At 44.1% G+C, this 71,681-nt stretch overlaps 2 protein-coding genes across 3 annotated transcripts; both read right to left on the reverse strand.

The window, feature by feature from the left end:
* Positions 1-3,276: 3,276 nt before the first annotated feature.
* On the reverse strand, positions 3,277-25,688 carry DPPA2 (developmental pluripotency associated 2). Of its 2 annotated transcripts, XM_073009614.1 has the most exons (9): positions 25,306-25,688; positions 25,077-25,122; positions 23,128-23,275; positions 20,045-20,205; positions 19,901-19,954; positions 18,908-19,169; positions 13,476-13,671; positions 10,040-10,104; positions 3,277-3,493 (listed from the first exon to the last, which is right to left on the reverse strand). In XM_073009614.1, the coding sequence occupies exons 1-8, from the start codon at positions 25,317-25,319 to the stop codon at positions 10,062-10,064; spliced, it is 924 nt and encodes a 307-aa protein (XP_072865715.1). In that variant the 5' UTR covers positions 25,320-25,688; the 3' UTR covers positions 3,277-3,493; positions 10,040-10,061. The 2 variants fall into 2 exon arrangements, with proteins under 2 accessions (XP_072865715.1, XP_007984065.3); XM_007985874.3 differs by having other exon boundaries at positions 25,077-25,688.
* An 11,591-nt stretch (positions 25,689-37,279) lies between these two features.
* DPPA4 (developmental pluripotency associated 4) lies at positions 37,280-48,093 on the reverse strand. The gene is given in 7 exon segments (XM_038003295.2): positions 37,280-37,805; positions 38,671-38,869; positions 40,256-40,544; positions 42,447-42,497; positions 42,584-42,744; positions 44,583-44,706; positions 47,893-48,093. Coding segments are annotated over 7 exon segments (885 nt in total). The 5' UTR covers positions 47,917-48,093; the 3' UTR covers positions 37,280-37,768.
* Between the last annotated feature and the right edge of the window lie 23,588 nt (positions 48,094-71,681).

A 71,681-nucleotide genomic window follows, 5' to 3' on the forward strand; every position in this document is an offset into this window, starting at 1 on the left:
TAGCATTTCAACTCAGAGTAGAAAAGAGGGATTATTTAAAATGCTGTTGGAACAGGTGCGGTTGCTCACCCCTGTAATCCCAGCACTCTGGGAGGCCAAGGTGGGAGGAACACTTGAGCCCCAGGATGCAGTGAACTATGATCATGCCACTGCACTCCAGCCTGGTGACAGAGTGAGATCCTGTCTCTTAATAATATAAATGAAATAAATAAATGTTTTTAAATTATTTATTTATTTATATAGTTTTGGGGTCATGACTTGGATATGAACCAAGAAGTCTCTCTTATAAAGCCTTAGCCCCAGTCACGATGCAGAGTGGGGGGACCTCATGGCCTAATCACCTCTCAAAGGCCCCACCTCTTAATACAATCACATTGGCATCAATTTGGCAACACCTGAATTTTGGAAGGGACACATTCAAACCTTAGCAACAATTAATGTTGCTGAGATCCTGGAAGAGAAAAAGTGCAGGTAAAAACTAAAGATATCTGAATAAAGTATGAACCGCAGATAATATATCAACATTGGTTCATTAATTGTAATAAATCTAATACTAACGTAAGATGTTAATAAGGGAAATTGGGCATAGGGCATATGAAAACTCTGTACTATTTTCACAATATTTTTGTAAATCTAAAACTGCAATAAAAAAGTAAAGTTTATTTTAAAGGAAAAAGTCTTATACAAATGTGCCATTTCCAATAATTAGAATAACAATGCATACAACTTTATTTTATACTCATTTGATGAGATTGTGAAGAACCAAGCCTTCTTTTTCTTTTTTTTTGAGACAGAGTCTTGCTCTGTCGCCCAAGCTGGAATGCAGTGGCGCAATCTCAGCTCATTGCAACCTCTGCCTCCCGGGTTCAAGTGATTCTCTTGCCTCAGCCTCCTGAGTAGCTGGGATTACAGGTGTGCACCACCACGACTGGCTAATTTTTGCATTTTTAGTGGAGACGGGGTTTCATGATGTTGGTCGGGCTGGTCTCAAACTCCTGACCTCGTGATCCACCCACCTCAGCCTCCCAAAGTGCTGGGATTACAGGCGTGAGCCACCATACCAGGCTAGAAACGGGCCTTCTTCATCATCATGGGATGCATAGGAATACATACTGAACTAATCTCTATGGAGGGCAATTTGGCAAAAATTTTCTGTCTGTTGCTCAGGTTGGAGTGCAGTGGTGTGATCATGGCTCACTGTAGTGTCGACCTCCTGGGTACAAGTGGTCTTCCTGCCTCAGCCTCCTAAGTAGCTGGGACTACAGGCACACACTATCATGCCCGGCTAATTTTTTTATTTTTTGTAGAGATTGGGGTCTTGCTACATTGCCCAGGCTGGTATTGAACACTTGGCCTCAAGCAATTCTCCAACCTCAGCCTCTCAAAGTGTTGGGATTACAGGCATGAGCCACCACACCTAGCCATAAAAAGTTTCAATGACTAATATCCATATTTTGCTTAGCAATTTCATTTCTTGGAATTTACAATAAAAATAGACTCGGCCGGGTACAGTGGCTCACACTTGTAATCCCAGCACTTTGGGAAGCTGACGCAGGCAGATCACCTGAGGTCAGGAGTTCGAGACCAGCCTAACATGGAGAAACCCCATCTCTACTAAAAATACAAAAATTAGCTGGGCATAGTGGTGCATGCCTGTAATCCCAGCTACTCAGGAGGCTGAGGCAGGAGAATCACTGGAACCCGGGAGGTGGAGGTCACAGTGAGCCAAGATCGCACCATCGCATTCCAACTTGGGGAACAAGAGCGAAACTCCGTCTCAAAAAAAAAAATAGACTCATGGTAGTGCAAAAACACAATATTATTTACTGCATCATTTTCATAAGAATGAAAGATTGAAATAAATTTTCCTAAACATGCATATACTTTGATGGGATACACACACAAAAAAAACCCTTAAATCCTCATATCCTGAAGGAACGAGACAAGGAGAAACTATATCCTTTCTACAACTCATGAATTTTGAATTATTTCATTATGCACATATACACTCCCAATCTTCAAATAAAATTATGAAAAGCGTTCTCATATTTTATTTTTTCTTTCAATGTTTTAGTTATTTTATGTAATATGTTCTCTCCAACATAACCCTAATGATGTAAAATTTATCCCTAATTCTCTTACCTGTACTTTCATTCGTTGTCTTCCTAACCCAAATTGTCTAGTATGTTCATCAGATTTGAAAGCAGATCTCTTCTAGAATATGATTGTTATACAACCTTTAATGTTCTACTTTTTAATCTATAAAAAGCTAAATATTTCAAATGTGTCAATTCAATAATAATTGATTAAATGTCTTACTATGTGTTAGATTTAAGATAGCATGATAAAAATATAGCCTCTGGGCTGGGTGCGGTGGCTCATGCCTGTAATCTCAACATTTTGGGAGGCCGAGGCGGGTGGATCACCTGAGGTCAGGAGTTCGAGACCAGCTTGACCAACAAGGTAAAACCCCATTTCTACTAAAAATACAAAAATTAGCCGGGCGTGGTGGCAGGCGCCTGTAGTCCCAGCTACTCGGGAGGCTGAGACAGAATTGCTTGAACCTGGGAGGTAGAAGTTGCAGTGAGCCGAGATTCAGTCACTGCTCTCCAGCCTGGGCGATGGAGCAGACTCCATCTCTCTCTCTATATATATTGCCTCTGGCCTCAAGAAATTTGCTTTCTAGGAAACTGTTAACAATTAAAGAGAACTTATGATTTCTTGGAATCAGGACAACTTAAATTCTGTATTCTAAAAGTATTTTTTCTCTTTGTTTAGGCAAATTATTAGTCTCACTGAATCTGTTTTCTGAATGGCTCCTTTTTCGAGTTCAGATGTGACTTTATTTACAAAGTCTTTCCCTTACCACACAATGATAGAAGCACCCCTCTAGTACTGCTTCTTTTTGACTCCTTGTCTCTTTGTAAATGTTGGATCTCCGTAGGTACACTGTATAGTATCAGTCTTCTTTACCATCCTTTACATTATATAAGGGCGGGGGCCATTTTCTACTTTTTTTTTTCACCCACTTCTAACCCAGCCCCTGGCACATAGAAACCACTAACAGATGTAGACCATTTTTCTTCTCACCCTGATCTCTAGGGTTAAGTCTAGACAGACCCATTTACTCTTGTCCCTTCCTTGCTCAAGTCTGGCACCTCTCCCTTATCTGTCCTGTCTGCAGTGCTTCTCATTTTTGTGTCCCCAACAACAGTCAGTTTGTAACATCAGAGACAGTCTGATTTCTTGATGGATCCTTAACACACACTGAATGAATACAAGGCCAATTGCAGTGACTTTATTTTAATGGGTTTTCAGACTTACAGAAAGGGGTTCTTTAGATGGGGCTGGGTCACTAGTCAACCATCTTCACTGTGGAGTCCTAGTCACTATGATTTTGTTTTGTAGATCATGAGGATTCATTCATATTGTCTCCTCTTCCATTCCTTCATAATAGGTTACGTGGTCTGAAAGTACAACCCTCCTTAAGTACCTAGAAGCAAATTTGAAATGGTATATTTAAGAGCAGCTTTGAGCTATACGCAAAGTTTGGGGTCAAAAGAGTTGGGTGTTTTGTGCACTACAATAGGAAAAGAAACGGAACAAATGTAACTTTTAATAGAGAAAGAATGGCAGATGGAAATACTAGACAATAGTGTATAGTCAGAATTGGTTTCCTTTGTGTTACTGAATTAGATCCCTTCTTAGTTATTTCAAAGACTAATGATATCATATTTTCCATTTCTGTATTGGTCTTCAGGCCAGTCTTTAGACAAGACATGTTTTTACTAGAAGACCATTGATTAGTGATACTTTCAGAAGACAGATGTTATAGCATTTTGCTATACCTCTATTTTGACCTGAAAGCCTAACTAAGCACTCAACTGGGATGGCTTCCACGTGACGTATAATGTGGAAATTTTTCTGTTCTATTCTCCCTAAGTTTGGGCTCATTCTAAAACAGTCTGCCTACTGGACAACTGTGCCATTAGCCATCAATAGGCTGAGTTCAGGACAGTTTTGGTTTAATTCCACAGAATATACTGCAGGTCACAAGCACACATATTCTCAAGCTCTCAGAGTTCTAAATGTAAGCAGTAAAGTGTAAAGGGTGAGCTTAAGTGCTTACTTGGACCATAACATCTTCCTAAACTGTCCTTCTTCCCTTTCTGCACAGAGCTGAAAACTAAGAGGATAAAATTACTAAATCAGCCTTAATTGAGAAGGTTCTGTAAAAAAAACTGTTTATTGGCCAGGCGCAGTGGCTCATGCCTGTAATCTCAGCACTTTGAGAAGCCGAGGTGGGCAGATCATGAGGTCAGGAGTTCAAGAACAGCCTGGCCAATATGGTGAAACCCTGTCTCTACTAAAAATACAAAATTAGTTGGGTGTGGTGGCGCATGCCTGTAATCCCAGCTACTTGGGAGGCTGAGGCAAGAGAACTGCTTGAACCCAGGAGGCAGAGGTTGCGGTGAGTCAAGAATGAACCATTGTACACCAGCCTGGGCAACAAGAGCAAAACTCCATCTCAAAAAAAAAAACAAAAAAAACTGTTTATTAGTTTTGATACAAATGTCATAGGTTTTGAAAGCTATTGCCAAATTCCATTCAAATTGAGAACTCCATTCGTTGATCCGTTATAATAATTAAATAATTGTTCACATTAATATTTTAAGTAACAAAATTAAGATTGTTTCCACTTGGTATTTGTATAATTTTCTTTTTGGAGTAAGAACAAATTATTGGCCCCGTGCAGTGGCTCACGCCTGTAATCCCAACACTGTGGGAGGCAGGCAGATCACCTGAGGTCAGGAGTTCGAGACCAGCCTGGCCAACATGGGGAAACCTCATCTCTACTAAAAGTACAATCGTCTCTACTAAAAATACAGGTGCCCGCCACCATGCCTAGCTAATTTTTGTATTTTTAGTAGAGACGGAGGTCTCACCATGTTGGCCAGGCTGGTCTCAAACTCCTGACCTCAAATGATCCACCCACCTTGGTCTCTCAAAGTGCTGGGATTACAGGTGTGAACCACCATGCTAGGTCCCTGGTTTTCTTTTATATAAGTCTGATTTATAAACATATACATATATGTACATATCTATATACATAGATACAATATATTTATATATAGATATATAAAGAGACAAACAGCATATATGTGTGTGTATATATATGTGTATATATGTGTATATACACACACACACACACACACACATATATATATAAAGAGACAAAAAGCATGATTTGAAGACAAAGGAAGCCTCAGATCCAGACTAAGATACGACAGAGACATCGGAATTACCAGACCAGGAATTTAAAACAGTGTTGATTAATATGCTAAGGGCTCTAACAGAAAAAGTGGACAAGATACAAAACAGATGAGTAATGCAAGTGGGAAGATGGAAATTCTAAGAATCAAAATAAAATGATAGAAATTAGAAGAAAGTACTGACAGAAATGAAAACTGCCTTCATGGACTCCTCTACAGCTGGACTGCCAACAAAAGAATCAGAGGGCTTAAAAAAGTATCAATAGAAACCTCTAAAACTGAAAAAGCAAAATGAAAAAATTTTTTAAAAAGACAGAACTGAATATCCAAGAATTGTGAGGCAATTACAAAAAGGCTTCAACATGTAATGAAAATACCAGAAGAGAGAAAGGAATAGAAAGTTGTGAAGCAATGACTGAAAATATCCCAAAATTAATGACATACAAAACCACAGATCCAGGAAGCTCAGAGACAGGAAGAAGGATAAACACCAAAAATTCAACACCTAGGCATATCATACTCAAACTGCAGAAAAACGACGACACATAGAAAATCTTGAAGAGAAAAAAACACCTTAATTGCAAAGCAACAAAGGTAAGAATTACATTGGACTTCTCTTCGGAGACCTTACAAACAAAAAGGGAGTAAAGTGACATTTAAAGAGAAGGAAAGAAAGCTGGGCGTGGTGGCTCACACCTGTAATCCCAGCACTTTGGGAGGCTGAGGCAGATGGATCACCTGAGCTCAGGAGTTTGAGACCAGCCTGACCAACACGGAGAAACACTGTCTCTACTAAGAATAGAAAAATTAACTGGGCGTGGTGGCACATGCATGTAATCCCAGCTACTTGGGAGGCTGAGACAGGAGAATTGTTTGAACCCAGGAGGCAGAGGTTGCGGTAAGCCAAGATTGCACCATTGCACTCCAGCCTGGAAAACAAGAGCAAAAACTCTGTTGTCTCAAAAGAAGGAAAGAAATGAGAAAATTATCTGCCAAAGATATATCTGATAGAGGACTGTTATTCAAAATATACAAAGGCCTCTTAAAACTCAATAATAAAACAACCCAATTAAAAAATGTGCAAAAAGGCCAGGCAAAGTCCTAGCACTTTGAGAGGTTGAGACTGGTGGATCACTTGAGCCAGGAGTTCCAGACCAGCTGGGACACATGGCAAAACCCCGTCTCTACAAAAAAAATAGAAAAATTAGCCAGGTGTGATAATGTGCACCTGCAGTCCCAGTAGGAGACTGAGACAGGAGGATCTCGCTTGAGCCCAGAAAGTAGAAGCTGCAGTGAGCCATGATCACACCACAGCACTCCAGCCTGGGTGAAAGAGCAAGACCTTCTCTCAATAAAAAATAAATAATAAGTTAAAAAATAAACATTGTACAAAAGACCTGAAAAAACACCACACCAAAGAAGACATACAGATGACAAATAAACATAAAAAGAGATGCTCTACTTCATATCATTAGGGAATTCCAAATTAAAACAATGTGATACTGGCTGGGCACAGTGGCTCATGCCTGTAATCCCAGCAGTTTCAGATGCCAAGGTGGGCAGATCACCTGAGGTCAGGAGTTTTAGACCAGCCTGGCCAACATGGCGAGACCCCATCTCTACTAAAAATACAAAAATTAGCCAGGCATGGTACTGTGTGTGCCTGTGGTCCCAGCTACCCGGGAGGCTGAGGCAGGAGAATCGCTTGAACCCAGGAGGCAAAGGTTGCAGTGAGCTGAGATCACACCACTGCACTCCAGCAACTTCACTCTCTGGGAGACTCTGTCTCAAAACAAAAACAAAAACAAAAACAAACAAAAACAAACAAAAAAAAACTATGGCACATCTATTAGAATGGCTAAAATCCAAACAATATGAAATACTAACAAGGATATGATGCAACAAGAGCTCTCATTCATTGCTGGTAGGAATGTAAAATGCTACAGCCACTTTTACAGTTTGGCAGAAATGAGCTATCAGGCCATGACAACACATGGAGGAAATCTTCACTACATATTGCTATGTGAAAGCCAGTATGAAAACGCTACACACTGTATAATTCCAACTATACACAACATTCTGGAAATGGCAAAGCTATGATGGGCCAGGCACACTGGCTCATGCCTATAATCCCAGCACTGTGGGAGGCTAAGGCAGAAGGATGGCTTGAGGCCAGAAGTTTGAGACCAGTCTCGCCAACACAGTGAGACCCATCTCTATCAAAAATTAAAAAACAAAACTAGCTGGGTACAGTGGCACACACCTGTAGTCCCAGTGTCTGGGAAGGCTGGGCCAGGAGGATCCCTTGAGCCTAGGAGTTCAAGGCTGCAATGAGCTACGATTGTACCATTGTACTCCAGCCTGGGTGACTGAGCCAAAAAAAAAAAAAAAGGCAATGCTATGGCAACAATAAAAGATCTGTGGTTTCCAGTGTATGGGCCTGGGGGGAGGGATGAATTGGTACATTTCTAAGGTAGTGAAATTATTCTGTATGATACTATGTTACATAAATGTCATTTTACATTTGTCAAAACCATAGAATGTACAACATGAATAATAAAACCTAATATGAACTATAGAGTTTAGTTAATAATAAGGTATCCGCTGGGTGTAGAGGTTCCCATCTGTAATCCCAGAACTCGGGGAGCCTGAGGTGGGAGGACTGCTGGAGCCCAGCAGTTTGACCAGCCTGGGAAACATGGTGAGACCCCATCTCTATAAAAAAATAATAAAAGAGCCGGGCGTGGTAGCTCACACCTGTAATCCCAGCCCTTCTGGAAGCCATGGCGGGTGAATCACAAAGTCAGGAGCTCAAGATCAGCCTGGTCAACATGGTGAAACCCCATCTCTACTGGGCCTAGTGGCGGACGCCTGTAATCCCAGCTACTCAGGAGGCTGAAGCAGGAGAATCACTTGAACCTGGAGGCGGAGGTTGCAGTGGAGGCTGTTTGCCTGAGCAACATGGTGAAACCCGGCCTCTACCAAAAGTTAAAAAAAAAATTAGCCAGCCATGATGGTGTGTATCTGTAGTCCCAGCTACTTGGGATGCTGAGGTGAGAGGATGGCTTGAACACGGAAGGTGGAGGTTGCAGTGAGCTGAGATCGTGCCACTGCACTCCAGCCTGGGTGACAGAGGCAGATCCTGTCTCTAAAATAAACAAATTTAAAAAGAAGAAAAAGAGGCCAGACACGGTGGCTCACGCCTATAATCCCAGCACTGGGAGGCTGAGGCAGGTGGATCACCTGAGGTCAGGAGTTCAAGACCAGCCTGGCCAAAATGGTGAAACCCTGACTCTACTAAACATACAAAAAAAAAAAAAAAAAAAAAATGGCTGGGGGTCGGGTGTGGTGGCTCACGCCTGTAATCCCAGCACTTTGGGACGCCGAGGCGGATGGATCCCAAGATTAGGAGTTTAAGACAAGCCTGGCCAATATGGTAAAACCCCGTCTCTACTAAAAATACAAAAAAATTAGCCGGGTGTGGTGGCACATGCTTGTAATCCCAGCTACTCGGGAGGCTGAAGCAGAATTGCTTGTACCCGGGAGGTGAAGGCTGCAGTCAGCTGAGATCACCCCATTGCACTCCAGCCTGGGCAACAAAGTGAGACTGTCTCAAAAAAAAAAAACAAAACATTTAGCTGGGTGTGGTGGTGTGCACCTGTAATCCCAGCTACTTGGAAGGCTGAGGCAGGAGAATCGCTTGAACCTGGGAGGCAGGGGTTGCAGTGAGCCAAGATCTCATCATTGTACTCCAGCCTGGGTGACAAGAATGAGACCCCATCTCAAAAAAAAAAAAAAAAGATAAAGATAAAGTAAAAAGAATAATGTATCAATATTGACTCATTAGTGTTTTTTTTGGGTTTTCTTGTTTTTTCTTTGAGACAGATTTTCGCTCTTGTTGCCCAGGCTGGAATGCAATGGCACGATCTCAGCTGACTGCAACCTCCACCTCCTGGATTCAAGCAATTCTCTTGCCTCAGCCTCCGGAGTAGCTGGGATTACAGGCATGCGCCACCACACCCAGCTAATTTTGTATTTTTAGTAGAGATGGGGTTTCTCCATGTTGCTCAGGCTAGTCTCAAACTTCCAACCTCAGGTGATCTGCCCGCCTCAGCCTCCCAAAGTGCTGGGATTACAGGCGTGAATTTTTTTTTTTTTTTTTTTTTTTTTTTTGAGACTATGTTGGGAAGGCTGGAGTGCAATGGCAATTCACAGGTGTGATCACAGAGCACTACAACCTTGAATTCCTCCTGGGTGCAAGTGATCCTCCTGACTTAGCTTCCCAGGGAGCTGAGACTACAGGTGACCACCACCATGCCCATGCCCAGCCCTGCCTCATCAATTGTAAAAAATGTAGCACACTAACGCAAGTTAGTAACAGAGGAAACTGGAGGGGGTGTGAAGCACCGTGTACATGGGAATACATGGGAACTCTATACTTTTCACTCAAGTTTTCATTTATATTAATTAAAACAAAACCAAATTGTATTCTGTACAGCTAAATATTTAGTAAGTCAGTACTCAAGGCATCGGGAGGTACCAAGGATGGTCAGGACACAGCACAGCAATGATTGGGATACAAGTCATCTACAGGTGCACCACCATTTGTGCTTCCTGGTAGACAGCGGACAAGGGACCTTGATACATTTATGTCCTGCTTTTTAGTGAATAGTGGGAAGGCAGAGTTTCTCTTGTATGTGACTCTTTTCAACTGCCTTCAAATCAAAATAATACTTATTTTGAGGTGGCATATTCTGGTCTCTTACATTGTATTCAAACAGGTTGCTACTACTTCTCTACTGTCATTAATCTTCTCATCATCTTCTTATTCCTGTAAGGCAAGTAGAAAAGAACTGTGAAAACTTGCTACAGTAAGATAAACCATTCCATACCAATCCCTTTAAAATGACCAATAAAATGAAGAATGCACTTCTGGGCTGGGCGTGGTGGCTCACACCTATAATCCCAGCAATATGGGAGGCCAAGGAGGGTGGATCACCTGAGGTCAGGAGTTCAAGACCAGCCTGACCAATATGGTGAAACCCCATCGCCGCTGAAAATACAAAAATTAGCCGGGTGTGGTGGCACACATCTGCAGTCCTAGCTACTCAGGAGGCTGAGACAGGAGAATTGCTTGAACCTGGGAGGCAGAGGTTGCAGAGCCAAGATCACGCCACTGAACTTCAGCCTGGGCGACAGAGCGAGATCAGTCTCAAAAGAAAAAAAAAAAAAAAAAAAAAAAAATGCACTTCTGGAGTTCCTGAGTCACTTGCCCTAAAACCTAGGAATGGTGCATAAAAAGACTTTATGTAGTAAATAAAGGAAAAGGGTTGTTCACTTATTCTCAGGGCTCACATTCCACATACTGCAATGGATCTCACTTCTTTTTTTTTTTTTTTTTTGCCCAAGCTGGAGTGCAGTGGTACTATCGCAGTTCACTGCAGCCTTGACTTCTAGGGCTGAGGCTATCCTCCCACCTCAGTCTCCCTAGTAGCTGGGACCACGTGCATGCCACCACACCTAGCTAATTTTTTTTTTGTAGAGACAGGGTTTCACCATGTTTCTCAGGCCGGTCTCAAATTCCTGAGCTCAAGTGATCTGCCCACCTTGGCCTCCCTAAGTGCTAGGATTGCAGTGTGAGCCACTATGCCCAGCTTCCTTCATCTTTATACTCTCCATTCCCCTCTCTTCATGCAGCTCCTCCCCATTCATAAATGCTTATGGTTTTTTCATTTAAAAAAATTTAAGGCCGAGTGCAGTGGCTCACTCCTGTAATCCTAGCACTTTGGGAGGCCAAGGCGGTGGATCACTTGAGATCAGGCGTTCCAGACCAGCCTGGCAACATGGTGAAACCCTGTCTCCATTAAAAATACAAAAATTAGCTGGATGTGGTGGTGCATCCTGTAATCCCAGCTACTCCAGAGGCTGAGGCAGGAGGATTGCTTGAACCTGGGAGGCAGAGGTTGCAGTGAGTGGAGAGAATATAATGAAAACTACATGCTCTCCATGAAAATATACATACACATAAACACTACTTTATATAATTTCCGATGTCAGCTTTTGTTGATAAAATTGGGTGGAAGTGAGATGAGAGAGGTGTGGAGAGAAATTAAGTTTTGTTTTTGTTTTTTGTTTTTTTTGTAAGTGGCCTAAATCGGCTCACGCCTGTAATCCCAGTACTTTGGGAGGCTGAGGCAGGCGGATCATGATCTCAGGAGTTTGACAGCAGCCTGACCAACATGATGAAACCCCGTCTCTACTAAAAATACAAAAATTAGCTGGGCATGGTGGCATGAGCCTGTAATCCCAGCTACTCGGGAGGCTGAGGCAGGAGAATCGCTTGAATCCGGGAGGCAGAGGCTGCAGTGAGCCGAGACTGCAACACTGCACTCCAGTTTGGGCAACAAGAGTGAAACACTGTCTCAAAAAAAAAAAAAAAGAAAGAAAGAAAGTGGGCTAAATCTCGTAACAGAATAGATGGGAGTATAAATAAAAGATTAGTAATTCAGGAAAGAGAGAATTCATTACAAGGACAAAGCATTTAAGGAGGAATGAGACAAATGTAAGATGTAGGAGTAAAGAAAACAAGATGCTGTCTTAGAAGTGGGGGCAACATAGAAGTCCTATTCAGTGGAGAAGAATCTTTGGTATTTGGGACATGTTCTAGAGTTCTGAGAGAAGTATGAGTTAGACCTAAATATCTTTGGGAGTCATCAGCACATACATGGTGGATAAGAGTGTGTAGGAAGGAACTGAAGGAGGAACCCTAAAGATAATCAGCATATCAGTGGAAGGTGGACAGTGAAGACAGAACACAGTTAGAGGTTAGCAGATGAGTGAGTAAAGGGAACAATAGACAGAGTCTTAGAAGGAAGAAATGGTTGGCAGTGAGATGGCCATGTCAGGTAATGAGGAATGTGGTGCTCTTAGACTGGCTGTTTAGGATACCGCTGATGGCCTTTTTGAGAGTAGATTGAGAGGATCAGTAAAATCCAAAATAAGATTGCAGTAACTTAGAGGAGAACATGTGCAGAACTAGAGGCGGGACATATTGATCACCTTCATTAGCTGAGCCTGGCAGGAAGAGAGAGCAGTTAGTAGAGGCAGTAACCTCAAGGGAGGTTCCTTTCTTTTCTGTCTCTGTCTCTTTCTCTCTTTTCCCTCCCGCATTAACTCTCCTCATTCTTCCCTCTTTCCCTTTTTTCTTCCTTCTTTTTCTTTTAAAAAAAATTTTTTTTTTTTTGAGACGGAGTCTGGCTCTGTCACCCAGGCTGCAGTGTGTCCCAAAAGTTACAGGCCCGGTGGCTCATGCCTGTAATACCAGTACTTTGGGAGGCCAAGGTGGGAGGATCACCTGAAGTCAGAAATTCAAGACCAACCTGGCCAACATACTGAAACCCTGTCTCTATTAAAAATACAAAAATTAGCTGGGCACGGTGGCTCACGCCTGTTATCCCAGCACTCTGGGAGGTCGAGGCGGGCGGATCACAAGGTCAGGAGTTTGAAACCAGCCTAACATGGTGAAACCCTGTCTTTACTAAAAATACAAAAATTAGCTGGGCATGGTGGTGTGCGCCTGTAATCCTAGCTACTCGGAATTGCTTGAACCCAGGAGGCAGAGGTTGCAGTGAGCCAAGATCATGCCACTGCACTCCAGCCTGGGTGACAAGAGCAAAACTCCATCTCAAAAAAAAAAAAAAAAGAACTAGCCACATTTATTGAGTTGTAATCCACTAGTGAGTTCTTTTTGTGTCCTATTTTTGCCTGATCTATGTGGCAAATTAAGGAGACAGCATGTTTGCCCTCTGCTTTCTACTGTTAAATTATTTAGAAATCCATCTATACATCTACTTTTCTTTCTTTTTTTTTTGAGACGGAGTCTTGCTCTGTCGCCCAGACTGGAGTGCAGTGGCATGATCTCGGCTCACTGCAAGCTCCGCCTCCCAGGTTCACACCATTCTCCTCCCTCAGCCTCCTGAGAAGCTGGGACTACAGGCGCTCACTACCACGCCCAGCTAATTTTTTGTATTTTTAGTAGAGACGGGGTTTCACCGTGTTAGCCAGGATGGTCTTGATCTCCTGACCTCGTGATCCGCCCGCCTCGGCCTCCCAAAGTGCTGGGATTACAGACGTGAGCCACTGCGCCCGGCTTATACACCTACTTTTCTGTGTGCCATGCTTAACAAGATACATAAGGGTTACCTCTTAGCGCAGTCGGGGCATAACATATTATCTTCTGTGCCTGGGGATGGGAAAATGCAGGCAGGTAACAAGAAGAGAGAAATCATCCTCCTGCGAGTGGTAGGCACCCAAGCCTGACCTGCATGAAACTGCAGGCGTACCCAACCCTTCGTGTCTGCCGAGAGAAGTCTGCCATGGACCACACACCACCTGACGCCTGGAAAGGAAAAACAAACATAGACAGCAAAAATCAAGATAGCACCCCAACACAACGCTCAGCCAATCACTCTTGAATTTGCTTTTATATTCTGCTCACAAATCAATTGAATGAGATGTGTGAAAAGGTAGACCACATGACACTATGATCTAATTTCTTTTTTTTTTTTTTTTTTTTTTTTTTTGAGACGGAGTCTGGCTCTGTCACCCAGGCTAGAGTGCAGTTGCCGGATCTCAGCTCACTGCAAACTCCGCCTCCCGGGTTTACGCCATTCTCCTGCCTCAGCCTCCCAAGTAGCTGGGACTACAGGCGCCGCCACCACGCCCGGCTAGTTTTTTGTATTTTTTAGTAGAGACGGGGTTTCACCGTGTTAGCCAGGATGGTCTCGATCTCCTGACCTCGTGATCCGCCCGTCTCGGCCTCCCAAAGTGCTGGGATTACAGGCTTGAGCCACCGCGCCCGGCCACTATGATCTAATTTCACAAGTTACATAACACAAAGAATAATAACTGTTGCCAGCTGGGCGCGGTGGCTCACACCTGTAATCCCAGCACTTTGATAGGCTGAGGCAGGAGGATCACCTGAGATCGGGAGTTCGAGAGCAGCCTGACCAACATGGAGAAACCTCATCTCTACTAAAAATACAAAATTAGCTAGGCGTGGTGGTGCATGCCTGTAATTCCAGCTACTCGGGAGGCTGAGGCACGATAATCGCTTGAACCCGGAAGGCGGAGGTTGTGGTGAGCCGAGATCACACCACTGCACTCCAGCCTGGGTGACGAGAGCAAAACTCCAACTCAAAAAATAAATAAATAATAAATAAATAAATAAATAAATAAATAAATAAATAAATAAATAATGGTTGCCATTTTGAAATGCGTGCTTTGTGTCCAGTATTTTGCTAGGTGGTTTACATGTATTAATACATTTACTATTAAGTTCACTATTAATATTTACCTTCTATTTGCTTTTCTTATTATTTCTTATGCACAGGTGAGATAACTGAAGCTTATGGTGTTAAATATCATACGTTACCCAGAGCCAAGTCATGGATCCAGGTATTCTGACTGACTTATAGGCCATTTATGTAACCACTACATTGTACTTCCTCAGCTATAGGAAACAGACAAGCGTCTGTTTAAAAGTGTAAGGAGGCTGGGCACGGTGGCTCATGCCTGTAATCCCAGCACTCTGGGAAGCCGAGGCAGGCAGATCATGAGGTCAGGAAATCGAGACCATCCCGGCTAACACAGTAAAACCCATCTCTACTAAAAATACAAAAATTAGCCAGACGTGGTGGCAGGCGCCCATAGTCCCAGCTACTCAGGAGGCTGAGGCAGGAGAATGGCGTGAACTCGGGAGGCGGAGGTTGCAGTGAGCCGAGACTGTACCACTGTACTCCAGCCTGGGCAACAGAGCAAGACCCGTCTCAAAAAAATAAACAAAAATAAATAAATAAATAAAAGTGTAATGAACAGGCTGGGCGTGGTGGCTCACGCCTGTAATCCCAGCACTTTGGGAGGCCTAGGTGGGTGGATCACCCGAGGTCAGGAGTTCGAGACCAGCCTGACCAACATGGCAAAACTCCATCTCTACTAAAAATACAAAATTACCTGGGTGTGGTGGCGCGCACCTGTAATCCCAGCTACTCAGCACCTGTAACCCCAGCTACTGAGGCAGGAAAATCGCCTGAACCTGGGAAGCAGAGGTTGCAGTGAGCTGAGATGGCACCATTGCACTCCAGCCTGGGCAACAAGAGTGAAACTCCATCTCAAAAAAAAAAAAAAAAAAGTGTAAGGAACAATTTCAGTAGGGAGATGCAATATTTGCAAGAAAACAAGCGGTACACTTATGGAATGTCTGAAATTGAGAGAAAGTCAGCATTCTGAATGACTTACAGCTCATTTATTTAACCACTGCATTGTACTGCCTCAGCTATAGGAAACAGACAAGTATCTGTTTAAAAGTGTACGGAACAATTTAATAAGGGAGATGGGATATTTGCAAGAAAATAAGTGGTACACTTATGGAACATCTGAAATTGAGGGAAAGGAGCAGTCACAGTGAACTTAAATATCTGTAAATAAGCAGTATATGTACCGTGATAGCTCCCCAATTAGACTGTAAAACAAGAGAACATGTGTGTGTTTACACAGTATATACCCAGCAGCTAGACATACCTCTGGACCATAGCAGATGCTTAACAATTGCAGAATGAAGAGAAATATAAAATGATAAGTCACTGTGGGATAACAGTAACTCATACAGCATATTAATAAAAACTAGAGGTGTCATCTTTGGGAAGGCAGTGCCCCCAGGCACGCAGCTTTATGGCTAGACAATGCCTTTTTTACAAATTATTAAAAGGTGTCCACTGTCCCCACATAAAGGAACGTAGCTTGAAGAGCAGAGGATATGCCAATTTTAGCTTTAGGTCTTCCTTCTGGTTGGTTTCCTTGTATGACGAATAATGTGGCCTACCATACTAGTTAGCCGGAGTAAAATAGGATCTAGAATAGTTCTGGAAATTGGAAGATGGGGGAGGAAGAAAAGGATTCAAGCCAAAACGGAAGGTGACTTCAGATAGCAGACCCTGGAAATAAAAGCAATAGCAAGAAAAGAAAAGCAGGAGTTGGGGAAAAGTGGAGTTAAGTTATCCTCAAGATTTCTTTTTTTGTTTTTTTTGTTTTGTTTTTTTTTGAGATGGAGTTTCACTCCTGTTGTCCAGGCTGGAGTGCAATGGCATAATCTCGGCTCACTGCAACCTCCGCCTCCCAGGTTCAAGCGATTCTCCTGCCTCAGCCTCCCAAGTAGCTGGGATTATAGCCATGCGCCACCACACCGGCTAACTTTTTTGTATTTTTAGTACAGACAGGGTTTCTCCACGTTGGTCAGGTTGGTCTTGAACTCCTGACCTCCAGTGATCCACCCGCCTCAGCCTCCCAAAGTGCTGGGATTATAGGCGTGAGCCCCCATACCCGGCCCTCCTCAAGATTTCTTAGAGGGCACTGGGTGCAGTGGCTCATGCCTGTAATCCCAGCACTTTAGAAGGCCGAGGCAGGCGGATCACCTGAGGTTGGGAGTTCGAGACCAGCCTGACTAACATGGAGAAACTTCGTCTCTACTGGGGGAAAAAAAAAAAATTAGCCAGGCGTGGTGGCGCATGACTGTAATCCCAGCTACTCAGGAGGCTGAAGCAGGAGAATCGCTTGAACCTGGGAGGCAGAGGTTGCGGTGAGCCAAGATCATGCCATTGCACTCTAGCCTGGGCAACAAGAGTGAAACTCCGTCTCAAAAAAAAAAAAAAAAAAACGATTTCTTAGAGGGTCGGGTGCAGTGACTCACGTCTGTTATCCCAACACTTCGGAAGGGTGGATCACTTGAGGTCAGGAGTTCGAGACCAGCCTGGCCAACATGGTGAAACCCAATCTCTACTAATAATATAAAAATTAGCCAGGCATGATGGCGCATGCCTGTAATGCCAGCTACTCAGGAGGCTGAGACACAAGAATCACTTGACCATGGGAGGTAGAGGTTGCCGTCAGCCAAGATCGTGCCACTGCACTCCAGCCTGACCAACATGGCAGTGGCTCATGCCTGTAATCCCAGCACTTTGGAAGGCCGAGGCGGGCAGATCACGAGATCAGGAGATTGAGACCATCCTGACTAACACAGTAAAACCCATCTCTACTAAAAATACAAAAATTAGCTGGGCGTAGTGTCTTTAAAACTGTGTCTCAAAAAGCAAAAAAGATTTCTTAGAGGACAAGGACCCCAAACCGTTTAATTATTATTGCCTGCTTTCAACACGCCAAGTTCTGTGTCTCATACAAATGTCACAACTTTTTTTTTTTTTTTTTTTTGAGATGGAGTTTTGCTCTTGTTGCCCAGGCTGGAATGCGGTGGCGCCATCTCAGCTTACTGCAACCTCTGCCTCCTGGGTTCAAGCGATTCTCCTGCCTCAGCCTCCCGAGTAGCTGGGATTACAGCCACCTGCCACCACACCCGGCTAATTTTTGTATTTTTAGTAGAGACGTGGTTTCATCATGTTGGCCAGGCCAATCTTAAACTCCTGACCTCAGGTGATTCACGTTCCTTGGCCTCTCAAAGTGCTGGGATTACAGGCATGAGCCAGGGCAACTGGCCAACATTTTTTTTTTTTTTTTTTTAAAGACAGGGTCTGGATCTGTCTGTCAGGCCGGAGTGCCATGACACAATCTCAGCTCACTGCAACCTCCACCCTCTGGGCTCAAGCCACTCTCCCACCCCAGCCTCCTGAGAAGCTGGGACTACAGGCACACACCACCATGCCTGGCTTTTTTGTTGTTGTTGTAGTTTTTGTAGAGAGGGGATTTCGCCATGTTACCCAGGCTGGTCTCTAACTCATGAGCTCTAGCAATCCTCCCACCTCCGCCTTCCAAAGTGCTGGGCCTGTAGTGAGCCACCACGCTCAGCCACTACTAATCTATGACATAGGTATATCTTCATTTTATAGAACAGAATACTTGGCCGGGAGCGGTGGCTCACGCCTGTAATCCCAGCACTTTGGGAGGCCGACGCCGGTGGATCGCCTGAGGTCAGGAGTTCGAGACTAGCCTGGCCAACACAGTGAAACCCCGTGTCTACTAAATACAAAAAATTAGCTGGGCATGATGGCGGGTGCCTGTAATCCCAGCTACTTGGGAGGCTGAGGCAGAATTGCTTGAACCTGGGAGGCAGAGGTTGCAGTGAGCCAAGATCGCACCGTTGCACTCCAGCCTGGGCAACAAGAGTGAAACTCCATCTCAAAAAAACAAACAAACAAACAAACAGGATATTAAGGCTTAAAGTAAGTAACTTGCCAATGTCACATATCTAGGAAATGGTAAAGCAAGAATTTGAACCAACACATTCCTCTTACTCACTATGTCACACATGCCTTAAGGAAGAGAGAAAGAAAAGGGGAAGACCTCAGACTGTGGTCCAAGATTATCGGGTTATGCTTTCTTCCCACCTTGGAATTCTGCTTAGTGAAGGAAAAGGGCCACTACTTAGTCACCTGACTTAGAGACCCATCCAGACAAAACATGACTATCCATCAATATGATGGATGAAAGAGAGATGTCCTATGTGAATCCAATTTCTAATCTTCAGATATTTTAGCAAACGCCTTCCCTTTGACCACGTTTCAGTCTTGGGCTACTAAAAATTAACCTTGTCCTCTGGAGTAGGACTCACACTTTAAGGTTGATCTTACCAGAGGCTTGCATCAAAAAGGCCTCAACAGAAACAGGAATGGAACATGAATTCAAAGCCTCAGTCTGAACAGCTCTTGCAGCAATTCTTGCCCATGATGCCAACATGGCTCCTGGTGCTGAAGTTATCACTTCAACTGTATTAGTCTCTTCCGCTCTCTCATTCACCTCATAACATTTCTGAAGCCTTGCTCTCTTGGTCACTGCCTTGCGTTTCCTCGAACATCGCTGTAATCTGGTCTCTTGTGACATTTCAGGCATATCCTGCAAGTGAAATTCATGATGAGTATTCAGTAAACCGCTAGGGCTGTAAGGACTTTTGGGTCAATTTTATTATTCTTTTTTTTGTTTTTATTTCTGAGACGGAGCTTCGCTCTTGTTGCCCAGGCTGGAGTACAATGGCACGATCTTGGCTCACCGCAACCTCTGCCTCCCAGGTTCAAGCAATTCTCCTGCCTCAGCCTCCCTAGTAGCTGGGATTATAGGCATATGCCACCACGTCTGGCTAATTTTGTATTTTTAGTAGAGATAGGGTTTCCCCATGTTGGTCAGGCTGGTCTCAAACTCCCGACCTCAGGTAATCCACCCACCTCGGCCTCCCAAAGTGCTGGGATTACAGGCGTGACGGGCCAATTTTATTATTCTTTGTACTGACCTGAACAAGTATGTAATTGTGGAAAGGGTTTAGAAATATTAGTTCCCATAAACTACAAATTCTCCACTGGAAGAAATTTTTGGTTGTTGAACCTGTGCAGGGGGAGGAAAGGTTGCTACTGACATCCAGTTGGTAGAGGCTGGGGATGCTGCAGAACATCCGACAATGTACAAAGCAGGCCCCAAAACAAACAAAAACTTATTTGTTCCGAAATGTCAATAATGCCACAATTAAGAAACCCTGCCTTAGAGGTACAACATATAGAAATGGTGCCTGGGTAGGGACCGGAAAAATCATGATCAGAACCCACCTTCACACCATCAACACACTCATTACTCACTTGCTGTTGTTCAGGGTAAGCATGCCTATGGAGCCTCAGATAAACTTCGATTTTCTTAGGAAATGAAGAGAGAAATAAAGTTAAAAGTTAACAAAGATTCCCACAATTATTCCCGGCAGCAGATATTCACCCAAGTGTACTAACCTTGCCATTAGTACTCAAACCGAGTTGTTGACACCAGTCCCGCAAGGTGTCCCGACACACCTTATTAATGGGAGGCAAAATGGTTGGCAAGGGAGGGGCTGGTGTTTTGCGTCTAGCTTTTTGTGGAGCTGTAAATTGTTCATTTGTTTGAAGTAGATGACCTAAGAAAAGAATGAAACCAAAGTAGTAATAATTTAAAGTTGGCAAGATTCTTTTAAAATTTTACAAATATCTTTTCACATTTCTCACAACCCAATTTGCATATATACATATCAAATTTTATTTCTCACATTAAAAATGAGGTAACAAGGCCGGGTAACAGGCTCACTCCTCTAATCCCAGAACTTTGGGAGGCTGATGTGAATCACAAGTGATTCACCCAAATCAGTTGAGGTCAGGAGATCGAGACCAGCCTGGCCAACATGGTAAAACCCCATCTCTACTAAAAACAGAAAAATTAGCCGGGCATGGTGGTGCACGCCTCAGCTACTCAGGAGGCTGAGGCAGGAGAATTGCTTGAACCCAGGGGTGGAGGCGGCAGTGAGCTGAGATCGCGCCACTGCACTCCAGCCTGGGAAACACAGTGAGACTCTGTCTCCAAAAAAAACAAAAACAAAAACAAAAACAAAAACGAGGTAACAGATTCAGGTATTTAAAGACTTGCCCATTACAACAGCAGACTTGGGACTCAAACCTATATTTTCTTTTTGTTTTTTGTTTTGTTGTTGTTGGTTTTTCTTTGAGACGGAGTCTCGCTCTGTTGCCCAGGCTGGAGTGCAGTGGCGCGATCTCAACTCACCACAATCTCCACCTCCCAGGCTTAAGCAATTCTCCTGCCTCAGCCTCCCGAGTAGGTGGGACTACAGGCACGCAACACCATGCCCAGCTAATTTTTGTATTTTTAGTAGAGACAGTGTTTCACTATGTTGGCCAGACTGACCTCAAACTCCTGACCTCAGGTGATCCACCCGCCTTGGCCTCCCAAAGCGCTGGGATTACAGGCGTGAGCCCCTGTGACCAGCTCAAATAAGTATTTTCAGAAGGATTTTATCTTCTGGGTCGATAATGAGGATTTCAAGATGAAGTAAATAATGATGTGTTAGAGCTAAGCAGAGTGAGGTGAGATGGGGAGCTGTAGAGAAACATGATTCAGGCTGACAGAATGATGTGGACCATTGTTGACTGGGGATAGACAACGTGGTGGTTTCTTCGTTTTCTATAGGGAGAGCTGATATTTTGTGCTCCAAAATCTAGACATTTTGGAGGATAAAGCCAACATAATGTTCTATTCAGTTGGTTGTTGAGGGCAACAGAAAATAACAGGCTGCTATATGTAGCATAAAAGAAATACGGAATTTAGAATCCAAACATAGGTTTGAGGCCGGGCATGATGGCTTACACCTACAATCCCAGTGCTTTGGGAGGTCGAGGAGGGCTGATCACTTGAGGCCAGGAGTTCAAGACCAACCTGGCCAACATGGAGAAACCCTGTCTCTACAAAAAATACAAACATTATCCAGGCACGGTGGCACATGCCTGTAGTCCCAGCTACTCAGGAGGCTGAGGCATGATAATCACTTGAACCCGGGAGGTGGAGGTTGCAGTGAGCTGAGATCGCACCACTGCACTCCAGCCTGGGTGACAGAGTGAGACCCTGTCACAAAACAAAACAAGCCATGGGCGCGGTGGCTCATGCCTGTAATCCCAGCACTTTGGGAGGCCAAGGCGGGCGGATCACAAGGTCAAGTGTTCGAGACCAGCCTGGCCAACATAGTGAAACACTGTCTCTACTAAAAATACAAAAATTAGCTGGGCGTGGTGGTGGGTGCATGTAATCCCAGGTACTAGGGAGGCTGAGGCAGGAGAATCACTTGAACCCAGGAGGTAGAGGTTGCAGTGAGCCAAGACCACACCATTGCACTCCAGCCTGGGCAACAAGAATGAAACCCATCTCTAGAAAAATTTTTTTTTTTTTTTTTTTTTTGAGGCGGAGTCTTGCTCTGTCGCCCAGGCTGGAGTGCAGTGGCACTATCTCGGCTCACTGCAAGCTCCGCCTCCTGGGTTCATGCCATTCTCCTGCCTCAGCCTCCCGAGTAGCTGGGACTACAGGCGCCTGCCACCACGCCCGGCTAATTTTTTTGTATTTTTAGTAGAGATGGGGTTTCACCGTGTTAGCCAGGATGGTCTCGATCTCCTGACCTCGTGATCCACCCATCTCGGCCTCCCAAAGTGCTGGGATTACAGGCTTGAGCCACCGCGCCCGGCCGAAAAATTTTTTAAAAAAAGAAAGAAAATACTTATTTGATGCTTTTATAGGAAGCACTGAGACACTGAGCACAGATACAAAGGGTCATGATTTTAAGAGCTACTATATATATATATATATTTGATTCATAATTACTTGCTAAGCAAAATACCAGACATTTTTCAAAATTATTTAATCTTCGTAGGAGGCAAATATGTATTAATCTCGTTTTTACAGAAGAGGAGATTGAGCTTCATGTGTTGGGAATGTGAACTCACGTTGAGCTGGTCCAGAAGAGTACTCTCTGCCCAAAGCGCTCCCCATGCTTATTTTGTGTCTTAAAAATAAGGCAGAACAGGCCAAGTGTGGTGGCTCATGCCTGCAATCACAGCACTTTGGGAGGCTGAGGCGGGCAGATTACTCAAGGTCAGGAATTCGAGACCAGCCTGGCCAACATGGTGAAAGCCCATCTCTACTAAAAATACAAAAATTAGCCGGTCTTGGTGGCCCACGCCTATAATCCCGGCGACTTGGAAGGTTGAGGCAGGAGAATCGCTTGAACTCAGCAGGCGGAGGTTGCAGTGAGCCAAGATTGCGCCACTGCACGCCAACCTGGGTGACACAGTGAGACTCCATCTCCAATAAATAAAAGTATGGCAGTACAACGGGCTCAGCAAGCAAGAAGTATGAGAGTTTGCAAAATTTCTTAACACAGAGTAACAAGGTGAGATTTAAGCTGGGTGTTGTATAGTCAGAGGATAGGAAAGACAAACTTTACTTTTTCCTGGGCTTCCCAGAGTTGTAGGCAGAACTAACTGAGCAATCCCTGTCCCCATACCTTGAGTGTACTTCTTAGGCTTCTCCAGTTTGACATCAGAAGTTGAAGAAACACTTGGTTCCATTTGTTCCATATTTGCGTCATCTTTAACTGGCACCAGTGTCAAAATCACACTTTCCTCATCATCTACTTCCTCCTCAAAGAAATTCTGGAAAGAGAAGACAGTCACTGATTCTCATTTGATGCAGTACAACTGAACTGCTTGCTTTCAAGGCAAAACTAATGAATAAGGAACTGAGAAGACAGTAAGTAGGTAGATGGAGAAAATAATTACTGAGATTCCTTGAATGTGATGTTGATTAGCAGACCCTTTATTAAATAAAGGAAATATGGGGGAAAAAAAATGGGCAAAAATCAATTTACATGTAGGTGTTAATGAAAGAGAAAATAGAAGGGTAGGGCTTGGGTTTAGAGAATTATTTCCCTCAGGGCCTTCCTCCTCATCAGTCAAAACACAAAATACTTTCATTAACTCCTAAATCTGTATGGAATGTGTTCCTGGCTTTCCATCTTCTATCACATGATTCCCCAGATTCCCAATTCCCATATCAAATTTCACGGCACAAGCAATAACCTCCTGTTATCCCCAAATCCACTGTAACTCTGCTATTTCTGCGCCGATTGTTCCATGCTTGTCAAAAATTCTTCAATGGCTTGTCATTGTTATTCTGGTTAATGACAAAACTCAAATTAGCTCACAGAGCTGTGTAGCTTACAAATTCTCCAACAGTCTGGTCCCTGCCTGCCTCTCCAGCTCACGACCTCCGAGCTTTCTGAGCTTCAGCCACACTGGGCTCGTTTCAGCTCCAAGACCTGAGGGGAGGGTATCTGTTTTACTCTCTGTTGCCTTCACAGAAACACAGCACCCAACACAGAGTAGGCATTCAATGTTGTTTTTATGATCTGATGAATGAAAGATAAAGTAGGAAAGCAGGTAGACAGAAAGAAACTAACATTTACTGGTTCTCTACAGTACACAGGCACTATGCTAGGTGCTTTCTGTATTTCTCAAACTTAATTCTCATGGTATACTTGTAGTAATTTATTAATTTTCCTGCTTTACAAATGAGAAAACTAGATGAGCAATGCCATAGAGTAACACAGGCTTGAGTATGGTTCTGAAGTTAGCTTTTCTTCTCAACTCCAAGGGTGAATAAACTCCATTCCAGTACTATTGCAATATTCTCTTCTAGTGCTAATGCCACACTCCTGCCTCCTATTTAACCTCTTCAATGACTTCCCATTACTCTTAGTTTACTTCAAAATAACACTGACATTATTTAGGAACATTACTCTATTATAGAGAAAAGCAGGGGCTCAAAGCAGCTATGTGACTTCCCCATAATTATATAGCTAATATTGGCCAATTCAGTCCTTTAGCCAGAGGACTGGCACAGTGGCTCCTGTAAATACACTATGACACCTTCTCTAGTTTCTCATAGGGCCACGACTACCCAAGCCTAATCTGGAAACTCATTTGGTACTAAGGCCACTGGGAGCACATATTTCCTACTCCAAGAGAAAGTAACCAATTGGTCACTTTATGACTTTATCCACATTACCGCCTTCACTTTCTTTTTACTTTACCTTTTAAAAAAAATATTTTTTATTTTTAATTATGTTTTCTCTAATATTATTATCCATGCCATATTTATTTATTTACCATTTTTATCTTGTCCAGCTATAGCACTTCTCGTCTTTCCTACCAGAGAAATATTTTCCTTTGGACTAGGTGAAGAAAATCTTCTTTTTACTCTCATCCAAATGCACATAAGAGCATAATCACATGAAAGAAAACTAACAATCCATTTGCAAAGAGGAGGAGGTTTCAAGATGGAGGTTTCTTACATCCAGGAATAAAGATTTGTGGCAAAACAGAAACAAGGGAGACCTAGAAAGACTTTGAAAAGGGACTGTGAGAAAATTAATTCTATTAGAACAAAACTTACCTTCTTGCTGCTATCCAAATTTGCGTCTGACATTTTCAGCAACACCCTGGGGTAGGCAAGGACAGCAATGTTAAGGATATGGTAGTTTACTTCTCTTAACCTGCTTTCTCCTTTTATAAGCAAATGTCTCCTTCTACTTCCTGTTACCCAGATGAGCTCTGTTTTCCTTTCCTCCTCTTTTTCCCCTCCCTCATTTTCTGGTAATGGGATACTTTTATCAATTTTATACCCTGTCTTGTCCATTCGGTGATAATGTTTTTTTAAAAATTAGGCGGGGCGCAATAGCTCATGCCTGTAATCCCAGCACTTTGGGAGGCCCAGGGGGACGGATCGCTTGAGTCCAGGAGTTCGAGATCAGCTTGAGAAACATGGCGAGACCCCCGTCTCTACGAAAAAACACAAAAATTAGGCGGGCGTTGTAGCGCGCCTGTAATTACCTACTCGGGAGGGGGTGGTGGGATGACTGCTTGAGCCCAGGAGACGCAGGCTACAGCGATCCGAGATCGCGCCACTGCACTCCAGCTTCGCGAGACTGTCTCAAAAAGTGAAAGAAGGAAAGAAAGAAGAAAAAAATATAGGTGAAACTTGAAAGAAAACTGAAAATGACAAACACCTGTTGACAAGTTCCAATGGAATGAACAGAATGTTTGAGAACAGTTATAGGACGATATTGGTAATAAATTACTTAATATGAAGGGAATGGAAAAAAGATTCAGAGCATTTTAGGCAGGTATTTTATACCTGATTTATGCCTGCGGGTATGTTACTCACTGAACGACCCCAGATTTAAACTGTGGGGGTTGGATAACATAATCTCTTCGATCTAGTTGTAAATACAAATATTAAGCCTGCAATAATATTGAGCTGGTTAGAGGAGAAGGATTTGACTGTTCAGAATATCAACAAGAACCAAAACACTAAGGCAAGTGGTGGAGTAATGAAGGCAGATGGAAGGGATGCACTTAGGAATTGCTGGAACCTAATGTTGGACGCAGAATGTGGCAAAATATGACGCAGATGTTCTCAGAGGTCACTCTAAGAAGCCAGAACAACTAAAAGAAATTTCATTCACAAATAATATGGCAGCACTGACAACCAAGTACCTTTACAATGGGCTTTCTCTGTCCCTGGGAAAATGATTTGGTCCGTTAATCTCAGGACCCAGGGTGACCATGGTCCCTTTAAGTTAGTAGTATAATACATTCGAAATATAGTCTGGACCTGGCGTGGTGGCTTACGCCTGTCATCCTTTGGGAGGCCTTTGGGAGGCCGAGGAAGGAGGATCACTTGAGTCCAGAAGTTCGAGACCAGCCTGGGCAATATAGTGAGACTTCGTCTCTATGAAAAAAAAAAAAAAAGTAAATAATTTTTAAAAAGAAAAAAAGTGTAGCCTGAAAAGGCTCAGCTTTAGTTTATTGAGGAACTGATTGGAAAAATAAATTGAGGCCCCACCCCACCACTGGAGACATCCTGAATCAGATCCTGGAGGGTGTGGCTGAGGAGCTGAGGAATCTGTGCTTCCACAAGCCCTCCAGGTAATTTTTTCTTTTTTTATTTTTTAGACAGGCTCTGTAGCCCAGGCTGGAGTGCGGTGGCGCGATCATAGCTCACTGCAGCCTCGACCTCCTGGACTCAAGCGATCTTCCCACCTCAGCCCATGGCGTCCCACCCCTGCCCCTCCCCCCACACTCCAGTAGTTGGAATTACAGGCCCGCGCCACCACGCCCCGCCAATATTTAAATGTTTTGTAGAGAGGAGACCTGGGGCGGAAGGGGATTGCGGGGACAGAGAGGATGTGGGTAGGGGGCCTCACTGCGTTGCCGAGGCTAGTCTTGAATTCCTGCCTGAGTTCCCAGACTCGAGTGTTCCTCCCTCCGCAGCCTTCGGAGTGGGTGGGACTACAGGCCTGCACCACCACGCCCAGCCCTCTGGATGATTCTTAAACTCCTGAAGTCTGGAAGGGTTAGCTAGATCAGGATATAAACAAAGGGCTTTGGAGACAGGCAGTCAACGGCAGATAATGATTGGAATTCCGGCTCCTCCCTTCCAGGATGGAACCTGAATGCAGCCCTCTAAGATGCAGCCAGAAAAGCATTCCGCCTACCCGGTTGGGTGTGGCCCCTGTTGCTTTTAATGGGCAATTTAGAGGAAAGCTGACCTAAATGGCCTGAGTTGATCCTAATGCCTTAGGTTTCGAGTGGAAAGACCATTTCATTACCATGTTTTCTTTTCTTCATTGCATTTTTTGCAATATAATCATTTTAGGCCGGGATTGGCTCACGCCTGTAATCCCAGCACTTTGGGAGGCCGAGGCAGACGGAACATCTGAGGTCAGGAGTTCAAGACCAGCCTGGCTAACTTGGCGAAACCCCGTCTCTACTAAAAATACAAAAATTCGCCGGGCATGGTGGTGCATGTCTGTAATTCTAGCTACCCCAGAGTCTGAGGCACGAGAATCGCTTGAACCCAGGAGGTGAAGGTTGCAGTGAGCCAGGATCAAGCCACTGCACTCCAGCCTGGGCGACAGAGAGAGACTGTCACAAAAACGAAAACAAAAGTCATCTATCTTATTTGTTTTCCTGGGTTTTTTTGCCCGCTTTTTGAGAATGTTTTAGTATGGGAAAGTTCAAACATGTACAAAAGTAGACAATAATAATTTACTTACAGCCAGTCTGGTTTCATCTAAATTGCCGTCCATTCCTTCTCCAGGGGTTATTTTGAAACAAATAACAGATCGCATATGATTTCATTCATAAATTCAGGGAAAAGGCCAGTGCCGTGGCTCACACCTGTAATCTCAGCACGTCAGGAGGCCGAGGTGGCAGGAACACTTGAGGCCGAGGTGGCAGGAACACTTGGCAGTATGAGACCAGCCTGGGCAACATAGTGAGATCTCATTGTTACCAAAAAAAAAAAAAAAAAATGAAAATAAAAATAAAATAACCGGGCATGTGGATATGGTGGGACATGACTGTGGTCCTAGCTACTCAGGGGGCTGAGGTCAGGGGGCTGAGGTCCCATCAGCCCAGGAGCCTGAGGCTGCAGTGAGGCTGTCTCAATAAATAAATAAATAAATCCGGGGGGGGGGGGGAATACTTTGTTCCTATTATAACTACGATATCCTTTTTACATCTAAACATAATTTTTAAAATCGTTATTTAATATTATCAAAGTATTCAAATATATGTTATGTTCAAATATCCAGCAGTATTCAAAACTCCAATTATCTGGCCGGGCACTATGGCTCACACCTGTAATCCCAGCACTTTGGGAGGCCAAGGCGGGTGGATCACCTGAGGTCAGGAGTTTGAGACCAGCCGGCCAACATGGAGAAACCCCGTCTGTACTGAAAATACAAAAATTAGCGACGCATGGTGGCACGCGCCTGTAGTTCCAGCTACTGGTGGGGGCTGAGGCACGAGAATTGCTTGAATCCAGATGGTGGATCTCCAAAAAAAAACTCCATTTATCTTATATGTTTTTCTCTTCCCTCATTTTCTTTTTTGAGCAATCTGTTTGAATCAACGTCCAATCAAGGTCTGTGATAAATTGAAATATGCCTTAAATTTTTATTTATAAGTTATCTACATCTGTTTTTATTTATTTATTCATTTTATGGAGACAGGGTCTCATTATGTTACACAGGCTGGGCTTGAACTCCTGGGCTCAAGCAATCCTCCTGCCTCAGCCTCCTGAGTAGCTGGGATTACAGGCACATGCCATCACATGCAGCTTCCACTTCTTACTTCTTACAATTTGTTGTTGTTGTTGTTGTTACTGTTGAAATAATTGTGTGAATTTCCTATAGTTTCCTATTTGAATTTTGCCAGTTTTACTTGTTTTACCCTTTAGTCTGTTCTAGTTTCTGTTGCCCAGGCTGGAGTACAGTGGTGCGACCACAGCTCACTACAGCCTTTACCTGCTGGGCTCAAGAGATCCTCCCACCTCAGCCTCCTGAGTAGCCATGGCTACAGGCATGTGCCACCGCGCCTGTCTAAATTTACTTTTTTGTAGAGACGGGGTCGCACTGTGTTGCCCAAGCTGGTGTCTCCTGGGCTCAAGCAGTCTCCCCCGTAGGTCTCCCAAAGTGTAAGGATTACAGGTGTGAGCCACCACACCCAGCCTGCTATTTTAAGTTTTTAAGAAAAATGTTATTTCTGTCCCTCTTCACTCATCTGACGCCTCATTCTTTAAGCTTAAATGCATTTCTTATTTTTCATTTTATTTTTTATTTTATTTTTTGAGACGGAGTCTCACTGTGTTGCTCAGGCTGGAGTGCAATGGTGTGATCTTGGCTCACCACAATCTCCGCCTCCCGCGTTCAAGCGATTCTCCAGCCTCAGCTTCCTGAGTAGCTGGGATTACAGGCGCCTGTCAGCACGCCCAACTAATTTTTGTATTTTAAGTAGAGATGGGGTTTCACCATGCTGGCTAGGCTGGTCTCGAACTCCCGACCTCAGGTGATCTGCCTGCCTCGGCCTCCCAAAGTGCTGGGATTACAGGTGTGAGCCACCACACCCAGCCAATGCTAGGGTTATTAATATTACCTGAACCTCCACATTTCCACCCCTTCTCACCCAACTCCATTGTATAGCAGATGTCTGTTTCTGTGCTGCTGCTAAAGGATTTGGTGTAAATACTTTTCACAGACAGATGTGACTATTTCTACCAGACTGTGGCAATCTGAAGTTCTCAGACACATCCTTATTCCCATGGGGCTCAGTAGTGTCCAGTTCATAGAAGGCTCTTAATTAGGTCCCCAAAATAACTTTAAAACAGATAGCACCAATTTTAGTTTAGGAATTAGTGTATGTGTACTTCAAAGCTAAAAAGTAGCCACTAACAGGACGCCAAACTATTAAAAACAACCTTCAAAAAAATCTTTTCTGAATACTTTTTTTCTGTTATTTATTCCAATGATAGACAATAGTTCTGAAATAAAAATGCGTTACTTTTTTCAAATATATATTTTATTTTCTATATTGTAAGGTAAATATAAATGCATTGTATTTCTTATTTAGATAAGTGCTTTCAAAATCTTTTTTTTTTGTTGTTTTTTTTTTTTTTTTTTGAGACGGAGTCTTGCTCAGTCGCCCAGGCTGGAGTGCGGTGGCACAATCTCGGCTCACTGCAAGCTCCGCCTCCCGGGTTCACGCCATTCTCCTCCCTCAGCCTCCCGAGTAGCTGGGACTACAGGCACCCGCCACTACGCCCGGCTAATTTTTTTTGTATTTTTAGTAGAGACGGGGTTTCACCGGGTTAGCCAGGATGGTCTCGATCTCCTGACCTCGTGATCCGCCCGTCTCGGCCTCCCAAAGTGCTGGGATTACAGGCGTGAGCCACCGCGCCTGGCCTCAAAATCGTTTTTATTTTTTAAATTTAATCTTATCTTTTTTCAAAATCACTTTTATTTATTTGTTTATTTTGAGACAGGATCTCACTCTGTTGCTCAGGCTGGGGTACAATGGTATGATCAGGGCTCACTGCAGCCTCTCACTCCCGGCCTCAAGTGATCCTCTTGCCTCAGCCTCCCCAAGAGCTGGGAAAACAGGCTTATGCCAACACACCCAGCTAACACTTTTATTCTTTTAAATCAGAGAAATATGTTCTACAAAAATAGATGTTTGTGGAACACCAATATATAATAGATAAAAGTGGAGCAATTCTGGTTTGAGGTTTTTTGGGTTTTTTTTGATGCGGAGTTTCATTCTTCTTGCCTAGGCTGGAATGCAATGGTGTGATCTTGACTCACCGCAACCTCCATCTCCCAGGTTCAAGCGATTCTCCTGCCTCAGCCTCCTTAGTAGCTGGGATTACAGGCATGCACCACTACGACTGGCTAATTTTGCATTTTTAGTAGAGACAGGATTTCTCCATGTTGGTCAGGCTAGTCTTGAACTCTTGACCTCAGGTGATCTACCTGCCTCGGCCTCCCAAAGTGCTGGGATTATAGGCATAAGTCACCGCGCCCGGCCGCATCTCATATATTTCAGTGAAAATACAGTATGGCACAGTCAGTTTGGAAAACAGTTTGGCAGTGTCTTGTCAAGCTAAATGTACACTTAATATATGGTCCAGCAATCTACTTCCTTGAGTATTTAGCCCAAATGAGTGAAACTTCAATATTCAAACGAAAAATTACATAGAGAGGTTTATAGAAGACTTATTTGTAATCATCAAAACCTAAAAATAACCAAATATCCTTCAAGTGGTGAATGGTTCACAAACTGTGGTACTCCCACAAAATGGAATAGCACTATTCATTAATGAAAAGGAGCAAACTAATGATACATGCAAAAACATGTATCAGTCTCAAATATATTACGTTAAATTAAATAACTCAGACTCATTACATTTTTACAACATCCCAGAAAAGCCAAATAGTTAAAGTGAAAAATAGATCAGTGGGGCCGGGCGTGGTGGCTAAAGCCTGTAATCCCAGCACCTCAGGCCGAGGTGGATGGATCACGAGGTCAGGAGTTCAAGACCAGCCTGGCCAAGAGGGTGGCACCCCACCTCTACTAAAAATACAAAAAGTAGCTGGGCGTGGTGGCTCAGGCCTGTAATCCCAACACTTTGGGAGGCTGAGGCCGGTGGATCACAAGGTCAGGAGTTCGAGACCAGCCTGGCCAACATAGTGAAACCCCGTCTCTACTAAAAATACAAAAATTAGCTGGGGCTATTGGTGTGCACCTCTAGTCCCAACAACTCAGGAGGCTGAGTCAGGAGACTCGCTTGATCCTGGGAGGCGGAGGTTGTGGTGAGCCAAGATCATGCCATTGCACTCCAGCTCAGGCAACAGAGCAAGACTCCGTCTCAAGAAAAAAAAAAAAAAAGCTGGGCCCAGTGGTGCATGCCTGTAATCCCAGCTACTCAGGAGGCTGAGACAGGAGAATGGCTTGAACCTGGGAGGCTGAGGTTGCGATGAGCCAAGACCTTGCCACTGCACTGCAGCCAGGGCAATAGAGTGAGACTCCATTTCAAAACAAAAAAGGCCAGGTTCGGTGGCTCATGCCTGTGATCCCAGCACTTTGGGAGGCCAAAGTGGACGGATTATGAGGTCAGGAGATCGAGACCATCCTGGCTAACACAGTGAAACCCCATCTGTACTAAAATTACAAAAAATTAGCTGCGTGTGGTGGCAGGTGCCTGTCATCACAGCTACTTGGGAGGCTGAGGAAGGAGAATCATTACAGGCATGAGCTACCACACCCGGCCTGAAACAGGAGTTTGAAGGAAGAGCAGAATGTAGAAAGTTCTTAACCTTTGCATTCTAGTTAGAACTGCATGAGTTCTGGAATGGTGAGGAATTCTTGTCCAGTCTGTGTACCTCTTTAGAACCTCCTTGGTGTTATAAATCCCCTGATGTATTGTGGTCCTCCTCCTTGTTGTCTACCAAGGAGATAAACAAGACTTCTCTCAATCTCTAGCTCTGACATGTACAGAAATATTAGGGGTACAGTTGTGTGACACAAACTATTTCCTCTTTAATTTCCAAACTAACAATTTTTTCTCCTTTGAGATAAAATTTAGAGTGAAATGCACAGATCTTGAGTGTACACTGTAATGAGCTTTAAAAAATGAGTAGCCAGGCTGGGTGCGGTGGCTCACGCCTATAATCCTAGCACTTTGGGAGGCTGAGGTGGGTGGATCACCTGAGGTCGACAGTTCGAGACCAGCCTGACCAACATGGAGAAACTGTCTCTACTAAAACTACAAAAAATTAGCAGGGGGTGGTGGCACATACCTGTAATCTCAGTTACTCAGGAGGCTGAGGCGGGAGAATCACTTGAACCCGGAAGGCAGAGGTTGTGGTGAGCCAAGATCGCACCATTGCACTCCAGCCTGGGCAACAGGAGTGAAACTCTATCTCAAAAATAAAATAAAATAAAATAAAATAAAATAAAATAAAATAGTAAAGTAAAATAAAATAAATAAAATAAAATAAAATAAAAATGATTAGCCAATTCCCCCAATCAATATAGAAAATATTTCTAGGCCGGGCGCGGTGGCTCAAGCCTGTAATCCCAGCACTTTGGGAGGCCGAGACGGGTGGATCACGAGGTCAGGAGATCGAGACCATCCTGGCTAACCTGGTGAAACCCCGTCTCTACTAAAAAAATACAAAAAACTAGCCGGGCGAGATGGCGGGCGCCTGTGGTCCCAGCTACTTGGGAGGCTGAGGCAGGAGAATGGCGTGAACCCGGGAGGCGGAGCTTGCAGTGAGCTGAGATCCGGCCACTGCACTCCAGCCTGGGCCACAGAGCGAGACTCCGTCTCAAAAAAAAAAAAAAAGAAAATATTTCTATAACTAGAAAAATTCCTTTGGGGCTCTTCCAGTCAATTCCCATTACTTCCACCCTTTAGAAAACCTGTTTTACTTTTTATCACCAAAATTAGCAATTCTTATACTCTTCTGCAGGACTTGTGATGACATATTGCTGAACCACACCCTGTATCATTCAGTAGGTCTGAGATGAAGTAACAGGCATTTCAAAGTTCCAGACTAATATGGATGCTCCTGGTTTGGGAACTAAATGAGAATCACTCACATTTTATGGAAAACTTAACCTTTTTTTCTTTTTTGAGGTGGAGCTTCGCTATTTTTGCCCAGGCTGGAGTGCAATGGTGGGATCTTTGCTAACTGCAACCTCCACCTCCTGGGTTCAAGCGAGTCTCCTGCCTCAGCCTCCCAAGTAGCTGGGATTACAGGTGTGTGCCACCACGCCCGGCTAGTTTGTATTTTTGGTAGAGACAGAGTTTCACCATGTTGGCTAGGCTGGTCTCAAACTCCGGATCTCAGGTGATCCGAGCCCCTGGGCCTCTCAAATTACTGGGATTACAGGTGTGTGCCACCGCACCTGGCCCTTTTTGTGTGTGTGTGGAACGGAGTCTCACTATATTGCCCAGGCTGGAGTGCAGAGGCACAATCTTGGCTCACTGCAACCTTCGCCTCCCAGGTTCAAGCGATTCTCCTGCCTCAGCCTCCTAAGTAGCTGGGATTATAGGCATGTGCTACCACGCCCAGCTAATGTTTTTTGGTTTTTGTTTTTGAGGTGGAGTTTTGCTTTTGTTGCCCAGGATGAAGTGTAATGGCGTGATCTTGGCTCACCACAACCTCTGCCTCCTGAGTAGCTGGAATTACAGGCATGTGCCACCACACCCAGCTAATTTTTGTGTTTTTAGTAGAGACAGGGTTTCTCAATGTTGGTCAGGCTGGCCTTGAACTCCCAACCTCAGGTGGTCTGCCCCCCTTGGCCTCCCAAAATACTGGGATTACAGGCCTGAGCCACTGTGCCTGGCCTAATTTTGTATTTTTAATAGAGACAGGGTTTCACCATGTTGCTCAGGCTAGTCTCGAACTCTTCCTGACCTCAGGTGATCCACCCGCCTGGCCTTTCAAAGTGCTGGGATTACAGGCGTGAGCCACCACACCCGGCCAATTTTAACTTTATTTGAATACAGAGATTGTCCTCTTGTTACTTTTCTTTCCAGACTTTTTTTTTTTTTGAGGCAGGGTCTGCTCTGCTGCCCAGGCTGGAAGGGCAGTGGTGCAATCACAGCTCACTGCAGCCTCGACCTCCAGCTCAAGCAATCCTGCCATTTTGGCCAGCCCAGTAGCTGAGACTACTGGCCACAGGCCACCACAGCTGGCTAATTTTTGTATTTTGGTGAAAGGGTTTCAACATGTTGCCCAGGCTGGTCTCGAACTCCTGGGCTCAAGTCATCTGCCAGCCTCAGTCTCCCAAGTGTTGGGATTACAGGTATGAGCCACTGCCCCTGGCGTCTGTGGCCCTTCACAAATGGCTATGTCTAAGTGTCATTCAAAGCAAGGTAGACTCAATTAGCCTGAGACAACAGGTGTAATCTGGACTAATTGTTTCCTCATGATTAGATATACATTATCTTTTTGGCAATGATATTGTGTACTTCCCATTGTTTATCAGAAAAGACATTTTAGTTTGTAACATTCCTGGTGGTGCTAAGTTGGAATCCTTGGTTAAGGTGGCTGTAGCTAAACTCCAATTTTTGTGTCCATAAACCCCATCGTGCCAAAATGTAGAAATTTTATTTCCATCAGCAATGTGGTCAGAGGCCCTGACCAACATTTACCCTTGGAAGCTGCCATGTCCCTTTGGTGCCAAGAGAAATTTGGAAGGCTGGCTCCAGGTTTCCCACACCAGTTACAGCATGGGCACAGACCTATTTGTACAAATGTTACCTTAACATCCAGATGGGAAATTGGGAATACAAACCTCTTCTCTCAGCTCCCCCACAAAACAGCAAGATGTCATGCCTCTGCCAGGGAACTCATCTGAGACACAGGGAGTTTATAGCTCCAGCTGTCTTCCTCTTAGTATTCTGGGAGTATAGCCGGCAGACAGGGAGTAGGGGACTGAATGTGGTGATAGGAACTTTGGGGGAGGCCTGTGAAAATTAGGGTGATTTGGCGAGTTATGTAACTTTAAGGTTTTATCTTGCCGGGGCAAGAAGGATGAGTAAATAAACTGTCTTACTGGTAGACTCCAATTATTAATTTATTTTGTATAGAGAGAAATTTAAGTTTATTGAAATGTGTTAGAAACAGGGAGGTATCTACCAGCAGAATAATAAAGCAAAGGAAATTTCCAAATTAATAGAAAGGAAGGAAACGGAATAGAAACTTGACCCATCCAAAGAAAGTAGGATAGAAGTTTAAAAAGGAAACAAAATTAAAACGAACAATACACACAGTATAAGAAAAAAATGTCTATTATTTATTACACCGAACAATTCTGACCACCAACAACCAATGGGGTCCAGGAGAGAAGAACATCTTGCTTCTCAACAAACTTTCCTCCCTTGCTTTAGCATTTTTGAGGATTCTTTCCCAAACCTATTACATCTGTATTATGATGGTTACAAATTTTCCAACTCTGCCACTCCTTCCAGTGCATTATTTTTAGTATCTTCATTAAAGGTGCAAAATAAAATAAAAATAATAAAAATTCCGTACTTGTAATAACAAAACAATGATGGAAACTGTCATTAAATCAGGACAAGTGAAAAACAGATCTGTTCCCAGACTCACAGGACTATAAATTTAGGAAGTACACAAAAAAATTAAAAATTAATTACACCCAATAGGATACATTAAATATGTACAGTTTTTGTATGTCAATCATACCTAAGTAGTTTTAAAAACAAATGATCCGACCCATACCGGCAACTAATAAAGAACAAACAAATGAGTCATACAAAAGAAAAATCACAGCCGGGCGCGGTGGCTCACGCCTGTAATCCCAGCACTTTGGGAGGCCGAGGCGGGCGGATCACAAGGTCAGGAGATCGAGACCATGGTGAAACCCCGTCTCTACTAAAAAAAATAGAAAAAATTAGCCGGGCGCAGTGGCGGGCGCCTGTAGTCCCAGCTACTCGGGAGGCTGAGGCAGGAGAACGGCGTGAACCCGGGAGGCGGAGCTTGCAGTGAGCCGAGATTGCGCCACTGCACTCCAGCCTGGGCGACAGAGAGAGACTCCGTCTCAAAAAAAAAAAAAGAAAAATCACACATTTTGGTTTACTCCTACTTTTAAGAACACTAACAATAAAATTTGCATGCAACGAATACGGTTCCCTAAATACAACAGATGAATTATTTTATATACACATCTTATTTTTATTTATGGAGAATCGGTTAATAAACACATTTAAAGTTCAACATATTATGTATTTATGAGTGGAAAGTAACCTTAAACATTTTAAACACCAGAAATATACAAAACAATTATAAGTGAAATATACAAAGTCCCTTGTGTTTTGATCCTGGAGTCAAACCACAGAAATCTCAGGTTAAGAGAACTTTGAAAAATATTGTTTTGAATATTAAAAATCATGTGTTTGAGGGAGGGAGAGAATTAACAGCCTTTCTTTGCCTTAAAATACTTTACGTTTTATGAAATTGCAATTGGAATGAAGCAGCTCCTAAAGCAGTCAGTGTTCAGAGGAAGAGAAAATTGAGCATAAGAGCCAACTACCGTTTTACTCAACTCCTTCACAACGCTCAGCTGAAGAATTCTCACTTAAAAGACCTGTTGAAGGTCAGGCACAGTGGCTCATGCCCATAATCCCAGCATTTTGGGAGGCCGAGGCGGGTGGATCACTTGAGTCCGGGAGTTTGAGACTAGCCTGGCCAACATGGGGAAACCCCATCTCTACTTAAAAAAAAAAAAAAAAAAAAGCTGGGTGTGGTGGCTGGTGCCTGTAATCCCAACTACTCGGGAGGCGGAGGCAGGAGAATCACTTGAACTCAGGAGGCAGAGATTGCACTGAACTGAGATTGCACAAGTGTACTCCGGCCTGGGCAACAGAGTGAGACACTGTCTCAAAAGACAAAACAAAACAAAAAAGAGCTGCTGCTGAAGTCATGTCTATTTTAGAAAAGTAGTACGAATGAGTTTTTCTACATATTAGCTACAATTTATGGTAATTTGCGAAATGTTTTTCCATTTTTAAATCTGAGAGTCTCTATCTCCACTCACAAAGCAACAGGCACTGCTAGGGCTCTTAGGCTAACATCTGCCACCCCACCAGTCTGCACGGTCCATAAACAGGTGTGCAGAGGACCAGAGTTCACCTGTCAGCAGCCCCGCGGAATCCGACTCTCCAGACTTTCTGCCATTAATTACCATAGATGTGGCCTTTTTCCTGATATTCTATTCCCACTGGAGGCTTTTTATTAAGACCTTGTTCCTATAAAGCAAATAAAATGTTTGTTTTCAAAAAGATAAGAATCAAGAAGTATCAAAAATAGCCAAGAAACCCACTGCTGGAATGCTGTTGAAATTGCCCTTACAACTTTAGGATCATAAGTAACAAGCCTATGATGCTGTCATTCGAGAATGAAGATCATCAGCCAAGTTATCATGCCTCTGAAATATGTTCCCCGACTTGTGCGAACCATGGACAAGAGACCTTGGAGGGGCTCTTTGCATCACTTTCCCAAAAACCCAAGTATGTCATTACAGGACTACCCAAAGTGACCTCCTCACTTCTATTCAACTTGCTTGGCATAGAGAGATTATCAAAATACAGCAAAAAGCAGGCTATCCCAAAGGAAAAGCCAATCACACATTCACACACTTCCTCCTGTGGGAGATGGTCTTGCTATGTTTCCCTGGCTGAGAGAAATTACCGATCCCTCCTTTCCATCTAGTCAATTCTTCCCTTAACTTAAGGAATCTCTTCTTTGATATTCACCATGTTATTCCAGGTGTTTGTATGTGCACCATCCCTGTTTAGACTGTAGGCTACTTAAAGGAAGAGCTTTTTTACTAGTCATTATTTCTGTGTAGGGCATACACTTTGAATATAGTAATTATATAATGTTTGTTGCTCCCAGAATTCTGTGTCTCCAGGTAGAAGCGTTAAACCCTGACACAGAAATGCTTTCTGTCTCCTGGGGATAAACTTAACTGAGTAATGATTTTCTTGAAACTCTTTACTGACAATTTGAGCTTGAAATACATGGCTATATAAGATTAATGTGTATCTTGACTTTCTGCAATTGAAAATCCAGCACCCACTTTTAGTTTATAGAAAAGCATCAGGTAATTACCTGTGAACACATTTGGGGCACAACATATTGTCTTCAAGATGCGGGGGTGGAAAATTGGAGGCAGGAAGCAAGAAGAGTGCACTCACTCTCCCTTCTTGCTTTTCTGGAACCCAGGCTTGACCAGCATGAAACTGCAGGTGAACCCAACCACCTGTGTCTGCAGGGAGGCTTCTCCCATGGACCACACACCACCTGACACCTGGCGAAGGAGAGAGACAGGCACCCACACACCAGGATGACATACTGATGTAAGGCTGCATTATGGCCCATCACCCTTGATTGACCAACTCCAAGATGTGAACCCTGAAATCCTAACTTAACCTCTTCTCTATTCTGTTCTCCTTTAGAAAAGCATACAAGACAGTTCCTGTTAAAACTTAAAAATCTAGGCAGGGCGCGGTGGCTCATGCCTGTCATCCCAGCACTTTGGGAGGCCGAGGCGGGCGGATCATGAGCTCAGGATATCGAGACCATCCTGGCTAACACGGTGAAACCCCGTCTCTACTAAAAATACAAATTAGCTGGGCGTGGTGGCGGGTGCCCGTAGTCCCAGCTACTTGGGAGAATGAGGCAGGAGAGTGGCGTCAACCTGGGAGGCGGAGCTCGAAGTGAGCCATGATCACGCCACTGTACTATAGCCTGGGCAACAGAGCAAGACTCCGTCTCAAATAAATAAATAAATAAATAAATAAATCTAGTTGGAATAGTTGTAGGTGGGCAGATGGTAGAAAGACTAACCCAGAGTGTCTGGAAACGGCTTCATGAAACAAGCTCAGGGACCCCAGCTCTGAACACACATTGGATTGTGCTAAACAGTTTATTGTCTTCTTTTCTTGTATTTTCTGTAATTCTTACAACATATAAGGTAGGTATTGCCCATTTTACAATGAAAACACTGGGAAATAGTTTAAATAACTTATTAATGCCATTCTGGGGCTCAGCTGCAGGCAATTAATTTTAGATCTTACTTTTAATTTAAATTGCTTAAAGGGGAAAGAAAGAAAACCAAACTGCCATCCTCTTCTGATGCCATCAATCATTTAAAGCAGTGGTTCTCAAACTGTGGTCCCCAGACCAGCATCCTTACTGCTGCCTGGAAAACTGAGAAATGCAAACTCTCGCTGGGTGCAGTGGCTCACACCTGTAATCCCAGCATTCTGGGAGGCCGAGGCAGGCGGATCATCTGAGGTCGGGAGCTTGAGACCAGCCTGACCAACATGGAGAAAACCCGTCTCTACTAAAAATACAAAATTAGCCGGGCATGGTTGCGCCTGCCTGTAATCCCAGCTACTCAGGAAGGCTGAAGCAGGCGAATTGCTGGAACCCAGGAGGTGAGCCAAGAGCGCACCACTGCACACTAGCCTGGGCAACAAGAATGAAACTCTGTCTCAAAAAAAAAAAAGAAAGAAAGAAATGCAAATGCTCAGGTCCTGTCCTAGACCTGAATTAGAAACTCTGTGGGCAGGGTCCAGGAATCGCCGGCCCTCAAAGGCATTTTGATATACCCTAAAAGGTTATCAGGCATTAATCTCTACTAAGCTTATTTCCCCACTGGACCAGAATAAGCTCTTCGTGTTGGGCTTACCACAGGCCTCTTGTGGAGATTCCACTGCCTCTGGCGTCCTCGCCCTGGCCGAAATTCTCGCCCAGGAGGCCAGCAAAGCCTCCGGGGCAGAAGTTGTCACCACAACTGTATTAACTCCCTCAAGGAGAGCAGTGGAATTTTCCAGGGCAGGCGGCCCCTCCGCAGGGGGAAGGGCCACTTCAGGAGGGTGTGTCTCAGAACTTTGCAGGGACGTTTCCCCTTTTTCCACCTTTAATTTTTTTTGCAATGATTTCCGGATTTTGGCCTCTTTTGCTGTGCTAGGAAAATCCTACAAAAAGGGTTAAATAATAAAGATAAAAATAAAGATTAAAATTCTAACAAAAATGGCCTCAGAGTTAAGGAGCTCTTGATCAAATGCAAAGTTTCACTTAGACAGGAGGTCTAGGTTCAAGAGATCCATTGTACAACTTGGTAACTATACATAGTTAATAACAATGTACTGTCTTCTTGAAAATTGCTCAGTTGGCTGCACATGGCTCAGGTCTGTAATCCCAGCACTTTGGGAGGCCAAGGTTGGTGAAACACTTGAGGTCAGGAGTTCGAGACCAGCCTGGCCAACGTGGTGAAACCAAGTCTCTACTAAAAATACAAAAATTATCCAGGCGTGGTGGCTCAAGCCTGCAATGCCAGCTACTCAGGGGGCTGAGACTGGGGAATCACTTGAACCAGGGAGGCGGAGGTTGCAGTGAGCCTGCACTCCAGCCTAGGTGACAGAGGGAGACTCTGTCTTTAAAAAAAAAAGAAAGAAAGAAAGAAAATTGCTGGCCGGGCACAGTGGCTCACGCCTGTAATCCCAGCACTTTGGGAGACCAAGGCGAGCGGATCACGAGGTCAGGAGTTCTAGACCAGCCTGGCCAACATGGTGAAACCCTGTCTCTACTAAAAATACAAACATCAGCCAGGCGTGGTGGCAGGTGACTGTAATCCCAGCTACTCTGGAGGCTGAGGCAGGAGAATCGCTTGAACCCAGGAGGTGGAGGTTGCAGTGAGCTGAGATTGCGCACTGCACTCCAGCCTGAGCAACAAGAGCGAAACTTCGTCTTAAAAAAAAAGAGAAAGAAAGAAAACCTGGGCACGGTGGGGCTCACGCCTGTAATCCCAGCACTTTGGGACGCTGAGGTGGGCAGATCACCTGAGGTCGGGAGTTCGAGACCAGCCTGGCCAACGTGGAGAAATGCCGTCTCTACTAAAAATCCAAATTAGCCAGGTGTGGTGGCGCATACCTGTAATCTCAGCTACTCGGGAGGCTCAGCCAGGAGAATCATCTGAACCCGGGAGACAGTGGATGCGTGGAGCAAAATTCTGTCTCAATAATTATAATAATAATAATAATGTAGTATGTAAAGTGATGTATGTATTAATTAGCTTGAGTTGGCCATTCCACAATGTATACATATTTCAAAGTCATGTGCTGTACATGATAAAAATATACAATTTTTGACAATTAAAAAAATTTAAGTGCTACCTCTTTTTATTTTTGAGACAGCGTTTCACTCTTGTGCCCAGGCTGGAATGCATGCAATGGTGCATCTTGGCTCACGGCAACCTCTGCCTCCTGGTTTCAAGCAATTCTCCTGCCTCAGCCTCCTGAATAGCTGGGATTACACGCATGCACCACCACACCTGGCTAATTTTTGTATTTTTAGTAGAGACAGTATTTCACCATGTTGGCCAGGCTGGGCTGCCTCATTTTTATTATTCTTTGCAGACTTGGTGAGAAGTAGGGATGGAAGGCCAGGCACGGTGGCTCACACCTGTAATCCCAGCACTTAGGGAGGCCAAGGTGGGCAGACCACGAGGTCAGGAGTTGAAGACCAGCCTGACCAAAACAGTGAATCACCACCTCTACTAAAAATACAAAAAATTAGCTGGGCGTGGTGGTGGGCGCTTGTAATCTCAGCTACTTAGGAGGCTGAGGCAGGAGATTTGCTTGAATCCGGGAGGTGTAAGTTGCAGCGAGCTGAGATGGTGCCACAGCACTCCAGTCTGGGTGACAGTGCAAGACTCCATCTCAAAAAAAAAAAAGGAAAGTAGGCATGGGAAATACTGTTCTTTCTTAGAACTAGGGGTGGAGGGACAAGCGGAGGCTAAGACAGTTCCTTTACTCACTTTTGAGGCTACAATAGGTAATTAGGATAAGCACTGAAACGTACATCCTTCAAAAAGTTACCTTTTGATTTGGGTAGGCAAAGGCACACAGGCGCTTATATGCATCCAATTTCTAAGACAACAGAAAACTGAGTTAGTAAGGCAAGTAAGGTTCCTACCCTTCCTCCCAGCAGTACCGTCCCCAGCCTAGGCCCTCACCTGGCCTTTGGAGCTCAGCTTCAACTGTTGGCACCAGGCCCGCAGAATGTCCCGGTGAATCAGATTAACAGGTGGCAGTTTAGAGGGTAATGGAGGGATTGGTATCTTCTTCTGAGGTCTGGGGTTGTCACTGTACTCTGCCTTCTTCTTAGGACAGGGCACTGAAGGAGAATGGAATCAAATTAGTAGTAATTAACTTTGTGTATCTTTTCAGAATTTCAAAAGTAAAATCACTTTTTTTTTTTTTTGGAGAGAGAGAGTCTTGCTTTGTCGCCCAGCTGGAGTGCAGTGGCGCGATCTTGGCTCCCTGTAACCTCCGCCTCCTGGGTTCAAGCAATTCTCCTGCCTCAGCCTCCTGAGTAGCTGGGATTACAGATACCCACCACCACGCCCGGCTAATTTTTTTTCTATTTTTAGTGGAGGTGAAGTTTCACCATGTTGGCCAAGCTGGTCTCGAACTCCTGAACTTGTGATCTGCTCACCTAGGCCTCTCAAAGTGCTCGGATTACAGACCTAAGCCACTGCGCCCGGCCTAAAATCAGTTTTAGTTATTAATAGTTCAATCCCTCTCAAACCTAGGATTTACCACTTCTAAATCCCAGTTTTATTCCTAAATCTCCCCACTACTCAGGTACACATGCTCCTTTGCGAACCCCTTATAATCCACAGAACCCAGGTGGTGGCACCGGAGATGGCACTTCCATCCCAGGGGAATTACTGCTTAGACTTGAGATCATACTCAGTGGTGTCCTCTATCCACAGAGCAAACTCAACACCTGACAATGCTACACAGGCAACCACTAATATCCCTACTTCTGCCAGCCCACCCTAGTCAGGGCAGCACTCTGGTTTCATAGCAGGTATGCTTCCTTAGCTGTGCTGTGTTTCTGTTCATCCGGCTTCTGCATCTCACATACCTTGTCTTCATTCAGTAAAGATATTTGGCCAGGCGCAGTGGCTCATACTGTAATCCCAGCGCTCTGGGAGGCCGAGGTGGGGGGATAACCTGAGGTCAGGAGTTTGAGACCAGCATGGCCAACATGGTGAAATGCCGTCTCTACTAAAAAAAAAAAAAAATTTCGCTGGGCATGATGGCACATGCCTGTAATCCCAGTTACTTGGGAGGCTGAAGCTGGATAACTGTTTGAACCCAGGAGGCAGAGGTTTTAGTGGGCCAGGATCATGCCAAAAAAATGTCTAAGGCTGGGTCTGGTGGCTCACACCTGTAATCCCAGCACTTTTTAGGAGGCCAAGGCAGATGGGTCACTTGAGGCCAAGAGTTCACAACCAGCCCGGCCAATATGGTAAAATTCCGTGTCTACTAAAAATACAAAAATCAGCCAGGCATGGTGGCACACGCCTGCAATCCTAGCTAACTTGGGAGGCTAAGACAGGACAATCGCTTGAACCAGGGAGGCACAGGTTGCAGGGAACTGAGATGGTGCCCCCACACTCCAGCCTGGATGACAGAGCAACACCCTGTCTTGGTGTCTCAAAAAAAAAGACACAGCCTGTAATGACACTTACAGTTAGTAGGGTTTACTGTGTACATATTACTTCTTAGGCATAGTGTAAGTACTTCACTTAATTATTCTATGTAAATTTTAACACTCCATTCCCACACCCGAATAAAGGTAGATATTGTTCAAACTTATTTTTAGAATAGGAAGTCCGGTTTCAAGAATGGGTCTTCAAATTTACAGCTGTCTGTTCCCAAATCATTGCACATTGAAATTCTTAACTCCAAGTAGCAAGTGAAGGAAAAAATGATCAACAGAACCAAATATGCTGTGGAAGTCTGAAGACAGGAAGGGATCGGTTAGGGCAATGGTGACCAAAAGATGCTTCAGGAAGGTGCAGTTTAAGCTAGACTCCCATGAACTGTAGGATTTGCACAATATATGACGGAAATTTCTTCCCTGGCTTTTCTTCTTCAGAAAAATCCCTCTGGCTTCTAAGACCTGAGAAAGTGGGATGTGAGGATTTGAAGACCTCTTACCTTTCTTGCCTTTGACAGACTTTTTTTCTTTGGTTCCCTTTGCTGATGTTCCTGGCAAAGCAATCATGTTTGGTTGATTAGAAGCCTGCTGATCCTCTTCCCTCGACTTCTCTGTGGAGGTCTACTGGGAACAGAGGAGCTGGTCAGTCATTCCTCCAGTGTCCAAACCACACATACACTACCTGCCTCAAGATAACTCACTTCTAAGGCACCAAGGCAGTCACTGGACTCCACTGGCAGTGTGGATTCTCCTCTGGGTATCATCTTAATACACACTGTCATGCAGGCCAGGCGTGGTGGCTCACACCTGTAATCCAAGTGCTTTAGGAGGACAAGGCAAGAGGATCGCTTGAGTCCAGTAGTTGGATACCAGCCTGAGCAACAAGTGAAACCTTGCCTCTACAAAAAGGAAACAAGATTAGCTGAGCATGGTGGTAAGTGCCTGTAGCCCGAGCTACTCAAGAGACTGAGATAGGAGAATCACTTGAGCCAGGGAGGTAGGTAGAGGCTGCACCGCTGCACTCCAACCTGGGTGGCAGAATGAGACTGTCTCAAAAAAAAAAAAAAAAAAAAAAAAAAAAAAAGAAAGGCCCTTAACTCACCTACTGTATTCCATCATCTCTTACCTGAAGAATTTTTTTCCCCCAATCCTTCATTCTTGACCCCTTCCAAATAAATTATTTCCTAACACTGTTGGCAGTGACACATCCTTTCAGTGGTTTATTGCTCTCAGCATAAAAATAATTATCTTTAACATTACCTACCAGACTCTTACCTCCTATTTCACACTGCTCTCCCTACCCAAGCTCCAGCCACGTAATTCCTTTCCTTTCCAAAGTTGTTACACATTCCTCAACCCCAACCTCCACCCTACTTCTATTTACACTTTAAAATCTTAGACCTTAAAAATCTTCCTCTTTTAAGTGTTATTTAACCTGGGAACCCCTTCTAGTCCTTCCAGACAAATCTACTACATACTGTCTCATTTCTACTACTTGTTAATTGCAATTAAATTTGTTTGTGTGATTTGATTAATGATTGACACTCCTCTTGACTATAAGCTCCATGAGGATAGCATTTCTTTCCTTTTCATCATAGGCACTCAATAAATATTGGTTAATTGAATCAAAGAAAGCAAAGTGGGAGTGGAGAAAAGTTGTTTAATCCAGAGACAGTAACATATATTGATCCCTGTCTCATACCAGGCATTCGCTTGATATGTTCCTTATTTTCATTCTTTTTAAAAAAATATTTATTTATTAGCCGGGCGCGGTGGCTCAAGCTTGTAATCCCAGCACTTTGGGAGGGAGGTCAGGAGATCGAGACCATCCTGGCTAACACGGTGAAACCCCGTCTCTACTAAAAAAAATACAAAAAAACTAGCCGGGCGAGGTGGCGGGCGCCTGTAGTCCCAGCTACTCGGGAGGCTGAGGCAGGAGAATGGCGTGAACCCGGGAGGCGGAGCTTGCAGTGAGCTGAGATCCGGCCACTGCACTCCAGCCTGGGCGACAGAGCGAGACTCCGTCTCAAAAAAAATAAAAATTATTTATTAAAGAAAAGGGCTTGCTCTGTCGCCCAGGCTGGAATGCAGTGACAGGACGGTAACTCACTCCAATCTCTACCTCCTCAAGTGATCCTTTGCCTCAGTCTCCTGAGTAGCTGGGACTACAGGTACCACCACGCCTGGCTAATGTTTCGTAGAGATGAGGTGTTGGGATTAAAGGCGTGAGCCACCGCGCCCAAGGGCTCCCTATATTCTTTTTATTTGAGAGGAGTCTCGCTCTGTCGTCCAGGCTGGAGCGCAGTGGCACAATCTCAGCTCACTGCAACCCCACCTCCCGGGTTCAAGCAATTCTCTGCCTCAGCCTCCCAACTAGCTGGAATTACTGGCGCCCGCCATGACGCCTAGCTGGTTTTCGTGGTTTCACCATGCTGACCAGGCTGGTCTCAAACTCCTGGCCTCAAGTGATCCGCCCACCTCGGCCTCCCAAAGTGCTGGGATTACAGGCATGTGCCACTGTGCCTGGTCTTGGCCTTCCTTATTTTCATTCATTTAATTCTCATAGCAATCTGGCAACAATTTACTTCTCAGACACAGAAGCTGAGGATCAGAGGTAACATAAAGACACACAGATTAAGAGTACGTTAGATATAAATTAAAATTTAAATATCAAGGCTGGGCTCCGTGGCTCACGCCTGTAATCCCAGCACTTTGGGAGGCCGAGGTGGGCTAATGGAGGTCAGGAGTTCGAGACCAGCCTGGTCAACATATCGAAACTCAATCACTACCAAAAATACCAAAACTACCTGGGCGTGGTGGTGCGCGCCTGCAGTCCCAGCTAATCCGGTGGCTGAGTCAGGAGAATCGCTTGAACCCGGGTGGCAGAGGCTGCAGTGAGCCGAGATCGGCTACTGCACTCCAGCCTGGGCGACAGAGTGAAACTCGATTCATTAAAAAAAATAATAATCTCAATTACTTCTTCCTACCACCCTTTTCTCCTGTTACCATTTCCCTCTAGCCCCGATATTCGGTTAATTCTTTCTGACAGGACAAAGCACCTCTTCAAAACAAAACCCGGCGGGCAGCAGCGGCGCGCGCCTGTAGTCCCAGCAGCACTTTGGAAGGCCGAGGTGGGAGGATCGCTTGAGCCTGGGAGGTCGAGGTTGCAGTGAGCAGTGATGGTGCCACTGCACTCCTGTCCGGGAGACAAAGTGAGAGACTCTGTTCCAAAACTAACCTGAAAGCCTGATTTTTTAACTTTTTCTTCTGAGATGGAGTTTCGCTCTTGTTGCCCAAGCTGGGGGTGCAATGGCGCGACCTCGGCTCACCGCAACCTCCGCCTCCCGGGTTCAAGCGATTCTCCTGCTTCAGCCTCCCGAGTAGCTGGGATTACAGGTGTGCGCCACCACACCCAGCTAATTTTGTATTTTTAGTAGAGACGGGGTTTCTCCATGGTGGTCAGGCTGGTCTCGAACTCCCGAGCTCAGGTGATCCGCCCGCCTCGGCCGCCCAAAGTGCTGGGATTACAGGAGTGAGCCACCGCGCCTGGCCTCTTTTTTTCCCCCTATCTTTTGACACCTTCAACCTCCTCAACTAACCCTAGAAAACCTCATTTCTTGTCTCCTCTCTCCAATATACCAGGCTGCAATCATGTTCTTGGGCTTTACTCTTAAAAAAAAAAAAAAAAAAGTCAAGAGGAGAAAATTCGAAGGCGCATTCTTTTCTCCTCAATAGAAAAACCAAGAGTGCCCAGGGAAGACAGAAACACGAAGACAAAGACAGAAAACAAATCCACTAAACTGTACTGACCTCCTTGCCTTTTGCCTTCTCCATACTTGTAGAAGCGGAGCCTCGCAAATGCTTCCAAAATGGCCCCAGCCCTAAGATTGCAGTTTGCAAAGTCTCCTCCCACTTCCTGCCGCCAGAAGACCCTTTTTCTCCCCTCCTCACCTCTTATTTTCTTCTCCCCCTCTGTTCCCTCCCCCACAATTTGTAAATGCTAAAATTGCATTCTTTCTTATTCATGGGGTGACCTTTGTCTGGGTTGAATTACTAATACTATTCCTGGCCCTTTTCTGTGCACTTTAAATGTAATTATCCAAAGTATGGTTCTGGAGACTGTGGGAGATTCAGGACTCCTTCAGAAAGATTCTACCGGGAGAAAAAAAAAAGTCTCTACCGGCCAGAGAATTGAGCAGGATGTGTGAAGGGATTTAATAATGGGACTTGTGTAAACAGTAGACTTCAGGGACCAGACTGGCGGCTTGAAGAAAGCTATTTTCTTGTACCAAATACATTCCATTTCCTAAGTTACTCACTCAACTAAAACTCCAGGTTTCTCTGTACTAATACCGAGCATCATTTCATCTGCCAACGAACTAATAATAGTAGCTCTTAAAGTCTATGGAATATTTGTTATTTATTTATTTTGTAGAGGGCAAGTTGGGTGTGGGTGGGGATCTCGCTATTTTGACCAGGCTGATCTCGAACTCCTGCCCTCAAGTGATTCTCCAGCCTTGTCCTCCCAAAGTGTTGGGATTACAGGCGTGAGCCACCACTCCCAGCCCAAGTATTTTTTTATATCTCAAATTGAGGGTTTAAAACTCAGTCATTATTGTTCCCCATTTTATATATGACTAAAGTTTGGTATAAAATTTTATTGGTAACTTTTCCAATAGCACAGTAAGTGAACCCCTAACCTACTGACTCCCAAAGAAGTTCAAGTTTTTCTCCTTAAAATAATTTGAGGCCGGGCGCGGTGGCTCAAGCCTGTAATCCCAGCACTTTGGGAGGCCGAGACGGGCGGATCACGAGGTCAGGAGATCGAAACCAGCCTGGCTAACTCGGTGAAACCCCGTCTCTACCAAAAAATACAAAAAACTAGCCGGGCGAGGTGGTGGGCGTCTGTAGTCCCAGCTACTCGGGAGGCTGAGGCAGGAGAATGGCGTAAACCCGGGAGGCGGAGCTTGCAGTGAGCTGAGATCCGGCCACTGCACTCCAGCCTGGGCGACAAAGCAAGACTCCGTCTCAAAAAAAAAAAAAAAAAAAAATTGAAAAATCCTTCCTCAGATCAATGTTCCCTGTCAGGTTGTCAAGAGATGTGAAGTGAAGGAAGCAGTGGCTGTGCGACTGAAACCCTCCCTTGTCAGGGTCCAAAGTCTCCTTCGTTCTTTGGTTTACTTTGTTGTATTTTTTTCGCTTGTCCTAAAATGATAAATAAGAGACCATCTTTAATCCAAATGGTGTTAGTAATCTGCTCACAGGCTAGAAATCCACGGACAGAGAAAGTAAGTAAACGGAGCCCAGGAATGGAGAAGGAAGTGCAGGTTGTGGACTGGGCAACCCCCAAGATGGCAAAGAGGAAACCAGGTGAGTTGAGGTCATCTGGGAGATATTAGGGCTTTGATTTAACAATTCTTTACTACAGCCTTTGAAAACCACCAGTACGACTTACTAGTTAAGGTTTGTGTATAGAGTGTATAATTGAATCATCTTTCTTTTCTCAGTGTAATTGAATGCAACATTCAGAATAATTGGAGTTCTGGGCTGGGCGTGGTGGCTCACACCTGTAATCCCAGCACTTTGGGCAGCTGAGGTGGGCAGGTCACTTGAGTTCAGGAGTTTGAGACCAGCCTGGCCAACAATGCAGAACCCCTTCTCTACTAAAAATACAAAAATTAGCCGGGCATGGTGGTGCGTGCCTGTAATCCCAGCTATTGAGGAGGCTGAGGCAGGAGAATTGCTTGAGCCGGAGAGGCAGAGGTTGCAGTGAGTCGAGATGGTGCCCCCACACTCCAGCTTGGGTGACAGAGCGACACTCCGTCTCAAAACAAACAAACAAACAAACAAACAAACAGAATAATTGGAGTTCTGAATTAAATATAAACTGAGGCACTGAAACATCTAATTCTGGGCAAGGTACAAACTAATTTGGTATGAACAGATGGAGTGTATACTGGGATTAATCATTTATAAATTATTGGGTCCACTACTATTTCTGGGAACACAATTCTAAAAGAATTGCACCAACCATTTAAAACATGGGTTAGCTGACATCCTATACATAAATTAGTACAATTTAATTTAAAATGTTTGGAAATAACTGGAAATAATATTACTGAGTTCTGGAAATAAGCAAAAAGCCAAATATGGTCGGCTCCTGCCTGTAATCTCAGCATTTAGGGGGCTGAGGTAGAAGGATTGCCAGAACCCGGGAGTTTAAGGCCAGCCTGGGCAATTTAGTGAAATCCTGTCTCTACAAAAAATAGAAAAAGAAATTAGCTGGGTGTGGTGGCACGTGCCTGTATTCCATCAGGAGGCTAAGGTAGGAGGATCACTTGAACCCAGGAATTTGAGGCTGCAGTGAGCTGTGATCATGCCACTGCACCCTAGCCTGGGCAATAGAGCCAGACCCTGTCCCCTCTCCTCATGAAAAAGCAAAAAAAAAAAAAAAAAAAAAAAAAAGTCAAATATCTTTTTGTCAGGTTTGTTGGAGTTGTAATTTATAGGCAGTTTGGAGCAAAGTGCAACCTATTTGTGCATTGGTTTCTCAAATGTAAAGTAGGAATAACTGCAAGTTTATTGTGTTTTCTGAGAAATAACTAATTTTGTGTGTAAAATTTCCTACAAATATTTGGTAGTCAAAAGAAAAATTTTACTGCTATTTTTAATGTTATAATTCCAGTGCCTACACTTCTATCTTGATTTCAAAAAGTATTCATAATTGAACAACCGAATCTCCCATTCACTTATTGAATAAAAATGTATTAAGTGCTTTTTTTTTTTTTTTTTTTTGAGAGGAAGTCTCGCTTTGTCACCCAGGCTGGAGTGCAGCCTCCACCTCCTGTATTTAAGCGATTCTCATGCCTCAGCCTCCAGAGTAGCTGGGACCACTGGCTCATGCCACCACACCCATCTAATTTTTGTATTTTTAGTGGAGATGGGGTTTCCCCATGTTAACCAAGCACTTGAACTCCTGACCTCACATGTTCCATCTGCCTCAGCCTCCCAAAGTGCTGGGATTACAGGCATGAGCCACCACGCCCGGCCCACATGCTTTCAAAATATATTTTATTTATATGTATAATCAAAACAAATGCAAACTGTTCAATTATGACCCTTGCAAAGCAGGATAATTCCCTATGTATGACAGCCTACAATAGAGGTTTTTATTTTGTTTTGTTTATACCGATGAGGTCTCACTGTTGCCCAGGCTGGTCTCGAATCCCTAGGTTTAAGTGGGCCTCCCTCCTTGGCCTCCCAAAGTTCTTGTATTATAGGCATGAGCCCCTTGCCCTGCCCTGTAACAGGGGTTTTGAAGTCAGAAAAGTATCAGATCTAGAGGAGGTGGGGAACTGAACTAACTGAATAGGGGAAGGGAAGGATGAGCTCTGGGAAGAAGGCACCCCACTCCTGAGACAGCTCAGCATGGTCAGGGACTGAAAGAAGAGCAGTGGGGCTGGAGCTCAGAGAGGGAGGGGTTAAATGTGAGCTGAGTGGGATAGGTAGGCCTTCTGATCTTTAGGTTGAGGACCACGGGGAAGCTACTGAAGTATTCAAGGTGTGGGTAAGGATGGGCTGACTCTGATGAGCATCTTGTAAAGCCCTCTCAACTTCAATGAGAAAGAAATGGGGATGATCAGAGATGGCACAGAGGTGAGTTAGGAGGCTACTGAGCAGCCTTGAGACTGGAGAGGAAGTATGGACTGTGTTTAAGAGCACAGACCCCAGGGCCGGACATGGTGGCTCACGCCTGTAATCCCAGCACTTTGGGAGGCCAAGGCAGGTGGATCACGAGGTCAGGAGTTGAAGACCAGCCTGGCCAGTATGGTGAAGCCCCGTCTCTACTAAAAATATAAAAATTAGCTGGGCGTGGTGGCACATGTCTGTAATCCCAGCTACTCGGGAGGCTGAGTCAGGAGAATTGCTTGAGCCCAGGAGGCAGAGGTTACAGTGAGCGGAGATTGCGCCATTGTACTCCAGCCTGGGCGACAGTGTGAGACTCCATCTCAAAATAAAAAATAAAATAAAAATAAAACATAGCAGGGCGCGGTGGCTCACGCCTGTAATCCCAGCACTTTGAGAGGCCAAGGCGCGCGGATCACGAGGTCAGGAGATCAAGGCCATCCTGGCTAACACGGTGAAACCCCCGTCTCCGTTAAAAACACAAAAAATTAGTTGGGCGTAGTAGTAGGCGCCTGTAGTCCCAGCTACTCCGGAGGCTGAGGCAGGAGAATGGCATGAGTCCGGGAGGCGGGGTTTGTAGTGAGCCGAGATCGCGCCATTGCACTCCAACCTGGGCAACAGAGCGAGGCTCTGTCTCAAAAAAATAAAAATAAAAATAAGAAATAAAACATAAAAGCACAGACACCAAATCCAGGCCAGACTGACTGATTTTTAAATGTAAGGCTTTAGCAGCTAGCCAGACAGGATTTAAACCCCAGTCTCCCCTTCACCAGCTGTGTGACCTGGGCAAAAACTTTAAGTCTCTTCCTTTTATTATCTGTAAAATGAGGCTGATGAAAATAATAGCTTTTACTTAGAGGGTTGTGGGCGTGTCTGGAGAACACAGTGTCTGGCACAGCACATGTTGGGATCAGAAGAGCGGGGTGTGGTGGCTCTGGTGGCTTATGTCAGTAATCCCGGCACTTTGGGAGGGAGGAGAATCGCTTGAGCTCAGGCAATATAGTGAAACCCCACTTCTACCAAAAATACAAAAACTTACCAGGTGTGGTGGTGCACGCACGGGTGCCAGATCCTCCAGAGGCTGAAGTGGGAGTATGGCTTGAGTCCAAGAGGTGGAGGTTGCAGTGAGCCGAGATCATGCCACTGTACTCCAGTCTGGGTGACATGGTGAGACCCTGTTTCAAAAAAAAAAAGACCAAAAAAAAGAGAGAGAGAGAGAAATTTGGAGAGGAATGAATTTGAGAGATGTAGGGGTATTGTGGCTGGGTTTTCTTTCATTTTTCCTTTTCCTTATTATTATTATTTTTTTTAAGAGGTCTCCCTATATGGCCCAGGCTGGTCCCAGGTGAAACTGCTTGTCCCAGGTGAAACTCCTGGTCTCACGTGATCCTCCCGCTTTAGCCTCCAGAGTAGCTGGGATTAAAGGCCAACACCCCTAAACCCAGCTTTTTCGTTTTGCTTTTTTTTTTCTAAAAAAAGTTTTAATTGAATAAAATGAGCTGAATTAATGAGTCCTGGAGGCAGTGAGTCTTCCAAAGTCATTAATCTGCATCTACAGAAAATAAACCAGCATTGATTCATATGTAACACTGTTTCCTGTCTGACTGGAGAGAGGGGGCAGGAGGTGTGGCTGTGGGGAGGGAGGGAACCCTTGTCTGTATCTCTCTGCTGTGTATTCCAGAAGCACTGAGTCAAAGGCTGGGTTTATTTAATATTTATATAGAGTTCACCAATTTATAACAGTGCATGAAAATATCTTTTTTCCCATGTCCAAGAGACTGCTATTTTAACAAGTACACTAGAACTTGACATACCTAATTTATAATAATTCCACCTTGTAGTATCTCCTATAGTGGATAATCATTGCTGTTTTAGTGGTAATTTTACTTTAGGAAATAGGTGAGTCAGTTAAAATTAAATTTAGGGAGTAAGACAGACCATGAGGTTAGTTAGTAACTTTTGGGAAAAGTTGTAGGTAGATGATAGAGCTGGTATCATCAAAAACAACAAGAAAACCCAAACCTATTTGTTTATAAACAATTTCCCTCCCTCCCTCCTCTCCTCCCTTCCTTCATATCTTATTTTTATTTTTTATTTTTTTTGAGACAGAGTCTCACTCTACAGCCCAGGCTGGAGTGCAGTGGCGCGACCTCAGCTCACTGCAGCCTCTACCTCCTGGGGTTAAGCGATTCTCGTGCCTCAGCTTCCCAAATAGCTGGGATTACAGGCGCCAGCCAGCACGCCCGGCTAATTTTTTTTTTTTTTTTTTTTTTTTTTTTTTTTTTTAAGTTTTGAGACGGAGTTTCGCTCTTGTTGCTCATGCTGGAGTGCAATGGCAAGATACCGGCTCACCGTAACCTCCGCCTCCCTGGTTCAAGCGATTCTCCTGCTTCACCTTCCCAAGTAGCTGGGATTACAGGCGTGCGCCACCACGCCAGGCTAATTTTTTGTATTTTTAGTAGAGACGGGGTTTCACTGTGTTAGCTAGGGTGGTCTCCATCTCCCGACCTCAAGTGACCCGCCCGCCTCGGCTTCCCAAAGTGCTGGGATTACAGGCGTGAGCCACCGCGCCCGGCCATATCTTAAGCACTAAAAATAAGAAGGTGGGCCGGGGGCGGTGGCTCACGCCTGTAATCCCAGGACTTTTGTTGGCCCAGGCAGGCAGATCACTTGAGGTCAGGAGTTTGAGACCAGCCTGGCTAACATGGTGAAACCTCGTCCCTACTAAAAATACAAAAATTAGCCTGGCGTGGTGGCGCACACCTGTCATCTCTGCTACTCAGGAAGCAGGAGAATTGCTTGAACCTGGGAGGCAGAGATTGCGGTGAACTGAGATTGTGCAATACTCCAACCTAGGTGAAAGAGCCAGACTCCCTCTCAAAACAAAACAAAAAACAGTAATACATCCAGGAAATCCCCCTAATATGCTTTCCTTTTTCTTCCGCTACTAGTTCCACGCTCCCAACCCCCAATTAATTGTGCTCCAGCAGGATCATTTCTCGGTTATTAGGTTTTCACTTTTTAACTCTCTTCCTATGCTAAGTGCCAAATGAATTCTGTGTCCTAGGGCTATCACTAGCACATATGAAATTTTGTATACATTTTTTAAAAAATAACACTTTGGGGCTGACAAATTGCAAAAAGACTTAAGCGCACCAATTAGAAAAAAGTTTCCACTTCCTCCAGGCTGTTGCAATTTGTGAGTGAGGTCACAGGGCTTGGCAAATGGCTCCTGAGCTTTAGTTCAGCCCAATTCTTGTCCTTTCTCAAGTGCCCCTCTCAGAGACTACAATCTGTACAACCACTGGGGCAGCCCTGTGTCTCTAGTTTCTTTCTTTCTTTCTTTCTTTGAGACAGAGTCTCGCCCTGTCGCCCAGGCTGGAGTGCAGTGGCGCGATCTCGGCTCACTACAAGCTCCGCCTCCCGGGTTCCCGCCATTCTCCTGCCTCAGCCTCCCGAGTAGCTGGGACTACAGGCGCCCGCCACCACGCCAGGCTAAGTTTTTGTATTTTTAGTAGAGACGGGGTTTCACCGTGTTAGCCAGGCTGGTCTGGATCTCCTGACCTCGTGATCCGCCCGCCTCGGCCTCCCAAGGTGCTGGGATTACAGGCGTGAGCCACTGCGCCCGGCTCTAGTTTATTTCAAGTTTGTTAAACAGATTCAAATGCTTTTTTAAAAATCCATTTTATGGCTGGATGCGGTGGCTCACGCCTGTAATCCCAGCACTTTGGGAGGCTGAGGCGGGCAGATCATGAGGTCAGGAGATCGAGAGCATCCTGGCTAATACGGAGAAACCCTGTCTCTACTAAAAATACAAAAAAAAAATTAGCCGGGCGTGGTGGTGGGCACCTGTAGTCCCAGCTACTCAGGAGGCTGAGACAGGAGAATGGTGTGAACCGGGGAAGTAGAGCTTGCAGTGAGCTGAGATGGTGCCACTGCACTCCAGGCTGGGCAACAGAGTGAGACTCCATCTCAAAAAAACAAACAAACAAAAAATCCATTTTATTATTATTTTTAATTGACACACAGTAATTATACATATTTATGGGGTACATTGTGATATTTTCATACATGTGTACAACATGTAATGATCAAATCAGGGTAATCATTATAGTATATTTACTGCCTCAAACATTTATCATTTCTTTGTTTTTGTTTTTAGAGACAGGGTCTCCATCTGTTACCCAAGCTGAAGAGCAATGGGATGATCATAACTCACTGCAGCCTCAGACTCCTGGGCTCAAGTGATCCTCCCACCTCAGCCTCCCAAGTAGCTGGACCTATAGACACGCACCGTCATGCCTGGGTAATTTTTCAATTTTTTGTGGAAATGAGGTCTCACTATCAGTCCAGGCAAGTCTGATTCCCGGCCTCACACTATCCTCCTGCCTCAGCCTCCCAAAGTGCTGGGATTATAGGAATGAACCACCACACCTGGCCCTTATCATTTATTTAGGTTGCAAACATTCAAAATCCCCTCTTCCAGCTATTTAAAAATATATAATAAACTGTTGTTAATTATAGTCACCCTGCCCGGTGCGGTGTCCCTTGCCTGTCATCCTAGCACTTTGGGAGACTGAGGAGGGATAATATGATAGAGCCCAGGAGTTTGAGACCAGCCTGGGCAAAATAGTGAGACTTGGAGTGCAGCGGCGCAATCACAGCTCACTGCAGCCTAGGCTCAAGCGATCCTCCCACCTCAGCCTTCGGACTAACTAGGACTCCAGGTGCCTGCCCCGCTAATTTGTTTGCCCATTTTTAATTGTGATTTTTTTTTTCTCTTGAGTTTTTTGGGTCCGTGTATATTCTGGATATTAGTCCTTTTTTTTTTTTTTTTTAAGATGGAGTCGCACTCTTGTTGCCCTGGCTGGAGTGCAATGGTGCGATCTTGGCTCACCACAACCTCCGCCTCCCGGATTCAAGCGATTCTCCTGCCTCAGCTTCCCGAGTAGCTGGGATTACAAGCGCCTGCCACCACACCCAGCTAATTTTGTATTTTTTTTTTTTTTTTTTTTTTTTTTTGAGACGGAGTCTCGCGCTGTCTCCCAGGCTGGAGTGCAGTGGCTGGATCTCGGCTCACTGCAAGCTCCGCCTCCCGGGTTCACGCCATTCTCCTGCCTCAGCCTCCTGAGTAGCGGCTAGTTTTTTGTATTTTTTAGTAGAGACGGGGTTTCACCGTGTTAGCCAGGATGGTCTCGATCTCCTGACCTCGTGATCCACCCGTCTCGGCCTCCCAAAGTGCTGGGATTACAGGCTTGAGCCACCGCGCCCGGCCTAATTTTGTATTTTTAATAGAGATGGGATTTCTCCAAGTTGGTCAGGCTGGTCTCGAACTCCTGACCTCAGGTGATTTGCCCACCTCGGCCTCCCAAAGTGCTGGGATTACACGCCAGAGCCACCACGCCTGGCCTATGTAGTCCCTCTTTTTGGATAAATTTTGGGTTGTTTCCTGTGCTTTTGAGATCCTATCCATAAAATCTTTGCCCAAACCAGTGTCCTGAAGCAATTCTCTTATGTTTTCTTCCAGTAGTTTTATAATTTCAGTTCTTACATTTAAGCCTTCAATCTATTTAGAGTCAGTTTTTATATAGGGTGACAGATGGGGGTCTAGTGTCATTCTGCTGCATATGCATATCCAGTTTTCCCAGCACCATTTATCGAAGACTATCCGTTCCCCAGTGTGTGTTCTTGGCACCTTTGTCAAAAGCCAACTGGCTATAAATATGTGGATTTATTTCAAGGTTATCTATTCTGTTCTGTTGTTCTATATCTGTTTTTATGCCAGACCATGCTGTTTTAGTTACTATAACTTTTATTTTCTTTTATCTGACAGAGTCTTGCTCTATCACCCAGGCTGGGGTGCAATGGCAAGATCTCAGCTCACTGCAACTTTCACCTCCCAAGTTCAAGCAATTCTCCTGCCTCAGCCTCCCGAGTAGCTGGGATTACAGGTGTGCACCACCACACCTGGGTAATTTTTGTATTTTCAGTAGAGATGGGGTTTCACCATGTTAATCAGCCTGGTCTTGAACTCCTGGCCTCCATTGGTCCGCCCACCTCAGCCTGCCAGAGTGCTGGGATTCCAGGTGTGACCCGCTGCACCCAGCCGACTATAGCTTTATTGTATATTTTGTTTATTTTATTTTATTTTATGTTATTTTTTTGAGACGGAGTCTTGCTCTCTTGTTCACCCTGTAGGGCAGTGGTGCGATCTTGGCTCACTGCAACCTCTGCCTCCTGGGTTCAGGTGATTCTCCCACCTCAGCCTCCTGAGTAGCTGGGGCTACAGGTATGCGCAACCATGCCTGGCTAATTTTTGTATTTTTAGTAGAGATGGGCTTTCGCCATGTTGGCCAGGCAGGTCTTGTATGTTGATTTTGTATCGCACAATTTATTGAATTTGTGTATCAGCTCTAAGAGTTTTTTGGTGACATCTTTAGGTTTTTCCAAATGTAAGATCATTTCCAAATCGTATATGGTTGAAAATTACAACAGTGCAATTTCCTTATTCTGACAGTTTCCCCTCTCATTTCCAAATGATCTTGTATTTGACTGGGGCAGTTTGACTTCCTCCTTTCCAATTTGGACGCCCTTTAATTTTTTCTCTTGCCTAATTGCTCTAGCTAGGATTTCTTTATGTGCTTTTGAAGCCAAGATATATTACTGTGTATTTATCAACACTCAAGGAGATTCATCACTGTTATAAAGGACATTGGTAAGTTTCCCAAAGTGTGTTTTTCACCAAGTCAACTTTTAGTGTCTGTAGATTGATTAGTGTTGATTTCCCAAGTTATTTGCTGGTACATTGCTGGGGAAGAGAGGCAGTTGTGACACTGCAGGCCCTAATGAACCGATTTCAGTTGAAAACAGGCTGGCTCTGAACTATTCTTTGTGATCATAAGAACCCACTGAAATATAATGATCTACTTTGAAGTAAAGGAAAGAGCACACAAAGATTTAGGTAAGATGCAGTGACTGAGATCATTTTTTCAGTTCCCTCAGTCAGCATCCTTACTTCCTTCACCCCGTTACCAGTCAAGTGCTAATGAATCTACCTCCTAAATGTTTCTCAGGGCTGATTCTTTGTTTTCATCCTCTAGTACTATCTGCATTCAGGATCTCATTTCATCTCACCTGAATCACTGTGGTAGCTTCCTTATTGATGCTTTTGTCTTCATCTGGTCTCTCACTCCTTTCAAACCATCCTCCACATGAGCCTGGCTGTGGAAGGCTGTTCTGCCCATCTCTAGGGAACACAGCTCTGATGTGAATGGCACCCCCTGGAGTTCTTTCATTTCTTGTATCCCAACAACTCGGGGAACAGAAAACATGAATACATGAGGCTTTTTTTTTTTTTTTTTTGAGACGGAGTCTTGCTCTGTCGCCCAGGCTGGAGTGCAGTGGCCGGATCTCAGCTCACTGCAAGCTCCACCTCCCAGGTTTACACCATTCTCCTGCCTCAGCCTCCGGAGTAGCTGGGACTACAGGCGCCCGCCACCTCGCCGGCTAGTTTTTTGTATTTTTTTAGTAGAGACGGGGTTTCACTGGGTTAGCCAGGATGGTCTCGATCTCCTGACCTCGTGATCCGCCCGTCTCGGCCTCCCAAAGTGCTGGGATTACAGGCGTGAGCCACCGCGCCCGGCCACATGAGGCTTTTTTACATAGATAATCATCCTAAGGAATTTATGAGAGTTTCTAAAAGCAGGCTAATTTAATTCTGCAGGATGTTTGCATTTTTGCTCAAAAGCCTTAACTCTTGTTAAATATAATTCATTTTCCTGTGGCTTTAAATTTTACCCAGCTCTGAAATAAGGTGGCTTTTATGATAAGAATTGCTTTCCTCCTGAGCTTGAAGCACAGCCATGCATAGAACAGTAAGACTAACTTAAATGAGAATGATTACTAAATAACTATGGCTTCAAAGAGAAGATAGGTAATAATACTTTGCATTCACACAAGCCTGCCTTTCATCTGAGTATCTCAAAGGAAAGCAAAATGTAGCTGATGTTGTGTTGTGGTTGAAAATTACAACTGTGCAATTTCCTTATTCCTGTTTCCCCTCTCAAATATTATACCGAGTTAAAGCATCTCTAGAATTCAGTGTGTATTGATTTTGAACACAGGCTTTTTCTCTCTTGTTTTCTACCCGTTTAACATCAACCGCAAGTTGCAAAGGCATCAGTGAACCACATGCTTTTGTGATTTTGAAGCATTTGCGGTCATTGGAGAAAAATACAATAATAAAGGATAGAAGAAGTTCTTACTCAGCTGTTCTAAACTTACGGTGGAAAAATAAAGAGAGGAAGATAGAGACAGAATATTCTCTGCACCCCCAGAATCAATTCATTCATGGTACTAACAAACACTTCAAGAATGTGCCAGAGAACTGGCCTGATTCACTTTACTGAAACACAAGATTCACAAGGTATGCTTAGTGGTATAAATGGTAACTGTTTCCATTAAGGCCCTCAATTACAATACTGGGAATGTTCTGAATATTGATAGATCTAGAAATCCCAGAAGTATATTGGTAGGGACCCTCTTTACATACTTCCTCTTGTGAGGTTGTTAACTTTTTTTTGGAGACAGGATTTCTCCAAGTTGGTCAGGCTGGTCTCAAACTCCCGACCTCAGGTGATCTGCCCGCCTCAGTCTCCCAAAGTGCTGGGATTACAGCCGTGAGCCACTGCACCCAGCCCATAAATCTTTCATCTTTTACTAAAACTAAAGATTTTTTTTGGAGAGGAACAATTCCGAGTTCTTAACCTAATTTTTTTTTGAGGCCGTGCATTTGCAGGGCTACTAAAATATAAATAAGTAAAACAGGCATATCATATCTCTTTATAGGCACATCCTTTTTTTTTTTTTTTTTTTTTTTTTTGAGACAAGAATCTTGCTCTGTTGCCCAGGCTGGAGTGCAGTGGCAAGAGCTCGGTTCACTGAAACCTCCACCTCCCAGCTTCAAGCATTCTCCAGCCTCAGTCTCCCAAGTAGCTGGGATTACAGGTGTGCACCACCACATCTGGCTAATTTTTGTATTTAGCCACTGCACCTGGCCAGCACATCCATTTTTGACCCTTAACATATGGAAAGTTAAACAACTAGCCTGTAAATCTTTAACTAGATAGGAAAAGAAAAATTTTTTTTGATGGTTCATCACTCACAGAAAAAAAATACCCAGACAAAAGGTAAATAATATGTTTTTCCCCACCAAGGTGAATAAAATTATCAAGAAAAGTAACACCACAGCCTGCCACAAAGAGACCCAGGCTTCACATTCTCAAATAGCCTCACATTGAGATATTTAAAATTGTTTCCAGGCTGGGCATGGTGGCTCATGCCTGTAATTCCAGCACTTTGCCATGCCTAGCTAATTTTTGTTTTTAGTAGAGATGGGATTTCACCATGTTGACCAGGATGGTCTCAATCGCTTGACCTAATGATCCGCCTGCCTTGGCCTCCCAAAGTGCTGGGATTACAGGTGTGAGCCATCACTCCCGGCTGGGGTGCTCATTCTTTCTAGGCAAATGTTCACCGGTAACCAATTTATAATTGTAATTAAATAATTTAATTCATTGCGGGGCACGGTGGCTGGCGCCTGTAATCCCAGCACTTTGGGAGGCCAAGGCGGGCTGATCACAAGGTCAGGAGATCAAGACTATCCTGGCTAACACAGTGAAACCTTGTTTGTACTAAAAATACAGAAAACTTAGCCTGGAGTGGTGGCGGGCGCCTGTAGTCCCAGCTACTCAGGAGGCTGAGGCAGGAGAAGGGCGTGAACCCTGGAGGCGGAGCTTGCAGTGAGCAGAGATTGAGCCACTACACTCCAGCCTGGGCGACAGAGCGAGACTCCATCTCAAAAAAGATAAAAAAAATAAAATAAAATAGTACAAAAGTTAGCTGGGTGTGGTGGTGCGTGCCTGTAATCCCAGCTTCTTGGGAAGTTGAGGCACGAGAATCACTTGAACCCGGGAGGTAGAGGTTGCAGTGAGCTGAGATGGCTCCTCTGCACTCCAGCCTGGTGACAGAAAGAGACTCTGTCTCAAAAAAAAAAAAAAAAAAAGAAAAAAGAAAAAAAAAAAAAAAGGCCAGGCACGATGGCTCAATCCTGTAATCCCAGCAGTTTAGGAGGCCAAAGCGGGCGGATCACCCAAGGTTGGGAATTCGAGACCACCCTGACCAACATGGAGAAGCCCTGTCACTAGTAAAAATACAAAATTGGCTGGGTGCAGTGGCTCACGCCTGTAATCCCAGCACTTTGGGAGGCTTAGGCGGGCGGATCCCCTGAGGTCGGGAGTTTGAGACCAGCCTGAGCAACATGGAGAAACCCTGTCTCTAATAAAAATACAAAATTAGCCGGGCGTGGTGTAACGTGCCTGTAATCCCAGCTACTAGGGAGGCTGAGGCAGGAGAATGGCTTGAACCTGGGAGGCAGAGGTTGCGGTGAGCTGAGATCACGCCATTGCACTCCAGCCTGGGCAACAAGATCAAAACTTCATCTGAGGAAAAAAAAAAGAAAATATAAATAGTTGCAGTTTGAAATAGTGAAAACCTTAAAATAACCCAAATATCCATTTATCCAGCCATAAATAACTGCATGGGTCAATCTATGGTCCCTTCATACAATCTGATTCTCTCCAGCCGCTAAAAATAATGAAATGGAGCAGTGTCTTGTCACATAGTAAAGAAAACTTAGGCATATGTGTATATATATGTGCGTGTGTGTATGTGTATGTATATATACGCTTTTTTTTTTTTTTTTTTTAGTCATAGTCTCACGGTCACCCAGGCTGTAGTGCAGTGGCATGATCTCAGCTCACTGCAACCTTTGCCTCCTGGGTTCAAGCAATTCTCCAGCCTCCACCTCTTGAGTAGCTGGGATTACAGGCCCCCACCACCATGCCTGGCTAATTTTTGTATTTTTAGTAGAGACGGGGTTTCACTATGTTGGCCAGGCTGCTCTCAAACTCCTGACCTGATCTGCCCACTTTGGCCTCCCAAACTTCTGGATTACAGGCTTGAGCCACCACAACCAGCCTAGCTTTTGTGTATTTTGAAGTTAAAAAAATAAATTTCTGAGCAATGTGTATGCTATGACACATTTTTGATACAGTAATAATGTGAAGAACAGGAGAAGAAATTGTTGGGCATGCCATTTTCTATGTCAGACATTTCTGTAATATTTGAACTTTTTAGCATGCATTATTATTTTTTAAAATTTAATTTTATTCTGTGTTAAGTTCTGGGATACATGTATGTGTAGGACATGCAGTTTGTTAGTTACATAGGCAAACGTGTGCCATGGTGGTTTGCTGCACCTATCAACCTGTCACCTAGGTATTAAGCCCTGCATGCATTAGCTATCTGCATTATCATTATCATTATTGTTATTATCATTTTTTTTTTTGAGACAGAATCTCACTCTGTTGCCCAGGCTGGAGTGCAATGGCGTGATATCAGCTCAGTGCAACCTCTGTCTCCCGGGTTCAAGCAATTCTCCCACCTCAGCCTCCCAAGTAGCTGGGATTACAGGAGCCCGCAACCATGCCTGGCTAATTTTTGTATGTTTAGGAGAGACGGTTTCACAATGTTGGCCAGGCTGGTCTCGAACTCCTGACCTCAGGTGATTCACCCACCTCGGCCTCCCAAAGTGCTGGGATTATAGGAGTGAGCCACCGCGCCCGGCCCTGCATTATTTTTATAATTAGAAAAAAACATTAAAAATAATTAGCCACTCTTGGCCAGGTGAGCTTAGATTGTGCCACTGCACTCTAGCCTGGTGACAGAGTGAGGCTCCATCTCAAAAAAAAAAAAAAAGAAAGAAAAGAATTAGCCATCTTTTCCCATGTTAACAGATTTTTTTTTTTTTTTTTTTTTTTTTTTAAGACGGAGTCTCATTCTGTCGCCCAGGCTGGAGTGCAGCAGTGGTATCATCTCAGCTCACCGAAATCTCCACCTCCGGGGTTCAAGCAATTCTCCTGCCTCAACCTCCCGAGTAGCTGGGACTACAGGTGCGCTCCAGCACGCCTGGCCAATTTTTGTATTTGTAGTAGAGACGGGGTTTCACCATGTTGGCCAGGCTGGTCTTGAACTCCTGACCTCATGATCTGCCCACCTCGGCCTCCCAAAGTACTGGGATTACAGGCATGAGCCACCGTGCCTGGCCAAAGATTGTATTTTTTTTTTTTTTTTTTTTTTTTGAGACGGAGTCTTGCTCTGTCGCCCAGGCTGGAGTGCAGTGGCCGGATCTCAGCTCACTGCAAGCTCCGCCTCCCGGGTTTACGCCATTCTCCTGCCTCAGCCTCCCGAGTAGCTGGGACTACAGGCGCCCGCCACCTCACCCGGCTAGTTTTTTGTATTTTTTAGTAGAGACGGGGTTTCACCGGGTTAGCCAGGATGGTCTCGATCTCCTGACCTCGTGATCCACCCGTCTCGGCCTCCCAAAGTGCTGGGATTACAGGCTTGAGCCACCGCGCCCGGCCCAAAGATTGTATTTTTAATAATAGCATTTCTTGGCCTAGAAGTATTTTAAGCAACTGACATTCAAACTACACTGAAAGGGGACTTAATTTGTTATTTACAGGATTAATGATTGTGCATCAGGCTGTAAGAGATTCCCATTTTTCTTCTGGGGATGGATTTAGAAGAAAGAAAAACATAACTTCCCAATTCATCACGCAATGTGTCTAAATGGAGCAGAGAGACCCTCATTTTATTAAAGGTGAGAGGGTCAGGGTATCCTTAGAAAGAGGTGCAACTTGTTAACTTTGTGTTCAGTGTTGCCATACCTGGGGACATTCTTAGGTTCCTCTGCCCTTCTTTTTGTTGTTGTTGAGACAGGGTCTCGCTCTGTCTCCCAGGCTAGAGTGCAGTGGCACAATCTCAACTCACTGCAGCCTGGGCGAGTGACCTCCTAGAATCAAGTGATCCCCCTGCCTCAGCCTCTCGTGTAACTGGGACCACAAGCGTGCGCCACCATGCCCAGCTAAGTTTTTGTATTTTTTTGTAGAGACGGGGTCGCACTTTGTTGCCCAGGCTGCTCTCCAACTCCTGGGCTCAACCAATCCTCCCATCTTAGTCTCCCAAAGTGCTGGGATTATAGGCATGAGCCACCATACCTGGCCCTCTGATCTTCTTTACTCAGTAACACAGGTGGCACCTCAGGAGCCAAAGATCTTATCCATAGGGACACTCTTCCCAGGGACCATGCTGTGAGCCCTAATGCTGATCTGAGCCCTAGTACTTGCTTCCTACTCGATCACCAAATCCTGATTTTTGATTGATTTCCTCTAGTTGTGCTCTTTGCGTGAGAACTGGGTAAGTAATACACTTATTCCAGGCAGATATAGATAATTATAACAGTTAACATTTATTGAGCATATATGTACTAAGCAGTATATTTACATTATCACATTAATTCTCATGATTTTGCCTGTTTATAGATGAGAAAAGCTGATGGTCAGAAGATTGCTCAGTGCCATACAGTTAATGAGAGATGAGTTAAGATTCCAACACAGATGTTTCTTTTTCAGAAACGTGAGATGTTAACCCTTAAGTCAGGGTTATCAAAATGTGAATCCTGACCAGGAACATCAACATCACCTGGAAATTTGTTAGAAATGCAAATTCTTCAGACCTACTGAATAAGATACTTTGAGACGCAGAAAGCTGTTTTTAAACAAGGCCTGAAGGTGATTTTAGTGCAGGCTAATGCCCTAAATTACAGAGTTGTGTTGTGTAATTAAACTTTCTGAGATGGTGGAAATTTTTTTTCCGCTTTTATTCTGGGTTCAGAGGTACATATGCAGGTTTGTAATATAGGTAAATTACGTGTCACAGGGGTTTGGTGCACAGATTATTTCATCACCCAGGTGATCAGCATAGTACCCAATAGGTAGCTTTTTGATCCTTACCCTCCTCCTGCCCTCCACCCTCAAGTAGGCCCCAAGTCTGTCATTCCCTTCTTTGTGTCCTGGAAAGGTTTCATACTCTCTGCTGTCCAGTAAGGTACCTACTAGCCACATGTGATTACTGAGCATTTGAAATACAGCTAGTGTGACTGAGAAACTAAATTTTTAATTTTATTTAATTTTTATTTAATTTTATTATTTGAGACAGATCTTGCTCTGTCACCCAGGCTGGTGTGCAGTGGCGTGAACCTGGCTCACTGCAGCCTCAACCTCTTGGATTCAAGGGATCCTCCTGTCTCAGTCTCCTGAGTAGCTGGAACTACTCCTGGGTTCAAGTGATCATCCCACCTTGGGTTCCTAAAGTCCTGGGATACGGGTGTGAGCCACCACGCTCAGCCTTTATTTAATGTCAATTAAAATCTAAATAACCACATATGTTCAGTGGCGTCCATGTTTAGATGGCACAGCTATTGTCTCCTTAACATCCTTGACTACTGGTTCCTTTTTTAGATCATCCCTCACCTCTAAGGAGAACTACTAATGTAGGCAATTAGCAGCAATTATAGCAGGATAGTGTCAGAAAACCATTGGAATTGGTGCAGTCTTGTGTGGGTCACATTATCTAGGCAGCTTCCCATTTTGTCTATGTATGGAATTGGTTTTAAAGAGAATAGATAAGACCATTTGTCTTAGTCAGTTTGTGCTGCTATAACAAAATACCGCAGACTGGATAATCTATAAACAATAGACATTTATTTCTCATAGATCTGTAGGCAGGGAAGTCCAAGGTCAAGGCATCAGCTGATGAGGCCCCAGTCTCTCTGCTTCTAAGATGGTGCTTTGTTGCTGCATCCCCTGGAGGGGAGGAATGCTATGTCCTCACAAAGCAGAAGGGACAGAAAGGGCAAAAAGGGATCAAACTCCCTCCATCAGGGCAGAGTCCAAATGACCTAAACACCTCCCAAAATGCCCTACCTCCCAATACTGTTGCTTTGGTAATTAAGTTACCAAGACGTGAATTTTGGCAGACACATTCAGACCATAGCACCGTTCAACCAACATGACCCTTATATTAGGCTAAGTAATACTGAAAGTAGTAATTAGGATGTTTACACAGGTTGATTACCCTGTATAGACAGTGAACAACAGCTCTGATGCACAATTAAGATGAACTTCACAAATACTGTCCTAGAGATGACTTTGGTAAAAGATCATAAAAAACCTTATAAAATGAATTTTTTTTTCTTTTTTTTTTTGAGACACAGTCTCGCTCTGTCGCCCAGGTTGGAGGGCAGTGGCGCAATCTCAGCTCACTGCGAGCTCTGCCTCTCGGGTTCACGCCATTCTCCTGCCTCAGCCTCCTGAGTAGCTGGAACTACAGGTGCCCGCCACCATGCCTGGCTAATTTTTTTGTATTTTTAGTAGAGATGGGGTTTCACCGTGTTAGCCAGGATTGTCTCGATCTCCTGACCTTGTGATCCACCCACCTCGGCCTCCCAAAGTGCTGGGATTACAGGCGTGAGCCACCGCACCCAGCCTATGAAATGCATTTTTTAAGCATGTTAGAATATTCAGGTATGATACCTCATTTGATGTGATTCAGAGGCAATTATCAGACAGATGTCCACAGGAGAGAGAGACTCAGCTAGTGGACATAAGCATTCTTGACACTACAGTGAAGCAGATATTAAGAGTATTAAATCCCTTCTGCTCACATGGGGAAGTTCATTAGCAGGAGCCAGGGGTCAATTCCAACAAACATATAGTGACTCCTATGGGCCAGCACTGACGAGAATTTAATGATAGCACAGTTGTGTTCCTGGCAGATGCATGATGAGAGTTGTGCTTTAGGAAAATTACTTTGATCAGGGGCTATTGTAGGACTTCTTGCTAGGGACAGAGAAAACCAGAATGAGGTGGTTGTTGGTGGGACTGGAAAGGCAAGTTATATGAAGCATTGCAAAGTTAGAATCTCAGGGGAACTTATAAGATATGGGAATTAAACTTTGTTATAATAATGAGGTTTAAATTTGAGTACTGGGAATTGGTGCTATTATTCACATCACATGAGAACAAAAGAGATATAGAAGAGAGGAAGATGTGTCGTGAACTTGAGTGATCCTTCTTGGTTTTTGCGGAGCACCTCATATAGCTTGCATAGTTTTTATTCTACAAAATAATGCTTTGCTGGATTGGGAGTTCCTAGATTACAAGGACTATATCTTATTTAACTTTATATTGCTAGCACTAGACTAAAGGCCTAGCACAGAGATATTGACTAAGTCATGAGTAAATGACTGAATGGATGAATAAAGAAAATGCTAGGGGCTGGGTGCGATGATTCACGTCTGTAATCCTAGCACTTTGGGAGGCCGAGGGTGGATCAAGAGGTCAGAAGTTCAAGACCAGCCTGGCCAACATGGTGAAATCCCGTCTCTACTAAAAATACAAAAATCAGCCAGGTGTGGTGGCGGGCACCTGTAATCCCAGCTGCTCGGGAGGCTGAGGCAGGAGAATCACTTGAACCTGGGAGGCAGAGGCTGCAGTAAGCTGAGATCATACCATTGCACTCCAGCCTGGGCGACAGAACGAAACTCCATCTCAAAAAAAAACAAAAACAAAAACAAAAGGAAATGCTAGGAACTTGGCTTAGTTCTCTTAATTGCTGCCAAGCCTAAGTTTAGGTGTCTCCATAGGAGTCTTGCCATTGGCTCAGATAAGGAATATTGATGTCAAGTATATGTCACAGGTCTGGGTTTTGGTTGGTAAGTGGTGGTGGGTGGTAGTGCGGGTATGTGGTGTGAAGTAAGCAGAGGGTATTGCGTGATGGATAGAAGAAAAGACATCTAAGTACGTACATTTATTTATTTAATGTATTTATTTTAATCTTTTTTGTCTTTCTTTTTAAAAAAATATTTTTTTGTAGAGACATGATCTCACTAAGTTGCTCAGACTAGTCTCGAACTCCTGGGTTCAAGCGATCCTCCTGCCTTGGCCTCCCAAAGGACTGAGATTACAAGTGGTACATTTATTTTTAGTATGCTCCTACTTCCCTTTCTATTACTATGATTAAATTTTGTTCCTCTATTTCCTAATTCTCAGATATCTATTCATTTATTAACTCAACTGATATGCATTTTCACCTAATGTGTACCAGGCATTGTGTAATGTGCTGGGATACAAAATCCAAAGAGCAATATCTGGAGTGCAGGTTATCCTAGCCATGAGACTTGTGCTGTTCTGTTACAGTACATGTTAGCATGCCCAGTGAGTCTTTGATAGTCTCTTTGTTTTTTGGTGCAATATGGTATCCCATGTTCATCTTACATTGCATCATTTCTCTTTCAAATACTTCCCCTTACTTCAAAGAAATGCATAGTAAAATTCATGCTATCTAAAAATGTCTTTTTTTCTGCTTCAAACATCTTCTATTTCATAGGGAGAATGTTTCAAACTCAAAAAGTATTATCATTGGGTCTTAATTAGTTGTAAAATACGTATTTACTTTTTTGAGTTTAAAGGCATCTTGATAATTTTCCACGAGACTTAGCAAAATTCCAATATTGATATTTAATATTTTAAAGTAAGTCTCTTTCTTAGTGATTCCAATATAGATCCAATATCTACTTTGGATATAATAATAATCTATAGTATAAATTGGGTAAAAACCATATTTAAATGGTATATCTTCTTCTTTTTTTTTTTTTTTTTTTGAGACGGAGTCTCGCTCTGTCACCCAGGCTGGAGTGCAGTGGTCTGATCTCGGCTCACTGCAAGCTCTGCCTCCCGGGTTTATGCCATTCTCCTGCCTCAGCCTCCCGAGTAGCTGGGACTACAGGTGCCCGCCACCACGCCCGGCTAGTTTTTTTTTTTTTTTGGATTTTTTAGTAGAGACGGGGTTTCACCGTGTTAGCCAGGATGGTCTCGATCTCCTGACCTTGTGATCCGCCCGTCTCGGCCTCCGAAAGTGCTGGGATTACAGGCTTGAGCCACCGCGCCCGGACTAAATGGCATATCTTCTAAAACACTGACTTTGTTTTGGGAAGCAATAATTTTGCAGTGGCATGATCTTGGCTCACTGCACCCTCCGCCTCCTGGGTTCGAGCGATTCTTCTGCCTCCGCCTCCCGACTAGCTGGGACTACAGGCGCATGCCACCACGCCCAACTAATTTTCGTATTTTTAGTAGAGAGAGGATTGGCCAGGCTGGTCTCAAACTCCTGACCTTGTGATCCTCCCACCTTGGCCTCCCAAAGTGCTGGGATTATGGGCATGAGCCACCGACCCTGGCCCTGGAAAGCAATAATTTTTTTTTTTTTTTTAGCACATTGCTAAACAAAGCAACAAAGCAGCCATTACAAATAAACTCTCCCTACCTTTTTTTGTCCCTTATCATTCTTCTTGCTTGAGAAATAAATGTATCATGCTTTCCCACATGAGAATTTAATCCTTTTTTTTTTTTTTTGAAAACATCTTGCTCTTTTGACCAGGCTGGAGTGCAGTGGTACAATCACAGTACACTACAGTCCTAACCTCCCAGGCTCAAGTGATCCCCCTGCCTCAGCCTCTGGAGTAGCGGGGACTACAGGCACACATGCCACTGTGCCTGCTTGACGTTTTTAGTTTTTGAGGAGACACAGTCTCACAATGCTTCCCAGGCTGGTCTGAAACCCGTGGCTCAAAGATCCTCCTGCCTCAGCCTCCCAAAGTGCTGAGATTACAGGCGTGGAGCCGCTGATCCCAGCCTAGAGTTGTTTACTTTCTTTTCCACTCAGTTTGAGCATTTGTATAGGAAAAATAGCTAATAATAAGGATGCTGTCTAAATAATTACTTGGAAAGTGATGAGCTTTTATAGAATATTTGATTTGTAAACTTCAAAGATTATGTAAATTAATAACATGAGTTAATGACATTGAAATACTTTCAATAGGTTTTGGGCATTGGGAAAATGATTTTAAAATGAAAATACTTTCATCATTCATTAATGCCAGTACAGCATGACTTGCTCTTAGTTTGCATAAATAATGTATGTGCATTCTTCAGAAAAGGTAACCATCTTTGCTAAAGCTCTTCGTGGTGCCTAGCTGAATTTAGAAGCTATAATCTCAGTTGATGTAGTCAGCTTCAGAACTGTCTTACCCTTACAGATGGAATGTCAATATTGCAACTGTGATGCTTTTATATCATGTGAGAAGAACAATAGAGTCCCAGGAGGCAAGTGCAGATGACCCCAAGGTCCTTGTGGACAAGGAAGTAAAAGCTAAGAAGAAATAGCACGTTTCTTAGGAAACATTTCAATATTGTTATTTATACAAGGATGCAGAGAATAGTACAGCTGGAGAATTAAATGGCGAGATCAGCACACAGATGGGTAAGAAAGCACTGTTCTGCCAACTGGATAACATCTGGCACATTAGAGTCAACCTAAATACCTAACAAGCTAAACAAAAGTTCAAGTAGCAGATGATCTCTTTATCTTTCTGCAAGGAGCAGGAACATAGCAGCCAAAAATGAGTCATGTTAGATGTGGAAATCAGAGATACAGTTTAAAAAATAAAATCCTCCTTTAAACAGATATGGAATATGCAGCTGGAATTGTAGCAATCAGGAAAGAGAAGAAGGCAGTTTATAGAAAACCTATAAACTATTAACTCTATTGCAGTGGGTTACTATATAAAATACAGCAAATTTGTCTTCTGCTCAAGATTGCTATCATTTATCAGATTATCAGCAGTGCTTATAAGGCAAAACAAACAATTTTTTTCAGAAGTAAAGCAGAGACATATATTGGTAATCAATTACAGGTCCATAACTCTAATAAAGCTTTTTTTGAGATCAACTTATAAAATGTTCTATGCATTATCAATATTTTTAAGATGACTTTCATATCAGAATTTTTATTCTTGGCCTTTTCTCTATATTTTGCATCACCATGCCTGGGATAGCTTTCTGAGACAGTGAATCCAATCTGAGTTTTCGTCACAGTAACAGAAATTAAAATGG

This window comes from Chlorocebus sabaeus, chromosome 22, assembly GCF_047675955.1.
Source record: "Chlorocebus sabaeus isolate Y175 chromosome 22, mChlSab1.0.hap1, whole genome shotgun sequence".
Classification (NCBI taxonomy): Eukaryota; Metazoa; Chordata; class Mammalia; order Primates; family Cercopithecidae; genus Chlorocebus; species Chlorocebus sabaeus.

What these genes read in the sequence shown, in the direction of transcription:
- DPPA2 (XM_007985874.3), bottom strand. Translation starts at nt 25,319, where the DNA reads ATGGACAAGACAGGGTATAAAATTGATAAAAGTATCCCATTACCAGAA. An exon ending in GTTTGAGTACTAATGGCAAG is followed by an intron (nt 19,955 to 20,044) that starts GTTAGTACACTT and finishes TCATTTCCTAAG; the next exon opens with AAAATCGAAGTTTATCTGAG. An exon ending in CTTTTTGATGCAAGCCTCTG is followed by an intron (nt 13,672 to 18,907) that starts GTAAGATCAACC and finishes TTTCCTTTCCAG; the next exon opens with GCGTCAGGTGGTGTGTGGTC.